Source organism: Nicotiana tabacum, chromosome 11, assembly GCF_000715075.1.
Source record: "Nicotiana tabacum cultivar K326 chromosome 11, ASM71507v2, whole genome shotgun sequence".
NCBI lineage: Eukaryota > Viridiplantae > Streptophyta > Magnoliopsida > Solanales > Solanaceae > Nicotiana > Nicotiana tabacum.
In genome coordinates, this window is record NC_134090.1 from 21,763,068 (window position 1) to 21,835,156 (window position 72,089).

Consider the following 72,089-nt stretch of genomic DNA (forward strand, 5'->3'; position numbering starts at 1 on the left):
TATTTGTGTGGAGTCATACGTTAGAAGCGGTCTTGAGTTCAATTTTATTTAACTACAATTTTTAACAAGAGGCTTTTCAAGTATTTGTTTAAAGCAAAAGAAGGAACCTAACCAACATGCCAAATATGAATACATGTCAAGTGGTGTCATTTTGTATTTATTATTCGTTTCGACGCAGTATAACTACATATGCTTAGTAAAATTTTCCGACGAAACGGTGACGCGTGACACCACTTTGTTCAATATATGTCCACCTCTGATTCCATCCTCTAGCAAGTATAACTTATCCCGGTAGTATTTTTAATCCTAGGATAACTTATTTTAGGATTAATAACCAAAAACGAGATAAAGCGGTACTAAATTTTTATCTCAGAATTATTTTTGTTTATCCATCATACCAAAGGACCCCTAAATATTTTAGTTTTAATTGATTTTTACTCAAATTGTGAAAACAATATGTTAGTAAATTATTTTCTCATTAAATCATTGATGAAGATTTCCAGAAAAAATCAAAATTATTGCAAAGGAAAACTAAAATGTTTGGATTCTCTTCTTTGTTTTGGAGTGAAGTTTAGTTGTGCACTTATGATTTTCAGTTACAAAAGATGCCATTAAAAAACTAGAATAGTAGGTCTAAGAAAAATAACACAAACGTGTGTATATATATATATATATATATGTGCGCGCGCGCGCTTGAAGTCCTCAAAATTCTTAGATGGAAAGATTAGGTGTATATCCATCTTTTAACAAGTAATGAGACATAATTTCAAATTTGGATTTCACAAGGGTGAGAATCATGGAATAATAGCTCTGCAATGTGATTAACAAATGCCATTTTTCAAATTTATAAAGCGTATATTCATTTCAATATTGTCACGATAAACCCGGTTGCTTGAAGTAACATAAGCTGATCTATATAGATGAAGACACTGAAAACATTTGATGATGTAAGTAATGCTGTATTCTGGCCCGGGCCCGGGCCTTAGTGGGCCTAACGGGCCGGGCCTCGCGGTCCCAGGCTTTGTGGTCCTGGGCTCTGGCGGTCCCGGGCCTGGCGGTCTCGGTCTTCGTGGGCTTAATGGGTGGAACCGGCCCGTGACGGGCCTAAGCCCACATGGTCCTGTGCTTAACGGGCCGGGCTCGTGGGCTTCGCGGGCCTAGCGGTTTTTTTTTAAGGCAATTTCTTGTAGTATCATGGCTATATTAAAAATATATATGTAGTATATATGTATATCTAATTATTAAAGTGCTTGACGAAAAAGAAAATAACAAAACAATAGTAAAACACTAAATTGTCATGCATAATATATTTTCTTGTAGTATATTATATTGTATCTTATGTATATATATTTTCTTGTAGTATATATATTGTATCTTATGTATATATATTCGCATAATATATTGTATCTTATGTATATATATTGTATCTTATGTATATATGTTCGCATAATATATTTTCTTGTAGTATATATATTGTATATTATGTATATATTTTCGCATAATATATTTTCTTGTAGTATATTATATTGTATCTTATGTATATATATTCTCTTATATATTTTCTTGTAGTATATATATTGTATATTATGTATATATTGTAGCTTATAAATAATTCTAAGTATAGACAAAGAAATATTGCGAAAAGAAGCTCATGGGTAGAAGCAATAAATTTTATTACCAAAAATGGCATATCTTTCTTAGTCATCCTTCCCCCAATGGAATGAGCACAACAAGGTACTAATACCACCATTAGAAGGAAAAAAAACTAAGGAAGATGTGCCAAAATACAAGTTACATATTATTCTATGTATTATCTCTAACAAATCTCATAAATCCTTCAAGGTTCGGAGGAGGTTGCGTTGGTGGTGGTGGAAAAGAAGCTTGTTCATCACCACTTCCGGGCGAAGCCGAATCCTCCGCAAGTTCCGCTATCATTTCTTCATAAGCTTCATCTATCGCCGGTTGTGCTTCTGCAATTCCAAAGTTTCTTCTTTCCGAGCGGATCCAATCTCTAAACAATACTGATTTTTCCAAGTTATCCCTCATAGACGCTCTATGATCACCTATTTGTAGTCTTGCTTGACTGAAAGCGCTCTCTGATGCAACAGTTGAAGCTTGAATTGATAAAATATCCCGAGTCATCCTTGCAAGAACAGGAAAATGTTTTTCCCTTGCCTTCCACCATTCCAAAGATCAAAAGAGCCGTCTGGATTCTCCTTTTCAAGTCCCTGAGACAAATAAACTTGAAGCTCATTTAGATGTGAAGTTTCATCATAATTTTCACCTTGAGACCCCCTGAACTCCGTCCAAGATTTAAGAGTTTTTAAGCCCGCAACTCTTTTAGACGATTGTGAGCTAGACGAAGTAGGGGTTGGAATAGTTGGCCTAGCATGCTCCAACGCAAGTTGATAAGCATTATAAACTGTTTGAGCATTAATCTTAATTGAAGCTTTTGCATCTGCAAGTGTCGCAATTTCCTCATTTGAAAGATCTAAAGCCTTATAAATATTTGAATACCAAAAATGAGGACCTCCCAATTTCATTGTAGGATCTAGCATTGCAGCAAGACCATAAATAGGAGGGATAGGAAAAAAATATTTTTTAAACTTTTGTTTCATTTCATTTATAGCAAGTTCATAAATATCCCCACCCTCACTAAATTCAACAAACAAATCAGATAGTGCTGCAATATAAACTAAACAGTTTGAAATAGTAGGATAATATTGCCCAGAAAATGCATTTGTAGCAATTTGAAAATGTTCTAAAAAATCTAAAAGAATTTTAACATTAGTCCAATCTTGAGTGGTAAGCATTTCATCATCATCCTCACCACCTACCCGAGAATTAAACGTTGCATTAATTGGGTTTCTATATTCATATGCTACTACTAAACTTTCGTACATACAATTCCATCTAGTCAGGCAAGGTTTAGGAACCTTTCTTTCTCTAAGGCCATATTCATCACATTTTTTAAAATACTCTCTAAGTCTACTTCTACGGTTTGAATAAAAAAGCCAATTAAGAGCCATTCTAACCTTTTCAATTTCTATGTTTAATATTCGCATACCATCACCGACAATTAAATGATAAATATGACAAATACATCTAACATGGAAAATATTAGTAAATGCAGGATTTAGTGTTGTTGTAAGCATGTCTATAGCATTGGTGTTACTAGAAGCATTATCCATTGAAATTGCTATTATTTTATCGCTAAAGCAAAAATATCTACAAATATCTGCAACAGTGTTAGCTATAAACTTACCTGTGTGACGCGAATTAATTATTCTATATGCAATTATGCGTTTTTGCATTATCCATTCCTCATCTATCCAATGACTTGTAACAGTTAGATAATCACAATCATTACCACTTCTACCAATATCAGTAGTAATAGAAATCCGATTAGGTATATGAGTAAATAAATACCGCAAATATTGTTCATATTCATGTTTGAATTTATAAATATCACTCTTAACTGTTGCGCGAGGCCAACCTTTATAAGTAGGATTAAAAACTCTTCTAATATAATGAACCCAATTAGGATTAGATGCAAAAGTATAAGGTAAGCACATAACAGTAATCATCTTTGCTAATTCTTCACGATCTCTATTTGGATCGTAATATAAAATACCTCCGGTGACAGTGTTAATTCCTGGTTGAACTAGATTTGAACATGTACTAGGGTTAACCGCAGAATCTACACTTGTCCCCTCTAGTTGCGCTTTCATTTGAAAAAATCTAGCCTTATCTCTAAGGTGTGCTTTTATGTGCCTAGTCAAACTACCTGTGCCGCTACGGTCTCCAGTATATTTATGCACCATTAATTTCCCACAAGTTTTACACTTAGCCTTATTTTGTTCTCTTACTTGAGTAAAAAAATTCCAAACTAATGATGTTTCTAGGCGTTTAGCAGGTTCTCTATTAAAAGTAGGAGTTTCTACAGGTGGGTCGACCGGTGCATCAGTTGGGTTATTAAGAGGACTAGTAGGTGTATCATCTAAATCCGGTGCTTGGGTTTCATCATCATCCTCATTTTCCTCATTATTTTCTAAGATGGTTTCATTAGGATAAAGAGCATTCATAATTTCATCATCTAATCTTTCACCTGGTGCAACATTATGATAAAATTCACTATCGGTAAATTGAAAACAAGGGTGATCACTATCAAGAATTACGGAAGGAGGAGGACGTCTAGGTTGGCGACTACTTTCAACTTGCTTATCTTTTCTAGGTCGGGGAGCCGGGGGAAGGGTAGTTGGTTGGCCACTACTTTCATCGGTTTTATCTTTTCCTTTACCAAACATTTTTTTCAAAGTAAATGCCATATTAATTATAATTATGCAAACTAAACCACACAAAAATATATTCTAAAAACGTAAGAGTTGAAACGAGTTTACCGGATTGCCGAACAACTTCTTGAAAATTGAAAATCGTTGAACACTTGAAAACTTCAATTCAACAACTTCATAATTTTTCACGAAATTTCAACAATAAATTAAGTAATTGTAGTAGAGAGATTGAGAGAGATTGAGAGATATTGATGAATTGGTGAATAAAAATGAAAGAATGAGGGGGTATTTATAGTTGAAAAATGGGGAAAAGTGTAATTATATAAAGTTTGGGGTTAAAATAAAGTTTGGGGACTAAATGGCCATTTTTTAAACTTAAAAATGGTCATATTTTTAGACCAAACGGCTAGATTTTAAATATGGCCATTGGAGAATTTTAATTTTTTTTTTTTTAAAAAAAAAATAGCCGTTGGGCCCGCCAGGACCGGCCCAGGCCCGCCTGACGGTCCCGGGCTAAACGGTCCCGGGCTCGTGGGCTCAAATATGAAGACCGGCCTGTGAAGGGCTTAGGAGGACCACCAGGACCGGCCCACCAGGCCCACCAGGCCCGTTAGGACCACGGGCCCGGTCCGGTCCGGTTCAGGCCCGGCCCACCGAGCAGCCCTACACCCAGGGGCGAATTGGACCCGTAACTTTTATCCTAGACCTGAATTTCCAGTATAAAATTCATTAAAATTGCTGAAAAAATTGAGATATGAACCCATAACTCAAACAAGGTGATATATGGTTCAGACTTCAGTGGTTCCGCTAAGGGGCTTTTGTTTTTGGAACAGACGACAGTATTTTGCTGACGCCTCGAATCAAGCTTTTATTGTGATATGCTATGCTTTAATTTCTCCCCATTATTAGTAGGTTGATGGGTCGCCCGCTTGAAATCGAAATCAGGAATATGTTGTTCTCATGTTATCACGGGAACAAAAATTGGATATCTTTTTAGCTTAGAGTAGATCCATACATGATAAAAAGGAATTAAAAGATAAGAGATAGAGGTCAATGGTGGATTTTGAAACCTTGTATTTTGGTGACTAAACGTGGAGTTCTATTATTAGTGTTAGATTTAGATTGTAATCAATCCACGAAACACAAAAATACACTGCCAAGATGACTTCCTCTTATTTTACTTATTTTGGTCATACAAAAAACCCTGAGCTCAGCAGACAACGTTTTATTAGAGCAGAGGCGGCGGACCCAGGATTCGACGATCGCGGGGACATCATAACATTTAATTAAATTTATTATTGTTCATAAATATTGATACGGGAATCTATACTAATATTTGACTATTTTTTAAAGACATTTGCAAGTATACATAAAATTTTTGCCGAAGTTTTCGGATGCTGATAATCCCAGATCACTCACAATTACAAACCATACACAAAGAGTACAGTGGCGGGTGGCTGATGTAAAATTTTGCACAACTGGTGTTTATTTATTGTTATTATTCGGTTTGCAACTGTATTTGAATCTCGAGATTATGTTAATTTTTAGATTCTATATCATGATATAAACTAAAATTCATTTTTCTAATTTTCAAACATTGTTACCCTATTTTGTGCGTGTATATAAGGGTACGTAAACATAGATCTTCTATGACAATTCATTCGAACTCAAATAGATTTGATATGAAGTACAGATATGTATATGTGAAAATTGATCAAATTTTCAGCAACATTTAATTTTACCAACTCATAATTTTAGAAGTTTAATGTTGAAAACTTAAAAATGTAACCATAATATTTAAATCCTAGACTGCATCTATATACACATATTAATTTTGAACAAAATATTATTTATAAACACACGTATAAAAAAAAATTCTCTTTTTTGCCAAGTAGTGCCAAACGACAATCCTTACTAAAAAGTGTATGATGCACAAACTTTGTCGCTACACATGCATTGGTTTGTTAGCTCTGTACTTAATAAAAATGTATATTTTTTCGTGAAGGATTGCGTATAGGTGTTCGTAAAACGCAGCGGAAGACAATAATAATTCTAGACAGATCTTTTTGTGTTTAAACTTTATTTACATGTCAAATATCGGATCTAAGACGTACCTGGTGAAGAGAGTCTTGTTTCAAAATTTCTTCGATAGTGCGAAGACTGTATGCGTATCCACACCGAGACAGATCCTTGCTATCAACTCTTTGATTAATGAAACCCGCTAACAAATTGAACAAAGAATATTGTGTTGAAATTTTTCTCAAAAATCTCAACTCAAATTAGAAGAACAAGAAACACTTTTCTTGTAATTGTATTTTCTCTCTTGGCTTTGTATTGCACTCTCACTTTCACAAAGTGATTTTCTTTCTCAAAAAATATAATACGACAACTTTTCTCCATCACCCTTTATATAGTATCACCTACAAGCCTTTTTTTATTTGGTTGAGGTAATAATTTACTTAGGGTAAAAGTTTATTCCAAAAATAAACTTTGTATAATTTTCATTAAAATTTCGAATCCCATTCAAATGGGTTTAATAGTAATGTCACGTGATTATTCCAACTCAAAGTTGGAATTGCTTTCATATATTAATAGAATACTAATCCCATTCCAAATGGGATGAAATTGCACGTGAATCAATCCAATTTCAAATTGGAATTACTAATAAGTCATTCATTTATTTTATATTTTATATGCATCTCCTATATAAATAAATATTAAGTATATATATTACATATATATTTCAACCAAGAGATATAATTTAGTTTTCTATTCCAAATAGAAAATTTCAATTCGTTCACAATATTAATTATATCCTTTGTACTAGGAAAAAATATAATAATATTTCATTTGGACTGATAAATAAATTTATTTGACTAATTAAATTCATTAATTCAATTATCAAATAATAAGTTAATCAATCCTTTAGCAAAGATCAGAACACTCGTTAGTGTGCGACCCCATAGGTTCAATACTAAACAGGTAGTAAATTGATCACATCAATATACTAATCAAGGGTGGCGTCTAGCAGCACTCCTTAACGACCGGATAGCATGAAGTATATAATTTACTCTCAAAAATCAGTAGAAGAATAATGTAGTAATTCCTTCCGTCCTTATAGCTCTGAGTCACCCTAGGATATGGTTCAACTGTCAAATCCTAATAGGCGACCAACTATGTGTTCATGTCAAATATAATCGACCATCGAATGACCTAAGAAACTCATTTCTTCTTTCATTCAATTGCCCTGACCAAGGTCTTAATTTGGTCGTTTATAATTCATGACAACATGGAGCTTAAACTCATTACCAAAAGTTGACAGATTCCATCTTGATCAATCACTAATTCTACAAGCATTTAATCATGCCCAATATTCTTTCAACTATCGCCCTAGAGTCATAGGTGTCTGGTATCAAAGCACAATAAATAACTTGTCAATTACTATGACGATCTCAAGTCAAAGGAAACTTTTACATCACATTCTTCAAGAGAATATCCTATTGACAGTTTATGGTAATTCTAACCATTAGGAATTATCCAATGAGTCGATTCAATGATCATATCTCTATATGCATCATCTATCTATGTAATTTAGTTAATGAGATCAACTAATCTTTATCCCATAAAGACGATCACATAAATATTGATCTAATCGGATTACTAATATCCAAATTAATAATCCTACGATCAAGAACAAATTTAGATTAAATTATAAGAAATTTACTCTCATTATCATGATCTCCATCACAATGTCAAGTCTCAAAATTTAATCAAGGACCTTATCAAATTAATCAAACAATTAATAATAAATATGATAAAAGAATATCAAATGCAATATATTTTTATATCAAATAATGTTTACAAAAATATGTTCAAATCATCAAATATGATATTGGATATAGGGCATATCAACTATATCCCTAACATTTTATTATTTTTAAATTGTGCATGAGATAATACAGAAGTTGGCCCTGGTAGGACCAAACAAAATAAAGAATAAAAGATAGTCTGGATATTAAAAACATCTGTATTTTAGAAATTAAAAAAGAAAAATCATTTGGAGTGCACTTTCTTGGATGGCCAAATGCATCTGTTCTGTGCAGCCATTCTTCACCTACTCTCATATGTTATACCATTCGTCAAAGTCACACTTGTGTAGTCAAATTCGATGTGCTTTTTGTTCTTAATTTTCCCGTTTTATTTTATGCGATACTATTTTTGTTAAGGGAGTTGAATAGCTTATTTTTAAAAATTACTAAGTATTATAGGTTAGAATTTCTTTTAGTCTCTAAATATGCAATTTTTATTTTAAAAGAATAAAGGAATTCATGTTTAATTCTACGATAAATATTCTGGACATTTATTCCCAACCCCGGAATTTCCGATAAGAAATTATTAATGTTTTTCTTTTTCTTGTTTTCAAATTGAATGGGGCTCTACCACATAAATCCATAAAATAAAAAGCCGTCGAAGGCAGTTCAGTACTTTGTTGAAATGATCACTTTCTTAACTGACTTTATAGGCCTATGAATGTATTAGCAGTACGATTTATCAGTAGGCCAGAGTTGACTGCTTTACTACTTCTTCTTTTTTTCCTTTTTCCTTTTTTATTTGATGTTCGCTAATGTGATTAAGGATGAAGTGATTTTATTCATCCCACTAGGGCCGGCTCTAATGTGTTACTATCTCATAAGGCTTGTGCCTTGGACTCCAAATTTGGGCCCCCCCATAGATTTATAGATATTTAAAAAATTAATATTTAGTACTTTTAATATAAAAGTAAACTTTTTCATATAAGTGGAAAGAAATTCTTTTAGATATATAAATAAAGTAACAATTTGACTTACTTAAAAATGGGTAGTATGACTAGTTTGCCTATATTGTGATTGAAATCGAATTAACAAGTGAAACATTGATGTGTCATACATCAACTAAGATATCCGATTTCTTTTTCAAATAAAGAAGAAGGATTTACAATTGCCATAATTTCAACTAACGAAATTGCATTTGAAATGAATATATAACTTAAGTTTCATAAATTGTAATAAGGGTGTAATTTATAGAACAAAATAATTTGATGAGTTTCCTGAAAATAAAATCACAAAATCTCTTGAAGTGTTATAAAATAATAAAAGAAGAAGAGTATTGCAGAGCAAAGTAGAGAGAAGAGAATTCCTATTGATATGGGATGAATTACAATGGAATAGAACCCTCTATTTATAGAGAGAGATTGGCTTAGCCACCAAGCAATAAACCCTAGAATCTCTCTAAATATAGACATTCACCTTAAATAGAATTCTATTTATAACACTCCCCCTTGAATGTCTATTCAACGGATAATGTGCCTCGTTAAAACCTTAACTAAATAAAACCCAATGGGAAAAAAATTATAAAAAAGGAAAAAGAGTACACATATCTAACAATACGCTTTTTGGTTGCCTCGTTAAAAACCTTGCAAGGAAAACCCAATGGAAAAAATCTTGTAGGGAAAAAAGAGTACAACGCGTATTAACTCCCCCTGATGAGAGCATTAATTCACATCTTTAAGCATTTGCATTCCAATCTTGTGCACCATCTTCAAAACGATCTTTGGTAGAGACTTGATAAACAAATCAACCATATTAACTTGAATGAATATATTGCATCTTGAAATCATCATTCTTGATAGAGATGTAATGTCTTCATAAACTTTCGTAGAATGGCCTTTTCAATATATCCATAGAGGTATTCTCGCTATCACATTATCATGCTTATAGTTATAGCAAGATACATATGTGCACAAATTGCACTTAGGATGTGGTACTTCAAGACCAAGAATTGTATATGCTTTAAGCGACTTAAATCCTTCATGGATTGTCATATAAGTTAAGTCATATAATCCATATAATAGACTTTAGATGCATATCAAGTTTTTATGTCATGCTAGACATATAAGATATCGAAAACTGATTGCACATACCATTGACTTTATACTTTCAAGTATTTGAACAACATAGACAAAATTATATGTCTTTCATATGGAATCAATTCTACTTGAATTATGTCTCTTCCATTTGGCCAATACTTTTGTGTCTATATTCGATAGACTTAAGATCCTCATCTATACTTAGCGCTATGATAAATGTCGTCGACGAACATTTCATATCGGTTCTAATATTTTTTCATAAAGACATAACATAGAGATCTCTTCATTCATATATTCAGGTACCTGAATCTCTCATGAGATTTTATGAAGTGTTATGTCATGTGATCTTCTAGATCACTTGCCTCCTTATTATGATCAGTTTGATCATTTGCTCATCTTCTTTATCAAGAAGTTTTATTTGAAACCGATTTGTCTATACGCTTTAAGCGCACCATAGACTTTGTCCTTCTAGGACTTAATATGAGCATTTGCAATGAGAATATAGTTACTTTCTTTGGGTCAGCAAATGCGTATGGCATGCTTTAAAATATATTGCAAACGAATTATCTTTTTATGAACTTCAAGTTCATATTATGATATTCGAGGATCCATATATACAAATGATAATTCGTTCCACGTAACTTTTTCTCAAGTGTTTATCATGTCTGCCCCTCATGTTAGAAAAACTAACTTGTTTCCTCAACTTTGAGAGCCCATCTTTGTGTGTCATGGTGCTAATCAAAATATACACCGCACATCAATAATAATAAGATGAAATTATTTGGTTCCTGACCCCGAACCACTTGTGAGGGGAGAATGTAATATACAAACTGATATAGGTAACTTTGTTCTCATAAGCAATAGTTTAGCTATTAAGTGGAGGCACTCAATAAATTATTTTGCTAAACTAACTGTGATGTAAACCAACTTATCAAGATAAACTTTCTTGAGTAGAAAATATGGAAATTATGCTCGAAATTAAATTATTGAGCAAGTTACCTCGCAAAACATCATATTGCGGGTTAATAATAATCGCACATGTAACCATCTCATAGATGCATCTTATGTGGTATACATGGTAAGTGAATGGGCCCATATTCACTTTTGATATTTTCAGCATTTATGGGATTCAATCCCAATTTTAGTTGGTCTACTAATTAATGAGAACAAGCAACCTAGGAGAATTCGTAAAGAACTTTCTAGTTCTTTAATGTTTACTCATTTGAATTCTCTTTTATTTTTGCACATCATACTTAAATTGATATGACTAAACCAGCTATGTCAACTGGATATCAATAAACTCTAAGTTTATTATGATATGAGTTTTATATCAATAAAGTTCTACTTTATTGTGACATTCTTTTATTTGTGTAGTACAAACTGAAGAATAAAGCGGGTAAATTTTCACATACATATTGCCCCGCTACAAGTTGTAGTAATAGAAGATATTAAATCTTTCCTTTATTTATAGTCTCAATATAATCAACTGCTTTCGCGTGTACTTTGGAAACTGAATAAGTTTCTTTGAGACTTACTACAACACAATACCTTATTGGTAATCAATTGTGTTTCTCCAAAATAGTATAATTGGCTCTTGTAGAGTTCTCAATTAATTTTGTTGTATCACATATTCATCAACATCCATATGGTGAATATCTCTTTTAAAGAGAATGTTATATCATTATGGTTATGGTCAAAATTATATGCAAGATAAGTTTCTTGCATTAATGTTATTCTTTAATAATCACATTACCAAAATATTTTAGTGTGCAATAGGTACGTGACCAATGACCATTCATGTCATAATAATGATATTATTTTCTTATATCATCTCAAACCTCATTCTAGAGGCGAGTGTGGTATATTCACTACCACTAGCACGTTCATATTCTTCCAAGAATGAATATGTATTCATAAATCAGATGTTGTCACATTCACATCATGAATGGACCATAATCATTTATATGTGCTTTATAAAATCTCATGTCAAATCGATGACAAATATTATTATCACAGAGTGAAGAATTATATTGAGAATTCTTATTATTCTCATTATCACAATAATGACGATTATAATTTCGTCTATTGCCATATCCACATCCATTGATACCTTTACGGTAATAATTTTGTCTTCTTTCAGACTTATTACATATTGCTACCACATTCTCTTAAGGGAATGAGAATGAAGCAAATTCAACGGGATGAGTTTTTACTTCTTGTGCTCACAATCATATATAACTTTGATCATGGCAAGACATAGAAGTTTTACCACTTCAAGTAGTTATAATTTCTTACTAACTCCATTAGAGTTATAATCAAAATTAACTTGTATTTAAAATCAAATTATAAACTTTCAAGAATTTAAAAGAGAAAAATAAGATAAAATACTTACCTTAAATCCAGAATTTATTCTCAAAGCTTGGAAATCCCTTGTCTTTTTACTTTTGCAGGTGGAAAACGTACATCTCTACTGCCTTTAATATATCTCATATTGTGGTGGCTCATCAATGGACAACGTGGTGGAATTTTAAAGGAAGACAGTGGCCAGCTTTCATGATTAAGCCTCTATTTATACCGTTGCATAGGCAAAACCAATGCATCAATTGTCCAATATAATATCCAAGAAACCAGAATTAGTTCATCTTGATTTCAGTCGCGGGTGGTACCATCAAGCTCTCAAAGACGAGTATTAATATAGGCTAAATTTCAATAGATAATTAGAGAGTTGTGCTGATAATGTGTTATAAAATAATAAAAAAAAAGAAGAAGAGTATTGCAGAGCAAAGTAGAGAGAAGAGAATTCCTATTGATATGGGATGAATTACAATGGAATAGAACCCTCTATTTATAAAGAGAAATTGGCTTAGACACCAAGCAATAAACCCTATAATTTCTCTAAATATAGACATTCACCTTAAATAGAATTATATTTATAACATGAAGAATCTTTTAGAGTTAATTACTTCCTATACATAGTTGATCAAGTCATATTTTTTTTGGCGCAGACAAGTTTAGAGAGAGAGAGAAGGTCCTCCTTCTTTTAGTTTCCATCATCAATAACAAATGTCTACTTCATTATCCCACCCAATACCATCATCAATTCCTCCCAAACCTCTAGATATGGTAAATTCCAACTACACTACTGAGTCCTTAACCCCTCTAAACTCTAGTTTACACAACCCCCCATCATCTTTCAAAGAGGTACTCCTTGCAAACTCCCCTGAAAAACTCATCTCACTCCAGATGCCAAACTCCTTTGCTCCAATGGAAATTGGGAACACGAACGAGGCTACTGAGCATGAAATGGAGAAGTACGAAGGAGACCTACAGGTTAGTTTTTCAGCAGACGACCTCCAGGGGATCTACCATCCTTGGAGATACTCGCTAATTATAAAACTACTTGGCAAAAGAATCCAGCACCAATACCTCAAAAGAAAGGTGCAAGATATATGGAAAATCACAGAATCATTCCCACTAATTGACCTAGGTGCAGATTACTACATTGTCAAGTTCAACTCAGAGGAAAACATGGCAAGAGCACTTCAAGAAGGGTCATGGTTCATAAATGGTTGCTACCTATCAATACAGAGGTAGTCTCCAAACTTTGTAGCAACAGAGGCTAAACCACATATATCAGCGGTTCGGATTCGACTACCTTACCTACCAACGGAATTCTACGACAGCCTAATACTACAAAAGATTGGCAACAAAATCGGTAGGCTTCTCAAAATTGATGTCTGCACATCTACAACTGTTAGGGGAAGATATGCTCAACTTTGCATAGAAATTCCTCTGGACGTACTAGTGAAATCCTACATCTTCTTTGGAATCCACATGTAACTAATACAATATGAAGGAGAACATTTCCTTTGCAAAAACTACGGCAGATTAGGCCACACCATTCTCCACTGCCCCTATGCTAAACTAACAACTGGACATATGGACTTAGTGGGGCAGCCAGATATGAAGTACAATCAACTATCACAAACTAAGGCTCCTACAGAAGAGGAATGGCAAACAGTATCCTTCTCGAGGAAACGAACCATCTCACCTCGACATAGAGCTGAATCCAACCATGAAGCGGAAGGTATCAATGTCAAAATATTTAACGCAACGACAGGTAAGTATTTAAACACTCAAAAACTTAAATATGTTAGGAAAAATCTCCCTGCTAAAACTGACACAAACAAGAAACGATCCCAATCCCACATACGAGACTCATCCCATAATCATCTTGAAAATTTGAACAAATTTGCAGAGCTTCAGACCCAGCCCACAGTTTTCGATAATACCATCTTGTGCGTAGGGGATGGTTTTCCAACAGACCAATGCATGGCCTCCGACCTGGACCCTAATAAAAAAACCAATAGCCACGTAGTATCCAATCATTCCCAATTATTAACACCTCCCACGCACTCCACCCCTGATAATCAGTCACGCACTAATCATCCCCAGCCTAATCTCAGTACTAACCACTTCAATTTGCACCACTCTCTTCCTAAAGACGTCTTCCCAGGCCTGGATTTTCCCTAAATTATGGACATTAAAAAAATAGCTACTACAAACACTCACCACCTATTTATATCCATTGCATGCAAAAGCCACATGGCTAATGGCAATTCACACAAATCCCTTGAAATTCCTCCAAAAGATTTTAGCAAATCCTCTACGTTACCCCAAACCTTCTGCATGCAAATAGACTCTATAAGTATTGATTTACCTATGCCTAATATCATCACTCCTTCTAACAAAAGCAACTTCAATATATACTAAGTAAAAAATTATGCCGAGGAGTCCATTTTCCTTAAGGAGACGATACAGAATCATCCAAACTCTGAGTCACCACCACAATCTAACAATGAACAATCTTCCCTTCAAATGCACAATCCTCGACTCTACTACACATTTCCACCCATGCCACAAAACCACCAACCACTCTCCTGGCTAGAAATGGGGCTCATTGACGCATGCAATATCATTCAACATGATATTGGATAGACAGGAAACAATGATAGTCCTTCAAAACTCTCACTTCCCTAGTCTCGAAGGGGATGCATCTAGCCATGAACAACTATGTCAACCAGTTAGGAATCAACCACATTCTACAACCACTAGCACCAAACCTAAATCCCAACCTAATCCAAGACATGCATGCATATTGGAACCTCCCCCCCCCACTATCACAACCAAGCAGCACTACTGCCACCAAACAATCTGTCGTTTTTCTCACTAGAAAATCTGACCACTCTCGATCCTATTTTTGTCTCATGGGAGGCTCAACCATATCAGAACCAGAACCCTCCCCAGGAGAATGCACCACACAATGAGAACAACCAAATACCAAACCAAGAGGTCGAGGCAGAAGAAATAGAACCACACCTCCTTGAGTCGACAGTGGAATTTGCAAGTCTAAGCGAGGTAAAGGTACTATTATTTAGGAAGATGCAGGACAAGAAGTTCATCTTCAGCTGTCCAATGGCATTGTACAAGTGCTCTCTGGACATCAGGCCTCCCCAAGACCCAACTTGTCACGACCCAAACTGATGGGTCGCGAGGAGCACCCGATGCCATACTCGATCCGAGGGTACCACTCTGTAACTGTGAACTCTGGAGAGGTAACCCTTAACTTAGGCCAATGAGGCCATACTCTAAATCATCTTAAAATATCATCTCTTTCATCTGAGGGGTAAACATACTCGAAAGTTCATATATATATAACTGTGCAGGCTGATGAGGCTGCCATGAACGTCTGTTGATTGACCAAAATATATAGGACTCGTCTACAAGCCTCTAGAGATAACTGAACTATATCATGATCGGGACAGGGCCTCAACCTACCCATCAAACCTGTATATATAAAATAGTCTCCAAGGTATAGAACTGGTAACTCCGAGAAAGTGGAGCGTACCAACTAAGCTGATGTTTGACTCTGTCTACTGGGAAGATCTATCCAGCTGTGTATCAGGACCTGCAGGCATGAAATGTAGCGTCCCCAACAAAAGGGACGTTAGTACGAAATAATATATCGAGTATATAAAGCAACAGAATAACTGAAAGCTGAAACTGAAATGATAATATAATAACTGGAAGTAATTGAGAGTCAAAGATAATCTGAAGATATGCTTACCTGCTGATACTGACTCAATTCTCTCAATATAGTAAGTAAAATAGTTGTCCGGCCCTATAAGGCTCGGTATACATATATATATCTGCTATGCTGTGATTACAGGTACTATTCTGGTCTGTGATAGGGATATATATATATATATATATAACTGCTCTGTCGTAGTAGGCTCGCTCACAGGCATTCGACCATACTAGGCTCTGTATCTCGGTCATGTTGGGCTTACTTATAGGCGTTCGATCACAGTAGGCTCGGTATATAACTTATCATCTGATCAGAGGTTGCCTAATAGGGGCTTGCCTATCGATTATCGCTCGATGGTAATGAAAATACTGTAATAATGTATATATAGGCTCTCTGCTCTCTTGACTAAAAGAAGACAATACTCAATTGAATATGATAAGGGAGAATACTATAACTTATGAGACTAGAAAAATGTACATAAATTCAGGAATATGAATTTCTCTTTATGCCTCGTTATCAAACTTGTGTAATTACGAGATCATGCCAAAATGAAGGAAAGGCTTAGCCTTAACATACTTGTATGATCTCTTCCTTATTACTCAACCAAGCTCAACACAACTTCTTGCATCTACAACAAGTGAAATGATACTGCCGTTAACATATAATGTCGTACCATCATATTTGGCTAGTCGCATGACTTAAGAAAACTCGGGCAGCAACTCCCCTATTTTTAATACATCTCAAAGACCACTAAGGGTTATCAATAGCCCAACAACAATAAATATAATCCAATATGAGTTTCTCCGATTACCTTAACAATCATATTGAGCGGCAAACTCATTTTTTACTCATAACAAGATATAAACTGAATCCAACTCTTATTCCATAAAAATGTTTACAACTTTCAGAACATCATACTTATATGTACCATATTATTTCTAGTTTAAAACCTCCACAAAATGCCTTCCAAAATAGCCACATACGTCTAGCACCTTAATTTTTATCGTCAATCACTTGTTTTTCATCTTTTCTTCTTCAATCAACTTAATTAATACCTGGGAAAACTTAACAACAACAGCCACAACATTATCAAATTATTTCTCATAATTTTAAGCCACCACAAACCATATTTTTAACCACAAAATAGTCCAACCAAAAAGACAACCGTATCTCATGTTCCTTCAAGTGCATCTTATGGTTTTTCACTCAAACAACACAACCAACACAAGATTAGCCTTAGGCACAATCAAGAAGATGTTATACATGCCTTGGACAACAACTACAACTCAAAACTCCATCCCAACTTAGCTCACAATAGCCCTCAATCATACCACAACATCATAAAAATATTCTCTTGTAGTCTTTAACACCTTTGATGAGAATTTGTGTTGATTTCTCTTGAGTTTAGTTCTTGGAATCTTGGACAAGTTCTTGGAGAGTTTGAGAGTGTTTTGCAGTAATTGATCTTTGGATATTGACGAAATATAATGGATAAAAATAACTTATAAGCCCACCGCCTCAATTCTCCAAGAAGGTGGGTAAGCTGCCTGTTTGGCATCTTGAGCAGTGCTACTTCGGACACTTGTATCTCTCTACTCTAATATCGTATTGACAAACAATTTACAGAGTTGGAAACTAGACACATAGGGCTTTAATTTTATAAATATCTCCATGTAACTCTCAATATATTGGGAGAAAATTGTGTCGCAACTTGGCCTATAAACCTGCCAGCTTCTCCGAAGTGCGGCAATGTGACTTGGTGACCCTTACTTTAAAAATCCATATTTCTCTACCCTGATGTTGTATGAATAAATAGTTTAGACTGTTGGAAACTAGGTTCCAACACCTTCATTTTGGTATAATATATGTCCCAAAATGACACCATATAACGTACGAATTTAATTTCTCAAAACAGCTAGTTACGAGGTAAATCTTAACTTGATTTTTCCGTAAGTTAAATCCAATTTTTTCCAAACTTTATATTTTATGTCCAAATCATATATATATATATATATATATATATATATATATATATATAGTCATATTATGACTTTACACTCATTAAATTATGATTAACAAGTCTTATATTCATTATGTGTCACCTTAGGACGCATAGGGTGTAATACCAAACTTGTTGACTTTCGACAAAACTTACCTTCTTCAATTCGCTTAGCTTCTAAGCCTTCTAACCATCTTGGTACTTGTTATTTATGATCTTAAATATTATTAACTTCCATGGTAATATGATTAACTTACTTTATAAATTTTTCAAAGATGATTTCATTTTTGAGCTTACATCAATTGACTTATGACGTACTCTTAAGTACGAAAACATGGGGTGTAACACAATTGTAGGGAAGCATGCAGTGATTCTAGTACCTTGCCTCAGGCGAACCCCACCTCTCTCACTGGAGGAGGGGAGGAATTTCAACAACCCCCAAAATCCACTAATGAATAAACCTGCTAGGATTATTTTGTAGAATGTTTGAGGGGCAAACAATGACAACTTTCGTAGGCACTTTCGTGACCTTATTGATACCCATAGACCATGCATAGTTACCCTACATGAAACAAGAATGGCATCCCACACTGCTCTTCTAAATGACCATGACTTCACCAACATGATTGAAATACATGCGGATGGCCAAGCAGGAGGGATGGTCATCCTTTGGAACATCAACTTTGTTAATGTCCACAACTTCACCAGAAGATATCAAGCCATCCTTGCAATGATTGAGGTAATTACAACTCGAAAAACTTGGCTCTTTAGTTCATTATATGCTAGAAAATGCAATACCAATAGAGATATCCTTTGGGATAACCTTAAAAATATTTATACCAATTACAAAGGGCCCTGAATGGTGGGAGGGGACTTCAATGATGTTTTGATGGATCAAGATAAATTTGGTGGTAGACCCGTTAATCTTAAGCGATCATCCCTTCTTTGGAAATATATTAGTGATTGTAGACTAATTGATATTGGATTTAAAGGATGTAAGTTTACTGAAGGTGTTGGTTTATATTTAGTCAACAATGGCATGCCAATTGGAAGAGTTGGTGGAAAGAGTTGGTGTGGATGCTAGGAGGAAGCTTCCTCCTTTGATGTCACCCATGACATCAAGAGGAGGTAGTTTGATGTCACCAATGACATCAAGATGAGGTCTTTACCTCTATAAATAGATGCATTCCTTCATTTGTAGAAATCATCCCAAAAAATAATACAACACATTGTAGTGAGTAGAGAGTTAAGAGAGAAATTCTCTTAAGTGTAATTGGGAACTCTCCCCTTCCTTTGTTAATATTAAAAAGGCAACTGTTCTCTGGTGGACGTAGGATTATTTTGATCCGAACCACATTAAATCTTGTGTTCTTTCTTTTATGTTTCCGCTAACAATTGGTATCAGAGCAACAGGATTCTTTAACGATCCAAGGAGGAAGAACAAGCAAAGATGAGTTCCATGAAGTTTGAAATTGATAGATTCAGTGGACGCAACAACTTCAATATCTGGAAGATCTAGATGATGGCGTTACTGCAGAGGGAAGGTTCAATCCATGCTATTAACGAAAAGTATCCTAAGGATATATCATCTCCCGACAAGGAAAAGATTGAAGGGGATGCATTGAGTGCAATCCAACTATGTCTTGCACCTAACGTGCTTTGTGAAGTGAGTACGGGTACCTAAGAGACGACCAAACAGTTATGGGAAAAGCTAGAAGGGATATACCAAGACCGATCAGTGACAACAAGGATGTTGTTACAACGGTATCTTCACACATTTAAGATGGGGTCAGGTACTTCGTTACAAGATCATTTAGATGCATTCAATAAACTTGTCATGGACTTACAGATTGCAGGAATTAAAAAGGAGGAGGAGACGCTTGCATGTGCTTTGCTATTTTCATTGACTTCAGGATATCGTGATATTGAAAATTCAATGATGTATAGCAAGGAGCCTATCAAGCTTGAGCAAGTGCGGCAAACACTTAACTCTAGTGATGTGCGGAGGAACATTGAAGGAGATAGAGATAACCAGGCAAGTGGGCTCTTTGTGAGAGGCCGGACTAGCCAATAGGGAAAGAGCAAATCAAAGCACAGATCAAAGTCTCGTGTGAATAAGAAAAATACAGAGTGTTGGGGTTGTGGCAAGAAGGGGCACTTTGAACGAGACTGCCCAATGTCAAAGTCCAAGGCAAAGGCGAGTGCATCCACAGTTGAACAGGTACATGATTTTGATAATGATTATGCACTAACAATATCGTGTAATAATAATAGTAGTTATGGAAACAAATGGGTGTTAGACTCTGCTTGCACTCTGCATATGACGTTCCGAAAAGACTGGTTTAGCAGCTATGAGAAAAGTGGAGGAACCGTAGTAATGGGCAATAATGCAACTTGTGCAATAGTTGGCATTGGCTCAGTTCGGGTTCGCTGCCATGATGGAGTCGTGAGGACTATTACACAAGTCCATCATGTTCCTGATCTGAAGAAGAATTTGATCTCCCTGAGTACTCTGGATGAACAAGGCTACAGGTACATGAGCGAAGCAGGAACTATAAAGGTGACTAAAGGTTCTTTAGTCATGCTGAAAGGCAAGCTGGAGAACGGCCTTTACACATTGGCCGGAAGCACCATTGTTGGCTCTGCAAATGCATCTACAGTGCAGTTATCTAATGATGACAAGGCAAGACTATGGCACATGAGACTGGGTCATATGAACGCACGTGGACTGGAGATATTGAGCAATCGTAACCTTTTGGAAGGTGAGAAAATCAGCACACTTGACTTCTGTGAGCACTGCGTTCTAGGGAAGCAAAAGAAGGTCAGCTTCAGCACTGGAAAACACAAGACAAGAGGAGTGCTAGACTACATCCATTCAGATTGATGGTGTCCCTCTAAACTTCCATCGAAGGGCAAAAAGAGGTATCTTCTCACTTTTATTGATGATTTCTCACGAAAGGTTTGGGTGCATTTTTTGAAGGCAAAAAGTGATGCTTTTGAAGCATTTAAAGAGTGGAAGATTTTGGTTGAAAATCAAATGGAGCGGAAAATCAAGTATCTTCGCACAAACAATGGCTTGGAGTTTTGCAATGAAGAGTTTAATGAATTCTGCAAGGTTCATGGGATCTCAAGACATAGGACTGTCAGGCATACCCCACAACAGAATGGAGTTGCCGAGAGAATGAACAGTAACTCTTCTTGAAAAGGCTCGTTGTATGCTCCTACAAGCCAAAATGTCCAAAGCATTTTGGGCTGAAGCAGTTCACACTGCTGCTCATATTGTCAATCGATCTCCAGCATCGGCAATTGACTTTAAGACTCCGAATGAGGTATGGTCAGGTGAACCCTCTAACTATTCATACTTACGAGTATTTGGGTGTCCAGCTTATTATCACATTAATGAAGGAAAGCTTGAACCAAGGGCTAAGAAGGCCATATTCGTAGGGTATGTGGATGGAGTAAAAGGGTACAAACTTTGGTGTTTGTCTTTACTCAAATTTATAGTTAGTAGAGATGTCACCTTTGATGAATCCTCTATACATGATCCCCATAAAATTTCCGTGGAGTTTTCAGGAAACAAGAACGACGAGCAAGTGGAGCTTCTTGTGGAGCTTGCCAAGGAAAAGGATCAAGAGACCCAGGTTAAAGATGAGTCAGAAGATGTAGACCTTGAAGAACTTGCTGTCAATGAACCATACACAATTGCAAAGTGGAGGGAGAATAGGCAAACACGAGAACCGGAACGCCTTATAGATCAAGCAAACTTGATTGCATATGCGTTCGTAGCTTCACAAGAACAGATTTAGGATCTGGAGCCCTCCTCGTATATTGAAGCAACTTCTTGCAAGGATGTTGTACAATGGTGGTTAGCCATGACTGAAGAGATGAAGTCTCTTCACAAGAATCAGACATGGGTCTTAGTGAAAAGACAAAAGGGGAAGAGGACAGTTGGATGCAAGTGGGTCTACCGAAAGAAAGAGGGAATTCCTGAAGTGGAAGATGCTAGGTTCAAGGCGAGATTGGTTGCAAAAGGATTCAGTCAGAAGGAGGGAATTGACTACAATGAGATTTTCTCTCCAGTCGTGAAGCATAGCTCAATTCGCGTGCTACTAGCATTGGTTGCCCAATTTGACTTGGAGCTTCAACAGCTTGATGTCAAAACTGCTTTCTTACACGGTGATCTAGAAGAGACAATCTATATAGATCAGCCTGAAAGTTTCCTAGCTGAGGGAAAAGAAGATCACGTATGCCAACTAAAGAAGTCTTTGTATGGTTTGAAGCAATCCCCTAGACAGTGGTACAAGAGGTTTGATGCATTCATGACTACACATGAATTCTCAAGGAGTGCATTTGATAGCTGTGTGTATCACGAGAAGATGTCTGGTAACTCAATGATTTATTTACTGTTGTATGTTGATGATATGCTTGTTGCTGCTAACAACATTACAGAGATAAATGCTTTGAAGAAACTGTTGAGTAAGGAATTTGACATGAAGGATTTAGGAGCTGCAAAGAAAATCCTTGGTATGGAGATTTCAAGAGAAGACGGTGTTGTACATCTTTCTCAGAAGAGGTATATTGAAAGGGTTCTCAAGAGATTCAATATGCATACGTGCAAGCCTGTAAGTACATCATTAGCTCCTCATTTTAAACTTTTAGAGTTACAAATGCCTCAGTCCGAGGATGAGGTGGAGCATATGTCAAAGATTCTTTATGCCAGTGCAGTTGGTAGCATTATGTATGCTATGGTATGCACACGTCCAGATATTGCTCAATCTGTAAGTGTGGTAAGTAGATACATATCCAGCCCAAGAAAGAGGCATTGGGAAGCTGTCAAGTGGATATTGAGATATCTCAAAGGAGTTTCTGGTGTTGGTCTGACCTTTCGAAAAAGTGGTGGAGGTATTTCAATTCTCAGTTATGTAGATTCTGACTATGCAGGAGATCTTGACAGAAGAAGGTCCACAACTGGATACATCTTTACCCTCGTTGGTAGTGTCGTTAGTTGGAAGTCGACTCTACAGTCTATTGACACTTTGTCTACGACAGAAGCAGAATACATGGCAGCAGCGGAGGCGGTAAAGGAAGCTATCTGGTTGAAAGGTTTAGTAGCGGAATTGAGTTTGGTTCAGCTGGAATCAACTCTTAGATGTGATAGTCAAAGTGCTATTCATCTAATGAAAAATCAGAGATTTCATGAGTGCACTAAACACATTGCTGTCAGATTTCATTTTATTCGAGATGTTGTTGAAGAGGGAACTATCGAGGTCGTGAAGGTTATCACAGACGATAATGCTGCAGATATGTTAACCAAGATAGTCCCACTCGCTAAGTTTGCACAATGCAAGGACTTGGCGGGGGTGTGCATCAACTGATGCAACTCCGAAAAGAACAGTTGTTAGGTGGATGTGGTATGTTCAACAATGGTTTGATTCTTCTTGTTTCTTACAACGGGGTTGCCCAGTAAACTTAAAAGTTTTGGCCAGAGTTGTTCACACGCACGCTCGAAACGCAAACCAAGGTGGAGATTGAAGGTGTTGGTTTATGTTTAGTCAACAATGGCATTCCAATTAGAAGAGTTGGTTGAAAGAGTTGGTGTGGATGCTAGGAGGAAACTTCCTCCTTTGATGTCACCCATGACATGAAGAGGAGGTAGTTTGATGCCACCAATGACATCAAGAGGAGGTCTTTACCTCTATAAATAGATGCACTCCTTCATTTGTAGAAATCATCACAAAAAATAATACAACACATTATAGTGAGTAGAGAGTTAAGAGAGAAATTCTCTTAAGTGTAATTGGGAACGCTCATCTTCCTTTGTTAATATTAAAAAGGCAACTGTTCTCTGGTGGACGTAGGATTATTTTGATCCGAACCACGTTAAATCTTGTGTTCTTTCTTTTACGTTTCCGCTAACATTTACTTGGTCCAACCATAGAAAGAAATCTAAAGGTCTTATTATGGAGCGCCTAGATCGTGTTTTCGTCAATAAAAACTGGCTTGACTTCTTCCCAAGTGCTTTCATTACTCATCTCCCAAAAATATACTCGGACCATAATCCTTTACTTCTTACCCTCTCCAGTAATAATATTAACTTAGGCCCCAAGCCTTTTCGACTAGAACTTTTTTGGTGCAACCACCCGAATTTTGTTAATATAGTATACTCTAGTTGGATAAATAATAATGTTATCACTGCCACTAGCCAATCCCGCGAACAAGTAATTAAGTGGAAAAACACAACCTTTGGAGACATTTTTAGGCAGAAAAGAAGAATCCTTGCTAGGTTAAATAACTTTCAGGCTTCCAATCACTATCACACAAGTGACTTCCTCAAAAATCTTGAAGATGACCTCAAAAAAGAGTACAATGGTATCCTAAAAATGGAAGAAGATTACTGAAAAATTAGATCTAAAATTGCTTGGATTAATTACGGAGACGCTAATATTAAATTCTTTCACATTAGTGCCTCCAATCGTCGAAGAAAGAATCAAATTGTCTTTTTCAAAGATGATAATGGTAATTGGTTTGACAACAAGGAGGCTATCATAGATCACACCACCAGCTATTTTAACAACCTTTTCACAACTTCTATGACTACTACCAATTGGAAGCTTATCATGAACACCCCGACCAGTTTCTCTACAATAAATCTCTCATCTTTATATAAACTTTTAGCAAATGTGGAAATCACCAATGTCCTTTACTCCTTCAAACCATTCAAGGCTTCTGGCCCGGATGACCTACACTCTTTCTTCTTTTAAGAATATTGGCAAATTGTAGGCCCCTAGGTCACTTCTTTTTGCCATAAAGTTTTCAAAGATTGTTGTATTCCACCCCCATAAACAACACCTACATCTGTCTCATTCCCAGAGTTCCTAATGCTAATAATCTCAAGAATTTTAGACCAATCAGACTTTGCAACACTATCTACAAAATCATCACTAAAATCATTGCCAATAGAATTAAACCTTTCCTAGCATCCATCATTAGCCCTTACCAAAATCATCACTAAAATTAAACCTTTCCTAGCATCCATCATTAGCAACACTATCTACAAAATCATCACTAAAATCATTGCCAATAGAATTAAACCTTTCCTACCATCCATCATTAGTCCTTACCAAGCCAGTTTTATGAAAAAAGGAAGGGTCAATGATAATGCTATTATCATTCAAGAACTTATCAGGTCCATCAATAAAAAAAGGGACCAAGATATGTAACATGCTTATTAAAATATACCTCGAAAAAGCTTTTGATAGGCTTGAATGATCATTTATATACCAAACCCTCCATCACCTAAAATTTCCTCCAAAAATTTCCAAGCTAATCATGTCATGCATCACCACTTTCCAAATATCCATCCTAGTTAATGGTCACAAAACTAGTTACTTCAGCCCTAGTAGTGGTATCCGTCAAGGTGATTAATCTCCCCGTAGATTTTTATCCTTTATATGAAAATATTATCTCTCTATATAAACCATTTAGTGGACATTAATCTCTGGGACCATATAAAGGTAACACCCAAAGATCCTCACTTCTCACACCTTTTTTTCGTAGATGACCTAACTCTAATAGGCAAGGTTACCAAAAAAACTACAGCATAATTCTAAGTTGTATAAATAGTTTCTGTAAACTTTCAAGACAGAAAATCAATCATCTGAAATCTAAAATCTACTTCTCCTCCAATTGCTCAAAAGATGACATTTCCTACATATCTAGTCAATTAGCCATCAAAAGCACTATTAACTTTGGGAAATATTTGGGATTCCCCATTCACAACCACTACCCTAAAGTAAAAGATTTCTATTATATCTTGGACAGTATGTGCTCCAGACTAGCCAACTGGAAAACCAACTTCCTAAACATCGCTGGTCGTACCACGCTTGCAATTTCTATCATAGCCAGCATCCCTAATTACATTATACAAATTACTTTTTTACCCAGCAAAATCCTTCAAAATATTAATAGAATTATTAGAAATTTTATTTGGGGTACCATGGATAGCAAAAAAAAAAGTTACATCTCCTCAACTGAAACACTGTCACAATAGAGAAATCCAAAGGGGGTTAGGAGTCAAAAAAGCTTATTCCAAACATAAAAGTACTCCTAGAAAATCTCGCTTGGAGACTATTAAATTACTCCCACTCCCCTTGGGCTAATATTCTCATAACAAAATATATCAATAACTCCCCCAAGAACAATTCTTTTATATGAAAGAGCTTAAATATTGATTGGGACATTTGCTCTAAAGGCACGGCCTGAACAATTGGCAACAATTCTTCTCTTGATATTTGGAGCTCACGATAGATCCCCAACTGTCAATCTCTCCGAAATCTTCTAATAGGGCCTCTTAATAAATCTGATTTAATTCTCACTCCTAAAGACCTCTATCAAGATAACACTTGGATGCTTAATAAAATTACCTTCGATATTCCTCCTATAGTAACAAATAAAATAAATTCCATTATCATTCCTTCCAGTAACATTCCAGATAGGATTTACTGGGGTGAAACCACAAATGGCTCCTTCACTACCAAGTCCTGCTACAAGCTCATTAATGAGTCCTGTAGCGATCAAAGGCACATTAATAACTTTGATTAGATTTGGACCCTCAATTGTCCTAACAAAATAAAAAAAAAATCTATGGCTATGCTACCACGACATAATTCCGTGTAGGAAGTACTTACAATACATTGGCATTAATATAGTCACAATTTGTATATACTGTCGAAATGGGGAAGAAGATATCAAGCACATTTTCCTGCACTGTAATATGGCTAGAAATTTTTGGCAGTCTATGTTATGCCAGCCACCACATATTTCCAACAACATCCTTTATGATCACTGGATGCTCTATTTAAAAAACTTAGAACCCCCATGATTATAACTTAATCACAATACCCAGCATGCTAAACTAGGAAGATCTCTTCCCGTTTACCATATGGAACCTTTGGCTAAACAAGAACAGGAACAACATCAACAATGCCTCACACCCTTTACTTGCCTCTACTGTTATAAAACATACCCTAAAATACAAGCTCTTCACTGATAGGGAAAACAACACTTCAAGAAAAATTCATCTATGCATTAGATGGCATGCACTTCCAACATGTTGGTTCAAACTTAATGTTGATGGTGCTTTTCGAAGAGGAAAACCAATCTCAGGAATAGGCGGCCTCATCAGGAATGCTGACTCAAAATGGACTTTTGGATTCTTAAAGTCAATACATGCAGACTCTCCTATCCATGCAGAACTCCAGGCGATCCATCAAGGATTAACCTTTGCAGCATAATGCAATTTCACTCCACTAGAAGTGGAAAAAAACTTCACAGATATTATACATTACCTCGAAAAGGGATACATGACTTATAATAACATTATTTTTTATTGCAGATGGTTAATGGTGAAAATGGGGCAAGTGGTTCTCAGACATAACTGCAGGGAAGGGAATGCAACTGCTCATCAAATGGAAAAGGAAGGATCAAGACAGTCTACCATAAATAAACTTTTGTATTACAATATTCCACAACCTTTTGTCGAGTCGAGGATGCTGGAGGACAAAAAGAGCGCATTGTTGTAGTACGCCATATGTTGTTTAATGTTTGTAAAAGTCTTGCTGAACTACGGAATGTTGATGCCATCCAGGGCATTTGTAAAAGTGGCAACACTACTTGTAATAGTGTTACGCTACTTTAGTCTATGAATAAAATGCTCGTATTCTAAAAAAAAAAGTCATTTTTTCACTTCAATTAGATTTGGATGATTTGAAATATATAAAAATATTGTTGGATTCCTATTTAGTGGTTAAAACTTGAGATCATTAGATGACGAGAATTTAAAAAAAACATTGCCTTAATCTTGAAAGTTCCTTAAAACATAATTGTTTATACTTATTTTCTAAATTAAAAATATCAAAGGAAATAATAAAAGTCAAAGATACTGCTCTAATCTATATATCCAATCAGATAAAAAGACTTATTCTTTTTTCAAATGCTTATATTGCTTATAGAATAATGTTAATGGTTTCTATAACAGTTGTCTTAGCGGAAGGAAGTTTTTTAAAACTAAAATTAAAAAATCTTACCTGAGATCAACAATGTCTCAAGAAATATTAAATGGGTTGGCTATATTATCAATTGAAAGGAATTATTAAAAGATATCGATTATACAAAAATTATTAATAAATTTTGCATCTAAAAAAACTAGCAGAGTAGACTTCAAATAAAAATATTTATTATATTTTTTTTTTAAATTAGGTTTCACATTAAACTTTGACCACATACATACTTGAACCGCCCCTGCATCCTACCATAACCTTTAGTGGTGCTTTAAAGGTTCGGCAATTGTTTTGAAGTTTACTTCTTGACGTAGTTGCTCCCTAAACTTTATAATAATAATGTGATATACAAATAAATACTACTCCCTCTATTCTACTTTAAATGACAATAGTGAATAGCCACGAAGCTTAAGATAATAATTTTAAAAGGGAAATTTTTGTTCCTATACCATATAGGAAACTATATTACCAAATATGTTCATAGTTTGCATATTACCCTTCATTCTAATAGTATTTCTACATAATATATACAATGCATTAAATAAGGAATCATTATAGCTATAGGTTTCCTTATTTAGGTGAGCTAAAAAAGGGGAATTAAATATTTTCCAGATCTTCCAACGCAAATCACGCGCAGTAATCACTATCGTCTACTTCGTTACAAACTTCCAGTACTCTGTTTTTTGCGCTAAACTCTGTTTCAATATTTTCTCTAATTTCACAAATAAAAATCGACAAAATCTTCTACAATTCTTCTGCAACAAAAGCAATTATGGCGAAAATACCAATTATGCTACAATCGAAGGGGAATTGGGATAGCTATGGGAGACTTAGAGAATTCGAGGTCGATGGCATTGTAGTCGATGACGATGCGACTTATAGTCTATCGATTTCTATAATAGCACAGCAATTAATGATTGATACATCCGAAAAAATTATAAAAATCAAATACATTATGAACGAGCATTGTCCTCCAATGGAAATTAGGAACAATATGGGTGTTCGTGTATACATGGAGACGAAAGAGGAAAACAAAAACTTAGGATCATATCCGCTATGTATAACTGTTCGCGATTTTAATATGAAATTGAGTATCACCAATGAGAATACAGCTGCAGGTGTGCGATGTTATTTTTTCTATGAAATTTTGGTAAACTGGAAATGAACTACAATTTATCTACATTGTATCTACAAATAAACTACATATATATATATCATTATGGATATCTGTAATATCTACGAAATTTCTACATTTATTCTACATTAAAACTACAAATAAATTGAAAAATTAATACTCTATGAAATACTGAATTTCAACCTTTCTACAAATTTTATACAAACTGGTGATAACAATATTTATATTTATTTTTATGCAGGTTCATCTGGAATCCTAAAGTTACTTGATATGCCAACATCTCCCGTTATATAGGAATATGAAAGTATAATAATAACAAATAGTACACCAAGTTCTATTGAAGTAGGACAAGTATACCAAGACAAGGAAACAATTGCAACTGCAATGAAGCACTATTCTGTCATGCACAAGTTCCAATTCAGGGTTAAAAGATCTAGTTCTAGAAGGTATGAACATATGAATAGTCAAATATATTTTTTTAATTTTGTAGTTTATTTGTAATTTTTTACTTCTTCAGTTTTCCTTATGATAATGTTTAGCAGAATTGTAGTTAAATTGTAGTTATATTGTATTTATTATTATATAATGTGATTGTTTAAACTAAAACAAGTTTTTTTTAATCTAAATTTTAACCCATTGTATAAAATCTATTTATTTTATAGCTACTGGCTAATATGTGTTGGTGAAAACTGTACATGACACTTAAAGGCAACTAGCATAAATGATTTTGCAATGTTCAAGGTCAGAAATTTCGACAAACAACACACATGCTCTTTAATGGACAATACATTCATACAACGCTAACCTACTGTCATGTAGTTGGTAGCATGGTTATTCCAAAATATTCTGATCCTAAGACAATTTACACCCCAAAAGACATTCAATTTGACATGTTGTCTGAACACGGCGTGAATCTAACCTACATGCAAGCCTGGAGAGCAAAGGAAAAGGCTTTACAGTTTTTGAGAGGTTATTATGCTGACTCCTACAGCAAATTGCCTAGTTATTTGTATATTCTAGAGAAGACTTATCCGGGGTCTGTAGTTAAATTGAAGAAGACAGACGATGACTGCTTCTTGTATGTATTTGTTGTGATTTGTACGTCAATCAGTGGTTGGAATTATTGTAGGCCAGTTGTAGTAGTTGATGGGACCTTTTTAAAGTCAGCGTACAAGGGAATAATGCTAACAGCCAGTACAATGGATGCAGCAGGTACTGAAGTTTTATTTGTAAAAATATTGTAGCTTGTATGTTTTTTTGTAGTACTTGCAGATTGCAGATTAATTGTAGATATATTGTAGAATAATTGTAGTTTGTATATATATGTCTTCTTCTGCATTTTTACTGCAGCCAATTAATTGCTTATTGCCACATAATGTAGGTACCATATTACCATTGGCATATGTTGTTGTTGATTCAGAGCAATTCAAGCTCGCGTATGGTGAAAGAGCAAACATGTGTGTTGTTTCGGATCGGAATAAGAGTATCTTGAAGGCAACATCTATTGTTTATCCCGGCATGCCACATTATTCATGTATGTAGCATATTTGGACAAATATACGGGCAAAGTTCAAGAAGGGACATCTTAAGCTAAGTGAATTATACTTTGCCACGGCGCGGTCATACACACTTGATGAATTTAATGAAAGGATGTCAAAGATTGAGGAGATTGACCCCCGTGTTAAAGCATACTTATACGATATTGGATATCATAAATGGTCTCGAGTACATGCAATGGTGAACAAAACTTGGACTATGACATCAAATATTGCAGAGTCGTTGAATGTTGTAACAAAATATACAAGAGAACTGCCGATAGTAGAACTATTAGAGTATATGAGGACCCTTCTTGAACGTTGGACGAAAGAAAAATTATTGAAAGTAAAGGGTACATTTACATATCTTGGATACAAATTCAACAAAGAGTTGGATGACAACAGAACATTATCGCACAAGCTTAGAGTAAGATTTGATTATTTATTGAATCAAATTCATAAACTGCTCAATGTAGTTTTTTTTGTAGATATTTTGATCTTAACCATATATGAATTGTTTTTTGTTTGTAATGTACTCGTAGGTGAGGGCTTCAGCAGACTACATCCATACAGTAATAGATGGTGTGAGGCGCTATATTGTTTGTCTTGAAAACAAGAAATGTAGTTGTGGACAATTCCAGCTTGATGAACTACCTTGTCCACATGCTTTGGCTGCTTTAAGACAAAGGGATGAGTCCTTTGAAGAATATTGTTCTCCTTATTACACAAGGGCGAACCTCTTGCGTACGTATGAAATACCAGTAAATTCGATGTCTGATGAAAGTAAATGGAATGTGCCACAACATATAACTGAAGAAGTAGTAAATCCACCTAAAGGAGGGAAAAGGTAGCCAGGAAGACCTCAAAAAGAAAGATACAAATCATATGATGAAATAAATTCAAAGAAGTACAAGGTTCCATGCGGCAACTGCGAAGGAGAAGGGCATAACAAAAGATCTTGCAAGAATGTACCCAAAATAAAATAAAATTCTATGTAGTTAACAGAATATTTGATGAAAATTTGTTGGTTAGTTCTAGATAACAGATGTTGATGTATAATCGTTGATTTTTTTAAAGATCATAATGTAGTTAGTTAGGATGTTTCTATAATGAGATAATACTTTCATATATTGATTTGTTTATGAATGTTTTCTATATATAATCTATAACTTTTTTACTATATATGGAATCCTTTACATAGTTGCTAATGTATTTTTGCAGTTTATCTACAATAAAACTACTAAAAAAAATATATTATCGGGAATTACAGAGTATATACATTATAAATCTGTAGGAAAGTAGTTAAAAATCAAACCATATTGTAGATGAAGTATTGTTTACATTTAACAAAATAAATATAAAAGAAACAAAACACATTGTTATAATAATCTACAAAATATCTACAAATACAACTACAAAAAAACTACAAATATTTGTAGCTGACATAATATATAGATTAAAATTCTGGTAGAAAGAAGCTTTATGGTGGAAATAATATAGATCAGAATAACTATAAAATTTCAGTTGGAAAGGATTTAAATGCTAAAAATAATGAATATCAAGTATTGTAAAGATTCAACAAGTGAATATAAACCCAACAAAATGTTTCCATTTGAACTATAATACTGGATAAGGAAAAAAAAACAAAGGCTACTATAATTATACACAAGTCTGCTACAATTAAAACATACTAAAATGTTCAAAAAATTGTCTACCATCTTTCTTATAAACTAGCATCAACTACACAATTGTACTACATGTTCCATTCAAAATATTACAACTACTTCTTCTTCCTCTGGACTCGTGTTTTCTCATTCAAAGTTGGTGCACCTTTCCTCGCCAATTTGCTTGTCACCTTACTATCACTAATTGCCCAAAGTTCCTGCTTCTTTCTAGCATAGTCCCAAAGTAGCGCTCCATAGTGTCTACGGTGTTGGTCAATATCAGAAAGGTCTTCTGGGGGAATTGATAATTCTCCAATACTAACATACTCTGCAAAGGCAGCAACAAATACACCACAATCGCTGCAAAAAGATAACAAAATATCAATATTTACCAAACCATCAGGAAAAAAATGGTTAAATGTATAGAAAGAAAGAAGATTTTCGTTACAGTGATCCTTCTTTTTGTTGTGGTATCTCTCCAACTATCTGAATGTTAAGAGGGTCGGTAACATCTTTCTCAATGTATGCTTTTGTATTCTTGAAGTTGATGTCTTTCCGCTTCCCATAAAACCCGGTGCATGAAAAATACAAAGGGATAATAATAGAAAACTTGTCGACACAAGATTCAACAATAGGGTGATTGTGTGAAGAGACCATGGAATCATACGCATAAAGACACCTTTCTGCAATGTCAAAAACAACCAACACCCAGTGGAATTTTTCTACAATGTTGACGGGCATGATGACATAATCAACTTCATCCCATGCAACATTTGCAAGTAGTCTATACCCCAATAGATATTCTGCTACAACATCCTGGGGTTTGACTACAGAAAACTTCTTTTCTTGAGGAGAATTTTGAACTTTTCATAAATCTGATCAATCCTAGTCTTGAAAACACAATCTGTTGTAGTAAATCTGGTGTTGTTGGGGAGGCCATACTTGCCTCTTTTTCTCAATTAATACATTATAACATTAATGTATTGCAACAAAAACAGATTGCATTTATACTACATGTTATCTCAAAAAATCTACACAAAACTACAAACTAGATATAATACATCTACAATCAAAATACAAAGAATCTATTCATTCAGAAAATACAAAGTATCTACAATTTATCTACAAAAAAACAACAAATTAAATACATTGAATATTACTGAGTCGTTAATGACTTGTCCTGGGTGTGCAAGGGAAAAGAACCACTCCTTCTTGTCAACCTTTTCAACTTCAAGATCCAACCATGGCTTAATTTGGTTGTCCTTGATAGAATACGGAGCTTTCCTCCAATATAAACCAATAGAAATTTAAATTAAATTGTTTAATGAAGTGGATGTGTAAAAGATGAATACAGGAATATAAGTGTCAAATTGTGCAACCTAACCTCTTTAAACGTGTGTCGGTACCGTTGTATAACCACTTATGGAATTGATCCAACAACTTAGGGTCTAGATTTTGACCAATAACACTAGTAAACGGGTGCTTGAGGTGGAATATTAGAGGTCCAACCGAGGTACTGCCACCAGAAGAGTATAAAGGGAGAAATGGTGATCGGGCATACTTTTCCGGCTGCCTTGTTCTACCTTGATGCACGGGTGTTGTTTCATCTTGTATAGGCTAGCCGAACTTAACCAACTGGGAGAAGTTATCAGGCAGCTCAAAATCATCAAGCGTAACCTCCTTCTTCTCACCTCCGGATTCTTCTTAATCACCTACATTCACAAACTGTGCCTCTTCACCTACATTGTCATCTTCTGTGTACTGTTGTTCTATTTGATCTGCTACTGTTACTCCGTGAATTGGAGATTGTGCATGCAGATCTTCCCTCTCTAAAACACCATGTATATATAACTTAATAGAATGGTAAACATATTGAAACAAAAAGAAAATATCTCTGAAAACAATTTCAAACCTGCATTCTCTTCATCAACAGCTCCTTCAAAATGTGTATATAAATCAACACGTGCTGGATGATTTTCTTCACCATGCGCACATTCAACATGTTTTGTTTTTTTTTCATTAAAAATATTAAATAATACTGGATAGTATTGGCTTGACAATTTATGAAGATATGAAGGTGTATCATAATATGTACATAAATCAGTATTGTTGTGTAAATAAGCTGGAATTAATTGTGTATATTGTGTATATATAATGTAGACAAATTGTAGTCATGTTGCAGATATTTTGTAGTTATTTTGTACATGTTGTGTATGTAATTGTAGATATATTGAAGATATATTGTAGATACCTATTTTATTGGGGCTGACCTGCACTGTTTCACCACTATTGAACTGAAATTGCTGATTGTTCTTGTCTTTTGGTTGGTCAGTATTTTTGGTTGAACTCCCAGCAAACTGTAAGTTTTATATTAGTTAGGATATATATTTTAGAGGTGACATAAATAGTTTTGTTAATATGATTAAGATTCAAATGTTACCTTTGCATCAACTTGATCATTTGGATTGTTTATCACCGGCAAAACAGTCTTGATTGATTCCTTTATTAGGTCTCGAAGGCTATCTAGTTCTTCAAATACATCTTCCCTAAGTTTTTCAAGCTTTTCATCGACCTGCATAATTAAAAAATACATAGTTACCTTTATAAATATGTATTAAAATACAGATACACTATTATATAAAAATCAGAATGCTTTATTAGGACTACATGTTACCATCTCAACACCTCTTTTTAACTTTTTTATTTTACGAAGAATAGACTCTTTTTCCTCTTTTCCAATTGATTCTTTGGGTTCCAATGGAGGGGCATCAACTTTTGGATTCTCAGAAACATGTTCCGCCTCTTCAATTGTGTACTCAACTTTATCAGGCAAAGACATCACTGAAAGTCTTCAGGTGATTCATTTATGTTGGTGAACTGAATGATAAAAAAAATAAATTAGCTTGTTTGAGGCAGAATATGTATACAAAATGTAGATATTTTGTAGATATATTGTATTATAATGAATAAAGACCATTTACCTTCATCCATTCAGGCTTGATCATTTTGTCTTCAATTGCAGCTAACCAAATCTGACCTTTAGGAGCTGACCAATTTAGTATGCGAGGGATTGAATTAGAAATCTTTGTAGCTATATCAATGTTGACGGATGAGTAACACTCATACAACCATACTTGCATGGCTAGTGGGAATCCTCGAATGAGATAAGAATGAACGAAAGGATTTAGCATGTGCCTAACAGATCCAATCAGGTGTCTGTAAGACTGAACACCCCATGGAAATGACTCATACTGACCGGATTCAACTAAATAAAACCTAAAATGATCTACCAACCCAATATGGTCTCTCTCTCTGAAGGACAAATGAAGTATTCTATGAGATATAGAATACATAACTTAATTGCATCCTCATCATTGACCCAGCTTTTGGTTGTTACTATCTGTTTTAGGTATGTCTTCTCCACTTTTACTTTGTTTGGAAAGTAACTACTCATTAACTTACTGACATAACTAGGAGTGTAACCAAAGTCTGTCACCTTTTAACTCAGCTGCAAACTCTCTCAATACAAAATTTAACCTCTCACCTTTTAACTCAGCTGAAAAATAGGAAGCATCAGATGATTTCAATTCATACTTCATAAGAAGATGAATAGCTTGATTTTGCATGCATAAATTGGGAAATGACAGTAAATAACCAAAGCATGTCTTCTTGAACAGCTTCAAACCATTTGGAGACAAAAGCGCTATAATTTGGCTAGGAATGCTAGGGTCACATAATGTCTGGAATCTAAGCACCCCATAATCAACATTATGGGATGCAAAAAAATATCCATTCTGCAAAATTCAACAAATGTAATTTAACATTAATACAGTAACTAAAAAGCACTGATACATTTGTATGTTTCTACAAAATAACTTCAAAATTATACAATATAACAACAATGTTAAAATAGATCAACAAATCTACAATTAAACTACAAAATTAAGACAAATAATCTCACATTATTTCAGTGCTAAAAAACATAGATACATATGCAATTTATATATTCTACAAAAATCTACAAATCAAAAAAACCATAGAGTTGTAGATTTTTACCAACTAAAACAGGCGAAATAAGTAGTGAAGAAATTAAAAAATTCTTACCTTCACCAGTGAGTGTTTTCGAACATTTGAGGAGTTTTAACACCAGGGGCTTTTTTTGGATTTTCTTCTTTTTGGGAGTTTTTGAACTAGGAGCCACCTGAGCTTTCTTTTCAGGCTTACTGATAGGCACATCTTCTATAAAATCATCATCTATAACTATCCCTTTTCGTTTCCTATCCGCTTGTTTGATTGGCCTCGAAGATTCTCCAACATCGAAATCATGTTTTTGTTTAGTCTTAGCTTCAGCCCTGATTTGACGAGGAGAAACACTATGCTTCATATCTACAATTGCATGTGCAGATTTCCCTTGTTTTGGGGGTGAATGTGGTGATAATACACCCAAATCGAAAGAAGGTACATCAGATTCTACATCTTTTTTAGGGCTGTGTTTTGAAGCTTTGTTCTTCTTCATTGAGAAATTTTGAAGCTCAAGGTAAATGTGTGTATGAACGAAATTGAAGATTTAACTTCAATTTTGACTGGGTTTGTATAAGAAGCTTCAGCAGTGGATTTGAAGCTTTGTTTTTCTGGTTTTTGCAGAGGTAAAAATGGCTAGAATCGTGTGTGTCGTGATACGTGGTTGGGGTCGTGGGTTTAGGAGAGAGAAACGTGTGGGGTAGGGATATGGAGGAATATACGGTACCTTTCATTTAGGAGTGATATAAAGTACAATTAATGTACAGTTAAAACACCTTATGGTATACAATTGGTAATTAGGTATACTAAATGTAATTAAATCAAACCTTAAACATTTAGGGTAATATATTTCCTATATGGCACAGGAATGTAAAAATTCCATTTTAAAATTACAGAGGAAGGACTGCGTTCAGAGAAAAAAAAAATCGTGGCTTACGGTATTGTTCTAGTTGCAATGTAAGAAAATATTAAAGCATTTGGTCAAAAAGTTAGTATAATAAAAACTTGACATCACCGTAAAGTTTGTGCAGTTAAACAATTTTATTTTAAAAGTTGTATAAAACGTTTTTTTTTTTTTGTAAAAACGTATTAAATATTTTGAAACAGCCCTAAATGCTATGAATATCATATAGGTTAGGACGAAGAAAATAATAAACAAAGAAATTTTGGTTATTTTAACCTAGTAAAATTGAGGAAAGAATAATTTATAGGGTGATTAACCTTGTGAATGTAGATCATATTGCTACCAACCCTAATACCACACATGCATGATAAATTGAACAAGAGCTAGGCATATAATAGTAAAGTAATAAAGCTAGACTGCACACAGAAGAAAACCCATTAAAACGCTATCTTCTCTTTCAAAATTGCATCCTTGTCAAGGATTGTATTGGGATTCTCTTGATTCTCAATAATAGGATGGTACAACTTACAGACTCACAAGACCTTTGAAACACAGTTTAAATGAGTAACTCTTGTGCACCTAGCAACCCAATGTGCTTCACCTAATTCTAAAACCTTGTGTTCTTGTTACAATTTTAAGGACCACAAGTGAGCTAACTCACTCCTATATAAATTAAAATGATACAAAGAAGATTAGCACAACCTCTACGCAAGGATAACATAAATAAATTGAAAAAATAATCCATCCCAACCCCAAACCAACTCCAAACTGCAACCATGAGAGGGTGGTAACCTCTAGATACATATCAACTCATCCGTAATCTCCCTCTTAGAGAAGAAGCCATCAACTCGTCCCTAATCTCCCTCTTAGAGAAGAGGCCAAGGGACTGATGATTTTCGAATGCATATACATCTTTCCACCCAATACGAGATATAATCAGTAAACATATACCATTTTGTAGGACGTTCTCTATTTAATCAGAATCAGGCTCAACATCAACAATATCAGGAATTGACTCCATGGACTCGTTATCTGACTCGTGCATTAACCCTTTACCTCTGTCTAAATTCAGCATCGAAGCAAATCCATCAACGCTAGCTTCCGTCACTTCCTTTCTTGATGCATTGTCTGTGAACTTTTCCGATCCTAGTTTCTCTGCTTGAACTTCACTACCCATGGGATTTAAAACGTTGCCACCAGAAACAAGGGCACTGGATTGAAAGCTGTTTTTCCCACCACCAATTGAAGCAATAGTTTCAGATAGTTGTGATTCAACCATAACCTCGTCCCTATCCATGGGGCCTTTCTTCGCAACAGTAACAGGCGCTACTTCCCCCAATTTACTACTTTCAGAAACTTTTATGGCAGTGGTATCAAAAGATGGAACCTTTTCTGATAAAGTATCTCTCAATGTTTCTGGGGGGTGATTACTTTTATCCGTATCTTTTCCAGGATCAGCTGCCACGGTATCCGAATCTTCACCATTTCGCAGCCAATTTTCATAAAGGTCATCATTATATGAGTCTGGCTCATCAGGGGCCTTGCTGAACATCCCATTGTGGAATGTGTTATTTGCTGCACGGCCCCTGATGTGTAAATTTCCCGAAAACCACTTATTTCTGACCTCATAATTATTGTCAGTGGACTGGGGATCTAACAAAGGAAGCGCCCGGGGATGTATAAGCACTTCCAACGCCAAAAGAGCGTGTACACAACATTCAGAAACTTTAGTTCCTATTTGTTGAGTCCCTGCTAACAACAAATTAACGACAGGTAATCCATTAAAGCAGCTTGCAAAAAATTGGAAGGATGCTAAACTAGACAAGGGAACTACGAGGTGAGAACAGCAAGATCATCCTTAGATGTAAATGTTCTTCAAATGTGTTAGTAATAAAGTGGTATTTAAAATAGAAAGCACCACCCATGCTCAAGCCACCACCTCAATCATTTTGAGAGCAACTGCTGCCAAACCTTTGATAAAAATTCCAGTCCTCATAGCTAGGCAACTTACAAATCATTATCAGATCAAAATTTCAACACATTGTTTTCCTCTCTTACCGTGTCCATACATCTACTAGTTTAACTTTCAATCTCAAGAATACTCACTTCTACTTGATCGGAGTATGTTTTAAGTACATTTAGCATACGAAACAGAAGAAGACTGACAAGGAATGTGTCAGGCACACAGCAGCTCGATTAATAGAGATAATTTCATGCGCAATAGTTCTTACTTGCTATTGTGTATTGTCTAAGGGAGTTTTTTAGATATGCCTGGAACAGCATAGAAGGTTTCAGCTGTTTCTAAAATAAATATGTACAATGACCTCAACAAAATTGCAATCTTACCTCTGCGGAAAAGTGCAAGCCCCTGAGATAGGTGTTGTGGCCGAGTGCGGCCAGGAGAGATGAGAGAAGCCAGAAGTGCTCGTAAAGCTGCAATTTGATAGTCTCCCCAGGTAGTGGTCGGTGAGCCAGGAACCAGTTCGCCTCTGTCATCCTTGGCCCACCCTCCTTTACAAGCATTTCTGGTAACATCCAAAAGAAGGTGATCAACATTTGCTCGCCAACTCTCGGGTCTCCAAGAACCACCCTTAAAATGACAAACATAAGATACTTGCCATCAAGAACAACTTCTGGAGATAGATACAAAGGAGAAAAAGTGGATAATACAGAATAGATGGGTGTGCATGTGTGTGTATACTCAGAAATTAGGCACCATATCAATGTATAACCAGTTTATGCAATCTTCATGTACTCACTATTATCCTAGAATATGATTTATGTTAAACGCAATTATAATTATTATATGGATTAAGGGGATTGACAAGTTGGCGACAAGTACCAATTTAAGATGAAAACAATATCAGAGCATATGAGAAATAAAATGACAAAAACTCAAGCAGTCTACTCATATCGGTGAAAGAAAGTTGCGGACTACTATCGCGGATATCAGATGAATATCAACAACAACAACAACCACCCAGTAAAATCCCATAAGTGGGGTTTGGGGAGGGTAGTGTGTACGTAGACCTTACCCCTACCCGAGGGGGTAGAGAGGCTGTTTCTGAAAGACCCTCGGCTCAAGACAACGAAAGAAACACTATATCAGTACTAATGCTGATTGGGACAGAAAATTTTACTTAAAACTGCAGAAGTTAAATAATGCGGAAAGAGGAGAGGATGAGGATTTTGTATTTCATAAGAAATCATAGCTGCCGATAGGTGAAGTTCAGTCAGTTTTAATTGAACCATAATAACACATATGAATGAACGAAAAACAAATTTCGTTGAATAACACGAAGAGAAGAAAAGGAATTGAAGAATAACATTGGACCAAAAAGATTATTTTCACTTTAATAAAACACACATTTCAACTAATCAATAGACATTAAAATCAAGAAACAAATAAACCTTATTGAAGTCGTAAAATCAAGGAAGACAATTTTTAACAAAAAGGTGGATTACGTATAGGTATAAAGTGAAAAGGAATGAATGCTTTCAACTGAGAACTAAGGAATTGAAGCTCTCGTGTACCATCTCCTTATTTTGCAGATGCTTAAGAGAGTGCATAAACGATTTTCTGATGTGCCAATGAACATTTCCAGGATGCAGCTCACTCTAGGAAAAACTTAGCTCATTCAGAATAAACATAAAACTGTCATCCCAAGAATAAGACAACCCTAGGTTAATTTTTTCCTGACAAAAAGGAAGAGGCACTTTCACATGCTAATAGCTGGAAAATGTTTTTTCTCCAACTACAAATCTGATTCACATTACAATTTCAACATCGAAAGCACCCAGGCAAGAATGCAGACAGAGAGCCAAGCTATAACAAGTATACTGAAGGGAGCATGCATTAGAAATTCTTGTGTGTGTGTGTGTGTGTGTGTGTTGAGGGTATGCCTGTATTCCCTCAAATAACTGTTGAAGAATTGTCATTAATTACCAGGCATTAGAAATGTCGAGTCACTCCCTTTTTGCGAGGCCTACTTTCTTTTTTGAGTTGTCCAAAAATGGTGTCAATCTCTAACATGAAACTTTTCTTTACACTTCCCAATACTTTTTTCTTATATGATATTACCAAATTGAGACCCTGCTTTTATAACTTTAGAAGTTCAAATTCATCAAAAAGTCAGCCTTATCTTCTAATTTTAGCACTCATGCTGTTATAAAATAGCTTGCAACTCTTTAAAAAAACTTAAATAATTAAATCACAACTCTTCTCTTAAAACCACAATTTGTAAGAAGTTCATTGTGAGCAAAATTAAGCATACCACGGAAAGAAGGGCTTCCAATGCCTCTAGTGCAGCTATCTTAACAGATAATGAAGCCATGTTTGGGGACATTTCCACTTCAAAAACATCTCTATCAGGCTGCTCCTCAAGCGAACTACTTGTACTTGCATGCTTCCTCTTCTTGTGGGAAGTCTTTGTCATAGTCTCTGGATGTAACTTCTGTTGTGAAACGGAAGATATGTCTCTCTCATCCAAATCCATCAATGCATTGTTAACAATCACATCGGTTAGGTGTGCAGATATCCCTGCCAAATTAAAATTGCTGTAGTCAGTGACAGACTTATAATCAAAATCACAACCACTATCAGAATCACCACTACGCTGAATGCACAGCCAGCTCGGAGCACTAGATTTAATTGACATACATGCAGGGAAATGGAACATAAGAATCTAATATGAACACTGATCACCTGCCACTCAACTTAACAAAAGATGAGTACTTCCCTGCTTGAGATTGACTAAAACTTTTCATATTAAAGGATAACTTTTTCTTCTAAACAAAAAGGTATAGGACATATATCTATAATTTGGATACTCCATACTGGAGGTACTTCTAGGAAGCATAAGGCTTAATATATATATGTGTGTGTGTGTGTGTGTGTGTGTGTGTGTGTGTGTGTGTGTGATAGAGAACATATATGGAATATTTACCATCCAGTAACTATAGCTACAAGAGGTATTCAATAACACTAAAGAAAATCTGCATTTAGAGCACAGAACATGGACTGGTTCCTTGAATTAGGGAGAAGCCACTACCTAATGAGGAATAACGATTTCAAGACTGACTACATGTAGTGTTGGGAAGAAAATTATCTCATGGTTCTGAGAAGATTTATTTACTGTCTCAGCTAAATTATGTAAAGCTTATTAGCATTTAGGGACATGCACACGGACAACCCAGACAAAGGCCAAAAGAAAGAGGTACAAACTTGTCGAAAATTTAAAATGCCTACCAACCCCCAGTGACATCAGCAGAGCTTTCATAATTGTGTACACCTTTATCCTTAGCTCTGGCAAAGCAGACGCCTCAAAGTAGTTGGTTAGGAGTCGTATTATAGAGGCAACATGAGGGAGCAACTGGCTGCAAAAGAGATAGAAGTGGCCCAACATTAGCGTTAGTATCCTCTAATAGATTATCCAATATGGAAAGGGGAACTATAATAAAATACAATAATCAATTAAATTTTGAAAAAACATGTGCTAGACTTTTCTTTTGAGCTGGTGTTACAATTCCATGCATGGGGTAAATGCCCAACATGTGTAATGTGCTATAAGGTTTACTAACATTTTATCCAAGTATGTACTAGTTCTCTATCATAATTTTTAAATTCTAACAGGACAATCCATTTACTGACCGAAATCGGAGAAAAAAACAGAAGGGAAAACATAGACAATTTTAAATGGCCAAATAATGATAGAACAGGTTACAATTATCAAACAATAGAAAATAGCAACAGAATAGGTTGCCGTTCAAAACCAGAGGTATAATCAAAATTAGGTGAAGCAACGATGCAACAACCACCTACAACATTGAATTCTAACATCGCAATTGTATCAACATTCGACTACATAAACCTAAAGAAGACAAAAATAGCTCCTCATACTTAGCCAACAACCAGAGTATGACAGTTTGTACTTTTTCTTAATTTTCCCCAAAAGAGAAAAGGCGATATTTAAAGAAAAACAAAGAGTGACTAATAAAGACCCTTTTTGAGTAAGAAAAAAAAGACTTTTTCTCCTTTCCGTTTCCAAGATGGCCAACGGGTGAATGTAACTGATCCCACGTGACCAGACTTAGTATTCACTCCCTTCCTTTGGAATGACCCTGGGAAAATTGATCTTTCTACAAGTCAGATTTGCCAAATATTGAAGAAACAGGACTAAAACTAAAAGTTGTCACTAAAACATGAACAGACACGTTACTAATGATCCAGTTAGATTGTGCATGCCCGAGATGGTATTTTATCCTATGCAAGAGAATCCTCACGCTTTGGGACAAAGATAGTATAACGAATAAATGTTAGCCAACTGAAACAAGACCATAGAAGAACAAATATTGATAAGCTCACCTGCCCAGTCCCTTAACAGTCGATGTAAGAAGATCCAATATGCGAGAATGCAAGACTGGGAGTTCTGAATAAATAACTTCTTGTTTCATTGTAGTCATGTAAGACATGCTTGGTGATGAGGAACCATCAACCATCAGCACTCTTTGAGCAAGAGCTATTAATGAACGTACAGGCATAGACACCTAAGCAAGAAAAGAATTAAGATAATGCCTCAGATACTTCTATAACTTGCACCACTCGTACGGAAAAAAATTGATCATGAACTCATTAAATTTGAAGCTGTATGTGACCACGGATTCTGACCTGAAATGGGTAAGAAGTAGTAAGCAATTTACAACAACAAAAGATCAGGGTAGAGATTCTGGAGATTATCAAGTGCTCAGGCCTCATTGTTTTGTCTGAAGTTTGACTAGACAAAGATTGGCCCCCTAATGGAGGCGGTGGGTCTTTCCCAGGGGGAAGCAGCAATCTCATGGCCTCAGTACTTCTAGTTTCTACAAATATATCCATAAAGATGAATCTCTGTTAGAGCTCCTGCCATGATTAGTTAGGATAGTCGATCAATATCAGAGAATCACCTTGCTCTAGACCCCGGAAGGCATCATTCAGCTGAATATTGATGGACAGCATGATCTTCTGCATCATCAATAACCAGCTATCCTCGTCCCCCCTTGATTTTGGTAGCAAAGCCAAGCAATAACCAAGCTTCTGAAAACTAAAACCAGATGAGTCCTCTGCTTTTGGTTATATCACATTCCAGCTAAAATTCAAATAAACCGTATGGTTTTTGTCTCACCTTCAACATACTAGGACTGCACTTGCCTGACATGAGCCTAAAAACAACAGCATTTTCAACCTGCCAAAATTACCACTTCAGCAAATGCATCTATATTGAAATACACATGATATCATGATTAGGACTCTCCAAAGAACAAAAGTTAGAAAGAGAAACAACAATCTAAACCTTAGAATAATGGCAAATGAGAGCAAGCCAAAAAACCAATTTCATCAATAAGGGAAAAAGGTCAATATCACAGGAAACTGTATCATAATAACCTTACTTTAATCCTTCAATATGCTGTCATCAGCATTAACCTAATTTCCTGTGTCAGATTTAACTAACAAATGATTTCCTAAACAGAGTGCTTAAGAAACTAATCCTACTGTGTAGCTCATGCTTCCATTTCTATCTTGTTCTTCATGAACAAACTAGACATTGATGCATTATGAACTTGGATCCTAATGAGCAAGCCTTGGAGTAGTTTTAATGTTACGCAAAGTAAAAAAAAAAAAAAAAAAAAATCATGAAATCAACAAAAAACTTACACCATCGTAATGCCGTTGAATGGAAGATGGGAAGATATCTAAAATGGTGCACAACAGAAAAATAGCTTCTTCCTGCACAGGTTGCAAGAGATGTCAAAACTCTAAAACAAAGGCAAGCAACCACTTCCTACGCAGTACGCAAAATTAACTGAATATTTCAAATAACGAACAGCTCAGCTAGTTTTACTAACCCATACAGCATCAAATGTATCCTCATTTAGCAGCTTCAATAATGGTTGAATAAGTTTTGTACCGAGTAATATACCATCTTTCTTTGCATTGGGCAATCCACTCAACCTGATATTCAGAAAGGCAAAGGCACATTTCTTTTTTATCAGACAAATCATCAAAAAGTCAAAAGGCCAGCCTAGACCCTTCTTACAGGCCTCTGCATAAATGTTGCCAGCTATCCAACAGAATTTACATTAAAGGGCAAAATGCTCCAAGGGAGAATCATTGAACTCGCTACAAATTTAAAATTATTGAAAATCTTGCCAAAGTAAGTTGTAAAAATGTCCCAAGGGAGAAACGTTGAACTTGCTACAAATTTAAAATTATTAAAAAGCTTGCCAAAGTAAGTTGCAAGAACATTGACCAGTTTGTATTAGTTATGTTCCTTAGTGTGCACAAATGGAAGCAAACACTTTCCACTTTTCCCAGCCTGAACTTTTACAAAGTAAAATAGCTAATCCTTAGATAGGAACATCTAAAAGACCAGAAATGTCTAAGTTTGCTCAGTCTTGCCGCATTCTTAACTAAATTACACGAGCTCCAACTTTATTAGTTTAGGATTACACTGCAGTAGACATTTTTCTTTCCTAAAGGGGCAAATTTACTGGTGCTCCTGCAATTACATTATGCACCAAATCTTAATATTTCACTCGTTGCAGCAGCTACTTTCAGGGTTTAAACCACATAGACATATCAGTGGGAAGGTGGGCAAGCTACTAAATCCAAATAAATACCGTATCATACAGGAGAAAATCAATACGGTGAGTAGTTTACTTCCGGAAACCATTAGGATCAGAAAGGAAATTTAATGTGCAAATCTAAGTTAAACAGAAAACAATGATTTCATAAAGCATCAATGGTGTAAGCATACGCAAGATTCCATTAACGTACATCAAAACAGTTTTTCCAAGTTATGAGCAACCAATAGCCCTCTCTATTAAACATAGACTCAATGAGTACAAATAAAAAAAATCTGACATCAAAAGTTACCAAACGAACCTTGTGAATAAATCTGACAGGGAGGCACAGGAAGCTACCTTCACAAAGTGGGAATCTGCAGGGGACTAGTCCAAGTACCCACCAAAACAAAAAAGAAAAGAATGCCCATTAATTTTTCACATTGATATAAAGAAACACTTTGGCAAAGATTATAAGAGGTTAGCTGTAGCCAATCTACTGTTTGCTAATCTTCACTAATTAATGAATAGAACAATATAGGATTGATCTGCTCAATACCAAGGCACCAATTTATCAGGCTGAGTAGAACAAATGATTAGAACTTTCAGTGGTTTGAAGTCCAAGTCCCTCTACTCTTTAGTCCGATGATGTCAATTTATCTACACGATCAGTCATCTTGAGGTATAGTTTTTTTCTTTTTTTTGAAATAGGTCATTCCTGCATTCCAGATCATAGTTCTTCTTCTTACAGATATAATAACATCTAAAGGTACTCTTTTGAGAAAATGACAAAAATGGTCACTTATGTTTCGGGGTAGGTTCAAAATGGTCACTGAACAATACACCTGAGCAGTTTTGGTCCTCTAATTTTCCAAAAATAGCTCTTTCGCTCTCAGTCAATTATTTAATAAACTCTGTCATCTAACATGAACTATGAGAAAAAATTTGGTAACCATAATGAGTGGAAAATGTTTGAACTTTAATTAAAACAGGAATGTGACTCCATTTTACATAACTCACCAACCAGAAGAAGATTACATAAAGAATTCTTATCAATAAACCATCAGCTTGAGTACCTGAAGGTGGAGTAAGAGTGTGTTAAACCATGCAACATAAGAAGCTAAGAAACGCTCCCTACTGCATTCTTGACACGTCACCCCGAGCAAACATATACCAGCCCAGCATTTATCTGGCTGCAACACAAACAATCGCAAAAGACCAACTCTTAATCCTTATTCCCAACACACATAAAATCCAACATGACAAAGTTCATAAACTGCAATATGTCTATAGGAACCATGTCAAAACCAGGATAAGGTTTTCATTATCTAGTCAATAAATTCAGCTGACACCCTTGGATGCACAATTTGCTTTTTAGTCCCAGAGAGAATAACATCTTTCTATATTTAGAAACAATGTAACTTTAAACTTCTCATTTTACCCTAAATGAAATAATTTATAACCACATAAATATCTATAGCTTGAGACATTTCAAAAAAAAAAAAATCCTTTCATTCCTTCTTAAATTCTCGTGCTTTCTTAGACTCCATGCTCAGCCAAATGCCGCCAGATAAATTAGGACAGAGGTAGTACTTATCATTATTCAATTCGTAAATTATAAATACAAACTTAGAAGCAACAAATGTATGTAGTTAGGGACAATTCCTATAGTTAACAAAAAAAAACAGTTTTTTAAGATTATTCACCGTGTCGCTGGAGGCAAGAGCGACCACTCGATTGATCCAGGAATCAACGGTGGATGTCCAGTTTTCAATCAACTTTTGATCAGATTCGGGTGGGGCCAATTCGGAGAGTAAGCGGTGAGTCTTTACAGCAGAAACGACGTATGAGAGAACTGAAGGATTCCGAAACTGATGTTTCAGGTCAGGAACGTACTCTTTGAGCAGAGAGCTAAGTAGACGAGGCTTCAATGCGACGTCGTACATGTTCTCAATTGTATCTGAGGCCGCCATTGGAGAGAGGAAAGAGAGAGCGTAGTGAAATTGCAGGTGTACTTTAGGGTTTAAGTGATAAACCCTGAATTTTAACGGGGCAGAAGGATGGTTTATTTTTTAAAAACGGGTCGGACCTTACTATTTGGTATTATTCCTTTTTTTGGTTAAAAATAAATCGTGGCACAGTTGCATACATCAATAAATTAGTGGTATCTGAACTCTGAAGTTTAAGAAGAGGAAGAAGAAGAAAAAAAGATCTATTTTCAAACTCCAAGTTGGTGGTATTTGAAAAATTCGGATATTTTGCCAACCCCTAAATGATTATTCAAAACCTTTATTTTATTTTTGTTGAGATAATCAATTATTAGATTTTGAAAAGAAAGATAATATACCTAGGTCAAAATAAATAAATAAAAAAAATCATGCATGTTGTTTTTTTTTTCCCCCTTTTAAGAACTTTGTTGGAACATGCAACTATATATGTGTCTTCCCGTGCATACGTTGTTATCATTAAATCATAGTTAATGAGTATATATTTCACTTAACATATCATTCAATCGTAAGAAATTAATATGATTTGGTATAAACATTGAATGCGAGTAAATTTTTGCTTACGATACAGTAACTTAATACTATATAGTGATGTAAACCACATAATCTCTTAAGAAATCATCCTATATACTAACACCTTTGAGGGGGAAAACACTAGTGAAAACTTGATTCCAGTTTCTTGATTCACGCAAATTCTAAGTCTATAGTTTTTCATGATGCAACCACTAAAAATGTGTTATTTGTACATCTAGGATGTAATTTAAAGTAGGAATGTAATTTACAGACATGTTTATTTTTTTTTTAATGGAGATCTCGAATGGTTTAAAGGTGATTGCTTTTGATGTTCTATATGACTCATTGAATGAGCATCGACAAAATTACAAGATTTGTCTTTTTCGCAAGATTTATCATTCTAAAATCCCCAGGAAAGCATAAGAACAAGAGGGGCAGAAAGAAATGCATCTTTTATAATTCTGCAAGTTGCGCAAGGATCGAGTTGAAGTCTTACTTAGCTGAAAGTGCTATCCGATGTAACTGTTGAAGCTTGAATAGTTAAAATGTCTTGGGCCATCCTTAAAAGAACCGAAAAGTGTTTTCTTTGTCCTTCCACCATTCCAAAAGATTAGAGGAGCCATCGAGATTCACTTCCTCAATTCTCTATGACAAATAAACTTCAAGCTCATTTAGTTGTGAAAAATCACTACTACTAGAACCTTGAGAACCCCTAAACCCCGCCCAAGCACTAAGTGCTCTTACTCCCGCAATTCTTTTAGATGATTGAGAATCAAAAGAAGGAGTTGGAACATTTGGTCTAGCATGATCTAATCAACTTGATAAGCATTATAAATAGTTTGAACATTTATTCTGATTGAGGCTATTGCTTCCGAAAGTTGAGACAACTACTCATCTTCAAATACTAAACCTTTATAAACAGTTTCATACCAAAATTGAGGACCCCCATCCCATTAAAATATTTAAAAGCTAACTCCTTGCCACAAGTTTTATATGTTTCCGTCCGTTTGGTACGTTGTCTAGAAAAAGTAGGGGCAGTAACAGGAGTATCCGACGAGGCATCATTTGGATTATTACTAGTTAGGTTAACTTCAGGAGCAAGACTAGTGGGTGTATCGTCATCCGGTTGAGTTTCATCAAATCTATTTCCTTCTCATCATTTTCATCAATAGTTGGATTTAGAATAAAGAGCATCCATTAATTCATGGTTTAATTCTTCACTAGCTCCAATATTATGGCAAAATTGACTCTCAGTAAATTGTAATAAACTATTATCGCTATCAAGAATAACATGTGTAGGACGGATATGGGGTTTGTTTCGGGGAGCCGGGGGAAGTGGAGGAGGAACAGAGTGACCACTAGATTCGCCACTCTTGGATTTTTCCTTATTTTTACCAATTTTTTTTAAGGAAGCCATCTTAATTAATCAATAATAGAAAATAAATAAAACAAACAAACTATAATATTAAAACTTAAGAGTTGGAACGAGTTTACCGAATTGACGAACAACTTGTTGAAAATTGATTATCGTTGAAGACTTCAATTCACCAACATCACATTTTTTTCACAAATCGTAGTAATAAAGTAAGCAATAGTAGCAATTATAAAATTAGAGAGAGATTGATGATTTTGTGAAAAAAATGAAAGAATGAGGGGGTATTTATAGTTGAAAATAGAAAATGTGTAATAATAAAAAGTTTGGGGTTAAAACAAAGTTGGGGGATTAAATGGCTATTTTGTAAATAGCCAACGACTATATTTTTTAAGGCCAACGACAAGATTTTTCAAAGCCCAACGGAAAAGTTTTTTTTTTTTTTGAATTTTGACCGTTGGGACCGTTTGGGCCCGCCAAGGACTGGTCCGGTCCCGGGTCTAGCGGTCCTAAAGTGAAGAACCGGCCCAGAAGCCCGGACCAAGCTCACGTACATGGTTCTAACCGGTTCAGGCCCGTTTAGGCCCAGAAGCCCGTTTGGTCCGTGGTCTCGTGCCGGTCCCGGTCCTGGACCTGTCCACTTGCCACCCTTATGTATATGACTCTATTTTAAAATGCCGAACAATGTCAATGCTCTGTTATGGTATCAACGTAAGATCATTTTCGCGACTGAGGGTAATGTCTTCGGAAGTAATAGAGAAGGCCAAACAATCTATACTATATTAAAAGCACGAAGGCCCTTAGCGAAATGTCGTTCGCCTTTTTTACCCTTTTAAAATAGAGTTGACACTAGACAAAATAGTCATTCCATTAATTATTTAGGAGTTTGAAATTAACTAAAATTATGGTTAATAAATCTTTCCTTATTTGATTTATGTAGAAAATCCTACTATGTAGGACTTTAAAGTCCATCATAATTTTACCTTATATATAAACCATTTTCTTATAAGAACTATGTTCATGTTAATATTTTTTTTTTTGATATTTATATTATGTTAGTCGTTCTAACATGAATAAAGAAATGACCATAACGAACAATCATTACCCTGTTGCTTGACTAACCCAAAATTATATAAAAATAAAATACGACAAAGTTCAGTTTTAAGATTCTTTTTCATTCATAGTCATATTATGTGTTGGGTTTGAACAATTCCTACGTGCTGTAGGGAATTGTCATTTAATACTTTTTCAATATTTATTATAATTACTTGTCCGTTTAATTAAAAATATATATCAACTATAGAGTGATAAAATCTTAAATTAATAAAATATTAACTTGTTATGAGTTAGAATATTTAATCAATTTTATGTGATGAATGCGACGATTCAAATAACCCGTACAATATTCGTAAGTGAGTTTAAATCAATGATCATACATGAGACATAAACCAATGATAATATATGAGACATTATAAATAAAAATCACAATTGAAAACTTTCGATTTAGAGTTGTTTATCAATTATCAATTATCAAACAACGATTCTAACATTAAAACCGTAGTACAAGATAGAAATTTACCGCAAGTGACAAACAAATTTTCTATGAGGACGTATGTTTATGACAAAAAATGTACAAAATAGCTTCTTTCATACTTGCAAAATTCTGATTTCAAAACAAAGAAGAAAGAACCTAATACGGTAAGCAAAGGAGAAATTGAATCCTTTATAAAATTCTAAAAACCTATCCAAAACAAAGAAGAAACGAATGGGAGAAGCCTAATATGGTAAGTAAAGAAGAAATACGTCTTTTTTACCCCTTTTAAAATGAAGTTCAATTCTGGATAAAATAGTCATTGTCATCTTATTATTTTTCTAATATTTTAGGATTTTAAATTAACTAAAATTTTAATAAATTCTGTAAGAACTATCAATATTTAGAACTTTAAATCTTTCCATAGCTAAATATTCTTAACATACTATAGAAGAAGTCAAGAAGGAAGCATATAACTAGGCATTCATGACTTCTTTAGACGTCCTTATTTTCATTAAAAATGATTATTTCAAAGAGAAATTCGTATTCTTTTATTTTCTCATAATATTCAAAAAAGTTAGAATTGGACAACAAAATTGAAATTAAAAAAATAAGTAATAAATAGTCACCGGTATAATAAAGAAAGCTTAATAATTTGAACATCGAAGTTAGCCACCAATCTTCTTACTATCAATATGTATATGCTTTTTAAAAATAAATTACCCATTGAGACAATATACACGTGCAATGCGCGTATCATAATACTAGTATATAAAAAAATTTAATAACATAAAGAGGAAAAAGATGGGAGAGTTTGACTATAAATTACAAACTCATACTTATTTGATAAATTAGAGGCAGCATATATCTTCCAGACATGTTTTGATTCTAAAAAGGTTTTCACTGGATGTATTTGAAGCATAATTCTAATATGGGCATGCCTACATAGCTTGGTCCTAGGCCATAGTTCGCCACATACAATTATGTGGTGAGTGACCCTCCCATGCTAGGCTGGTGCATCTCGCCCATGTTGGGAGGGCCATAGGTGGTCCTCCCTGCTACCACACGTTGGATCTAGGGTTATGATGTCAACCTTGGACCAAACAGTGTAGCCATGCCTTCTGTACGCATTATCAATAACTTCATAAGTAGTTGTACTATACACAAAGAATTAAACTTTCTAGAGCACATACGTAATTTAAAACATTATAAAAATTAATTTCAAGTTTTAATAGAAGAAAATTTATAATTGTAGTTTGTTTAGTAAATTTCGTTTCTTTTTTACATTATAACGCTTGAATTGACGAAGACTTCCGTTCAAACTTTCAACAAAAGGATATTTGATAGCCTTCCCTTGAAGGAAGTCTAAGCCTTTAAGAGCTTGAGCACGATATTATAGAAAGGTAATTATAGGAAGAGTGTACCGATAATAACGATAACGACAGTTGTTATAGGTAAAATGTGGTTATAAAGAAGTAAAGTTTAGCATAACTTCGATTAAAAAAGCATATCTGCTATAATGAATCTGTTATAGAAAGGCATGACCGTAGAATCGAGAAAGTGTACAAAATAAATCGTCTCACTGTTGCACAACGTTTGTCAATCATATATGTATCTTCTCTTTTTCTTTTGAAGTTAAAATCACTATGTTTTCAGAAAGAAAAAGCCTTCATTTCAAGTTAGTGATTTAAACATACGTGTTATGTATTTATTGGATTGGTGTAAACACATATGCATAAGTATTTACCGCTCACCATTTAACCTTCTCCACTTAAATACTAAGTTTTTGTCTGTAGCAGGATTTGATCCCGCGACATACACCACATCACAAATTGCAGTCCTACCACCATATCAAAGCCTGGGGTGGGGGTGGGGAGTGGGGGTGGGGCAGCTTGAATCCAGTTTGTTGATTCAGGCAAATTATAAGTCTGCAGTTTTCCATGATGCAGACACCTTAAAAATTGGGGTAAAAGAAACCAGGATGCTGGTAATTTACAATAGGACTGTAGTATACAGAAATGTTTATTTTCATAGAGATCCCAATTTGAACTCAGTTATTAAAGTTGATTGCTACTGATTTTCTAAAAGACTCGATCAATAAGTATCGATGAAACTAAAACATTGCTGGTTCTTTACAAGATAGGACATTCTAAACCTCCAGGAAATCATGAGAACAAGAGGGCCATTAGAAATGCATTTTTTCTGATTCTGCAAGTTGCGCAAGAATCGCAAAATGGTATAATTTAGAATGCCTGACAACGTCAATGCTCTATAAGAAAATTATAATATTAATATCAAACCATTTTTGCGACTGAAGGCAACGTCTTGAGAAGTGATGGAGAAGGCCGTCGCACAGTGTGATTGAGCAGGATCATGAATGTTAAAAGAGTCAAAGCTCCTGCTTGATGAGCAGTTCCCAGAGAAACTGGGACATACGAAAGAAGAGTAGATATGCCCAACGTTACCTGCATTTGAAATCAAAATGATTCAACCACAACTTACAGTAGTCTAATGGTACCAGACCAGTGAGAGTCTTCCACACAATTGGCGTGCGTTCAATCTCACTATCATTTCCCCTTTTATGTAACAGATTTTTTTTTTTAAAAAAAAAATCCAAGAAATAGCCAACAGGGAATATTCTCGACGATGCAGTGCTAATACCTGCAGAGCAGCCATGCCCATTGTGCTTCCGATTAAGTGTCGGACAGCAGGATGCATATCCAGTTTCCTGGTTGACCACCATAACCCACCTATTGCAGCTAAAGTAGCAGTGGCAAGTATACGATGATCAAGCTGCAAAAGACAAGAATGAAATTCGTCATAAAGAGTGTGTGTCTAGAAGTTTTCGCATTCACAAAAAATGCTTAAACTGGCATTCAATCATAGTTTTTCGCCTGTTGCTTTTTATTTTTATTTTGATAAGACAATGTTCTGCTATTGTGGCAAGTGCATATAACAAGTCTGGCTCAATGTCCAGAAACTTAAACTTTGTCAAAGCTTTATCATAAGAGAGAGAGAGAGAGAGAGAGAGAGAGAGAGAGAGAGAGAGAGATGACATACCTATTAAGTAGTAAAACAAATCAAATTCACCAATTATTTTTGGTTCTGTATTTAAATTAGAAGGCTAGTCAAATGCAAAAATTTAACAATGAAAATCCCAAACACATTGACTCCTGCCCTTCTGCATACGCCAAAGCAATTACTTAAAGAAACATACAGCACCTTGACTCAGTCTCTTCTGATAAAAATTAGGCCAGGAAATAAACTTTGTTAAATTTCTGAATTGACCATCAGTATCCTCTATTTCAAAATTAGTACACTTGAGGAATAGCCTTTTATGTCTTATTTATTTTTGGTGTGTCCATGAGGTCCCTGTAGGTCTAGAAGATTGGCTGTCGTTTGTAGAAAACCATATCATATAGTAAGTTTTTTTTTTTTAATTTTTGGTATACTTCTTGTATACGGGTGTTTTTTCTTTGGTCCATTGTTTATAAGATCTCATTACTCGATCAAACAAAATTAGCAAGAAGAATCAACAATTCAGGCTTGAAGAAAGGACCTCAGAATATCCAACTGTCAACAGCAACAAAAGTTTTAATTCAAATAAATTTTTATGAACAGCAACATAAAAAATGACCTCCATGACTACACTCTTTTCTACCAGCTCTTCTTTATCGTGCTAACTAAGGAGATAGATTTCATGTCAAGATTAAAATATCTGATCTTTTAAAAGTAGATAAACTGGAAAGTTCAGAAACACAAGTTTACCTGAACTGTTGCCGTATTCTCGAAGAAGTTGCGCATAATAGGTTTCATACTAAAGATATCATCAGGAATCCATGTATCTCCCATCTTTGGAAAAGTATTAAATGCTCGGCCCTGGAAGTTAACTCGTTCAGCCAATATTTTGATGATGAATTCCCTTTTACCAAACTTATTAAGAGAATAATATGAACACCATAAACTACTATCATTTTCTTAGTCTCTCGGAATTCAGCAACAAACCATCAAATACTTAACCCGTGCAAGCACAAAACTAAGGTATGGAGAACTTTAGCTACATACAGCGTCATTTCCAGCAACGAAAGCTCCTGAGATAGCAGTAATTCCGACAAGGATGCCCACAGGAAGTGCAAGCCGCTTAACTTTTGCAGCCCCACGAACATAGGCAAGCGATTCGGTAGGAGGTTCAGGCATAACAACAGAAAGAGCCGTCCAGAAGAGTCCACAATAAATAGCAAATGCAGAGGTAAGATGAGCTGCAAGACGGTAAGGGCTTACTCTTGGTTCAACATACCCAGATGGTGGCTCCTGTTGAGAAAAAATAATTTAATCAAAAATTAAAGAGCGCTGTGTGTCTTATGTGAGTTTAACAACAGCATAAATGAAATCAATTTGCTTAGTACCTCTAAACCACTTTTCACCATCCACCAACCTATGAGCCCCTGTCCAGCACCAAGAGCAAAGAGTCCAGAAAGTCTAAGTCCAAGTCTAACTGTTATGTATCCCTTACGGAGAAAATATGAGAATGGAAGTGCAAACATTATACCAAGGGCCCTTCCCCACATTCGGTGCGCATATTCCATCCAATATATGAACTTGAAATCCTCAATGTTCATCCCCTTATTCACACTGTAAGGGTTAAAATTTAAGTCAAATCACTAGGCAACCCAATACAAAAATAACTCCAGAAATAAGATTCAATAATAATCTTCATAATAAAGAATCGATATGGAATGATCCTCCGGTCCATATTTGCTTTCCACTGCTAACAACGAAATTAAGTTCATGAAAGCAAACAAAAACTACTTTTCCTAGTGTTTTAGCATCTATGTGTCTAAGATTACAGTAATTGAAGTACATTCAGCACATACTGCTGTTTGGACTAACCGTTTGTATTCGGGGGATTGCTTGTACTTCTCAAATTCAACCAACCAATCTTCATCTGTTAGAGGAGGAAGGCTCCCAGTGAACTTCCAATCTGTCATTGAAAGACCAGAACGTGTCAGCCGTGTGACCCCACCAAGCACAACCATACTGAAGACCCAAGCAGCAGATGCAAAAAGCCATATGCCAACCATTTTCCGAGCATGGGGTCCAGCAGTTACAAGGAACTTCAATCCCTCCTTGCTTTCAGCTGCCGAAGCTGCCACTGTGGAAATTTTTCTGAAAGATGTTCTATGCAAACCCTGAAATCAATTTGGCTGTCACGATGAAAATATATGGACAGAAAACAGGATGCAACGGGAAAGACATCTGCCCTAGCACTTCTAAATTTCTTTCTTGCATATTTCTTCACCTATCAACATGATAAATGGTAAATCGATTCTTTACTATTTGTCAATATGATAAATGGTACCGTTTCAACTCCATGGGAGTTGTAGGAAGAGATTAAGAAGATCAGGAAGGGATTACAACAGCAAAAATTAGAGTTTCTCTCTGTTTTGGAGAGGGCAACACAATAGCAGATAACAACAACAACAACAACAACAACAAACCCAGTTTGATCCCAACATGTGGGGTCTGGGGAGGGTAGTCTGTACGCAGACCTTACCCCTACCTAATGCAGAGAGCAACACAATAGAAGATGCTTTGGCAAAATGCGGAGGACGATTACAGTGGTCATGTGATTAGAGAACTGTTTTTTAAAGTGCGGGATATGCTCAGGGAAGCAAGGGTTGCTTCAGAAATGGACAGAGCACAACTTCTTACTTTCAGAATCAGACATGCTAAAGGAACTTCATCAACATGTCACAGTGTATAGTTTTCTGGATAGGTTTTATGTTGTAATTGATCTTTTTTGTTACATGCATTGGACAGGGGTGTAATAATCTCCTTATTTTTCTGATCTTACGTAGTAGAACGAGGACATGTACAAAGGAGGAGTCCTCATTTATCTTAGATTTGTACTATATCTTCACAAGCACGTAGATAGCAATAATTGTAAGAGGTGAGTCAGTTTTATGTCCCCCTTCTCATGTATTCACTAAATAATCAACACATCTAAACTACTCCGCAAAATCTATCACACAAATTACGAAGATTGCATAAATGTAAACCATTTCGCAAATTACGAATTACAAATATCAAAGAACTAAGACTGCTTTATATATACATAATTTTCATAAAATCCATTAAAAAAACAGGTTCAATGAACAAAAAAGGTGACATAATCTACCAATGCTTCTATATAACTATCGTATACTTCTGAACTACAGGGGAAAACACAACAACAACTATGCCTCAATCAAAAACAAGTTGGGTCCGCCTATATGAATACTCACTTCTTCATTTAAGCTCAACTACAGGGGAAATCACAACTATGAACAAAAAGAAGACAACTTTCTCAAAAATAAAAGCACAAAAAACCAACCTTGTGATTAAGGTGCTGAAAAGATCTTAAACCATAATTAGCAAAACTTCTCGCAATAGAGCTTCTGCTTGTAGGAGCAAATTTTGGGACAGTAGAAATGAACCTTTGTTGATTCAATATTGAAAAAGAAGCTTCATTTGAAATTTTTGTTGCAGTAAAACCCCATCTTCCAAGATTCGATGAAATCTTGTGACCCAAATCTTTGTTTTTCCTTAAGATTGAAATTAATCTGCTCTCCAACATTGCTTTTTTGGGTTTCGATTTTCTCTATCAAAATTGCTATGAATTGTGTGCTGTGTGTGTGTGTTGGTGGAATCTTGGGGTTTTTGCACTCTGGATTGTCCACGTTTGTTAAATCTTAGACAAGGGTTTAAGGATGAACCGGCCGGTTCACTCAAAACCTTGGGCTAAGAATAGCGTGGATATTGGTACAGCCATAAGATTGATGCTGCAGCAACAACAACAACAACAACAACAATCCAGTGTAATCCCACAAGTGGGGTCTGGGGAGGGTAATATGTACGCAGACCTTACCTCTACCCCGAGGGGTAGAGAGGCTGTTTCCAGGAGACCCTCGGCTCGAAGAAGGCAACAAGAGACAATATATTAGTACTATCAATAGACTCATAATAAAATAACATACAATACCATAAAATCCATAACATAACATAAATACCATAAAATAACAAAATAACAGCAATATAAGAGATACAGGAAATACGAGAAAGATGTAAGGTATACTAATAAACAGCAGATAAAGCCCATCATCAGTAGCTGATCAATAGCATCCTAAGACTAATTCCTAACTGGCTAGTCTCACTCTAGTGCGCTGTAAAAAGAAATCACAATTTCCCCTAACCTACAACCTTAATGCTCGATCTCCATAATTCCCTGTTTAGGGTCATGTCCTCAGTAACCCTAAGCCGCGCCATATCTTGCCTGATCACCTCTCCCCAATACTTCTTAGGTCTCCCTCTACCTCTCCTCGTACCCACCACAGCCAGTCTCTCACACCTTCTCACCGGTGCATCAGTGTTCCTCCTCTGAATGTGCCCGAACCATCTGAGTCTCGCTTCCTGCATCTTGTCCTCCATGGGGGCCACACCCACCTTCTCTCGAATATCTTCATTTCTAATCTTATCCTTCCTTGTATGTCCACACATCCACCTCAACATCCTCATCTCTGCAACTTTCATCCTCTGGATGTGTGAGATCTTCACCGGCCAACACTCAGTCCCATACAACATAGCAGGCCTAACCACTGCCCTATAAAATTTACCTTTCAGTAACGGTGACACTTTCTTGTCACACAGGACTCCCGTCGCTAACCTCCAGTTCATCCACCCCACCCCTATACGGTGTGTGACATCCTCGTCGATCTCCCCGGTCCCCTGAATAAACGACCTCAGGTACTTGAAACTACCCCTCTTAGGGATGACTTGAGAATCAAGCCTCACTTTCACTCCCGCTTCCGTCGGCTCTGCCCCAAATTTGCACTCAAGGTATTCCGTCTTCGTGCTGCTCAACCTGAAACCTTTGGACTCAAGGGCATGTCTAGCCATAAGATTTAAGAGTCTCATTTGAAAATGTTGAATTTTTTTTACTGTTGCTACATTAGTTATGGGTTCCGACGAAATGGAATTTGTGTTAAGAAAAGCATCAAGGAAAAAAAAACATAAAGAAGAATTTAACTTGTATATCCGTACATTGTAACGAATGCATACATATTAATCTGTTGTAGTGATTATCTATTTCATATTTTAAAGTTATAAATGGCACTTATAATAGACGTTACTTGTCGTTAATTTTAATTGATCTGGTAATGGGAAAAAATTATGAAGTTAGTATATAAAAAGTTAGGCTCACAACAACAGCGATTATTGCCTCAATCTCAATTTTTTTTTTGATAACAGGGATCTTATTTTATAGATATCACATAATAGTAGAGTTCATACAACCATAATTGTCCGGTTGGGCATTTACTACTTGACTATTACATACCATGTTCCGAAAGACATTTTGGTTCCCAAAATAAATAAGTCTAGAACAAATGTCTTTCCTAACATTCTTAATAACATAAGTCGAGCCTTCCCAGTCTGAGTTTAAGACTTCACTTGCAAAATGAGGAGGGTAATAGAGAATAGTAAGATCCCTCCATTTGTTGTCACCCAGTGCTCTCTTAGCCATCATGTGTGCCAGCTTGTTGGCTTCCCTGAACGTGTGATTGATTACCTGAACCTTCACCTGGTTCATTAATGACATGCACTAAAGGATGATGTTATTAAAAATAGTCATTCCATTTGCCAAACAATTTATGGCATCAGTAGAGTCCATTTCCACTTCCAAATTGGTAAACGCTTGCTCCTTTGCTAATTGGAGGCCTGTTTTCACAGCCAATAGTTCTGCCTGAATAGATGATAAGCCTGGAGAGGCTCCATAGAATCCAACTATCCAGTGACCCCTAATATCTCTGAAAATACCACCAAAGCCACATAGAGAGGTTGCTTGTATAAAGAAACCATCAGTATGAAGCTTAATAGTATTCGCTGGAGGCTTAATCCAGTTAACTTTGATAGGGATAAGATTATGAGTTATTGCTTCATTTTGTGTGAGAACTTTGTACTGCACTGCTTGATTAAGGGCATGATGGAGGGCCGGTTTATTAGAGGTATTATTAAAGAGATTATTGTTCCTATTTATCCAAATGGTCCACATGACGAAGGAAAAGAGATTATTCCACTTGATGATACCATTCCCCAGTGGAATATTGTGGTCCCTGAGACTAGCTAACCAATTATGACTATAATTCCCATTTCTCATATCCAATCCGAGTTGAAGCTATAAATCCCTAACTGTTAGGCAGTCTAAGTAAACGTGTGTAATAGTTTCCCTATAGGATTTGCAGTAGGAGCACACTAAATCGATATTGATACCAATCTATATTAAATTAAAAGGGGAGTAGTGAAGCATGTGGTTAAGCCAAGTGGCAAGCTAAAATGAAGTCACTTGGCAATTTTAAGACAACATTAAAAATTTGAATTATAAATGGAAACATATTTAATGGAAGTAGTAGTCCAAAATTTTCTGTAAGTGTATTTCATTATTGAAGACCTAAAAACATTTGTGTATAATTCAGTTATGCAAATGGAAGGATGCAATCTATATTAAGACCTAAGCAAATGGAAGGACGCAATCTATGCAAATGCAAATGAAAGACCTAAGCTATTAAGTGAATTTCATTCTTTAATGAAATTCACACTCACTCATACAAATTGATTTAAACATACCTTTTTTAAATATTAGGATTTCATAAACTTAAGCAATGTTTGACTTCTGCTTAGGTTTGACGTCTCTACATTGCTTAGGGTTTAGCTTCCACACAAATTTCTACAAAGTATGGCTCCAAACTATAACTATATCAGCGAAATATCAATATCCAAAATGAGTTGGAATTTGAAGGTTTGTGTTGTTAGATTGTGGCACGTACCAGACCGTGAGAAACCACAAAATTCTAATTCAATTGAATTAATTATTCAAGATGAAAAGGTGCATACTCTTTTACGTGTTGTTATTTTTTTCAAGTTGTGCTGTATGTTCAACTTATGCGCCTTACTAACTTAAATTTCTTTTCAAAATTTGTTTTAGGAAAATCGAATTCATGCAACTATTGGAAGAACTGTTATGCGTATTTTCAAAATAAATATACATGAAATGAGATTGTATGTTATGAAAAACTTTATGGTTGGACCAAACAGTATGAAAATTAAGACCAACAAATAGGACGAGCGTGGATGAAATTAGTGATCCACGGTTTAGTTTGAATATCTTCAACTTTTAGCCTTATGAGCATCTCACAAATCAACTTGAGGTTGATGAGAATGAACTATTCGGTAATTGTTACCTTTCGCTATTTTTTGTTGATTGTTTTATCACCTTATTTATAACTATTTATTTAAACGTGGTAGCTATCATAAGAGAAGTTATTGGTCATGGTAACGTAGAATCGTACAATCAAGGTGGTAAAACAAATACCTTTATGAACTTGGAGCTTGAGGATCATGAGTATGCTTGCAACCATGAATTGAATTAGTTATAGATTCAATTACTATTATTTTCTCATTATTAATTTGTGTATTTTACATATAAGAGAAACAATATTTCAGCAACATTTTGGGGAGAATTTGTAGATGAAATCTTGCCCTACTTAGATGGATTACCCAATCAACTTGTCATGGTTATGCAGCTCATAAAAGCTCACATCAAACAAATTGTATAGTATCATAAAAGCTTATATCAAACAAATTGTATAGTATCATTATTTTTTATGGAACATTTATTAGGAGATGAAATTAAAATTTTACTGCAATCTTAAAATGTTTTTAATGTTTGGCTGTAAAGATGATATTAACACTAACATATTAAACTTTACGGTGTAGATCGTTCTTTTTAATTATCTGCACGATAATTTAAATGGCTTCTAGTAGGCAGTCTATTGTGAAGATATTTCCAAAGTAAGAACTTTAGTTTATTAGGGCACTTCAGATTCCAAATCCACATAAAATCTATTTCATTAATAGGGTATTTTTCGATTAGGGTATGGCAAGATTTGGTAGTAAATAGCCCATTGGTATTGAGTGACCAAGTAGGCGTGCCACAATTGTTAGTATTAGGAGTTACAACCTTTATTTTGTCAATTAAATTAACTTCAAGATCCATGGAGATTTTAGGAAGATCCCAATTGTTATTCCTCCAAATGTCTTTTATAGTGAGCACATTATATGCTTGGGTCAAGAGGCATTTATACACTGGCAAAAAGGTGTAGTATTTTGAATCCAACGACTATTCCAGGCAGTAAAGGTTGAGGACTGATCGAGTCCAACCCTACACCATTACGAAGTGGCGAGAGCGGTCGATGCAGCTTTTACCCGAGAAGGTCGGGATCAAATCCACAAGGAGCTAGAATTGGGAATTGGATTCCTATCTAAACTAGTAGTGCGCAGTGTTTTTAATTACACTTCCAATCATAATTGTTTGTTTTGTTACTTCTAAATTTTATGCTAATGAGATACTAAATTAAACTAAGAAGAAATGCTTGTAAGGTTTTCTAAAGGGTTAAAAAAGCACTAAGGAAGTGACTTTCTCCTAGGTAAATACTTGACGGGATCTAAAGCCTAAGGTAAGGTTGTTACGTTGGGGATTGCGATATAGCCAATGCACGAGATTACTCACTCTATACCTCTCGGTAGCTTGAGTGACTTTGCCCTAATTGACTTTCTCAAGACCAATTGGGTGTCAAAATTGTGCAAGCAGTATAGGCTCAAGTCGGGTATTACTATCTCTAGATTTAACCCTTTAATTGGGGCTATTAATCTCTTGATTACATCCCAATTCCTTGTTGAACTGATTTTTCTAGACTCAAACTCTCTTTCTCAAGAAGAGCCCAAGTCAAATAGGCACAAATTAGTGTTTGCATCCACTAATTCAACATAAAAAATACAAATCAGTCCAAATATCAATTACTCATAAACATCTAAGGCTTAGAACAAAAGACCCATCAAATACCCACACTAGGATTGAGCCACAACCCTAGCTAATGGGTCTAGCTACTAATAATAATGGAAGAAATAAGATAAATAGATGAAGAATAACCCATATAATTTGATTACAAACTAAGAAATTGAAGTTTCAGTGTTAAACTAGCTACAAATTACTCAAAATGGAACAAAACCGTCGTTCACGTGCTCTGGACTCTAACTAATGACATAAAAATGTGAAAAAAAGTATTTATACAAGGCCGGATTTTCTAGACAAAAATAACCCGGACGGAGGTACTGCGGTCAGCAAGAAATGGATTGCGGCTGCAGTGGAGCTTTTAGCTTCAATTGCTCAGTCTTTGAATTTGGCCACCGCGGGCCGCATAAAATGCACTGCAGTCGCGGTGGCTTCACTACGGTCCATACAAAATGGATTGCGGACCGCGCTGACTTCAATCTTCCAAACTACCAGGTCTCTGAATCCCCCTCTTCGCGGACCGCATAAAATAGATTACGACCGCGAAGAGGCTACTGCAGCCGCGAAGAGGCTACTGCAGCCGCGAGAAATCCTCTGCATATCGTAATACTTGAGCCTCCAAACTTGCACCTCTCTGAACTTATCTACCGCGGACCACACTAAATAGTATGCTGTAAGGCCCCGTGAAATTTTTACTCAAAAACCCGAGTCTTGCTGTGCCAAGTTAGGATCATGTGTTGGAAATTCATAAAATTCTTTGCGGCTCGCAAGCTTACCGCGATTCGGATCCTTTGGATTGATCTATGCATTAAAAAGTTAAAGAATAGTGTTTTCCAAAAAAGTGCAATTCTGCGGTAGCATAATAGCTATACGAACCGCAAAGTCACCGTAGAGTCAGGCAGTGTGAAGGTTAATTTTGAGGTTAACTATATGGCCAAATATGCGATCGCATAATCGATATGCGGTCCGCATAGTCGTCGCATAATCCCCTTGAAACTTTTGCAAGAAGCAGTTCTGCGGTGCATTTTGCGACCGCATAACGGGTATGCGGACTGCATTCTGGTCGCATACCCAGGCAGTTTGTCCAGATTTTGGAATCGTCTTTGCGGTCCATTTTGCGGGCCGCATGTCCGTTATGCGATCGCAAATCATGTCGGGGCTCCTATTTTCTAATTTTTAAAACCCGACCCCATCCCATTAAAAACACCCATTAGACCATTGTTTCTGCTATTTCATTGCATTTAGAGTGAGAGAGGAGGTTCTAGAGAGAGAGGGAGTGATCTCATCAAGTCTCTACCTAATTCTTGCCCAAATCTTTGAAGATTGTCAAGTGAAATTGCTAGGTCTTTACTCTAAGAGGTAAGAACTTATACTCTCTTCTATAATTTCGAAATTTCCTTTAGATTAAATGATTAGCAAGTAGGGTTCAGGGGTATAGGGGCTGATAATCTTGCATGCGTAAAATATAATGGGTATGGGGAGGTTGTGAACCAAAAAAGATAACAATTGTGGTATAGGATGACGAAAATCTCTCACAAAAGGGTCCTAAAATCACTGTGCGCTCTTAGTATTCGATAATTTACTTAAATGAGCTAGAATCTTATTCGTGCCTCTAATTCTTGGTTCAACTTGTAATTTTCATAAAATAGCAATAAGTTGCTAGGAAATTTCGAAATTTATTAGAAGGATTTAAGGGAAGCACTATTGAGGTATGTATGGTTAAACCCCGTTTTTTAGAAATTGAGCTCCATTAGTGTTTGTGTAAATATGGTAAGATTAAATCTAAATTGTTGTATTGATTGTAGTTTCACATGAATTTGGGGTTGCGACCTTATATGCGTGAAAGATGTGTCTCGATATGATCCATATGTTATTCTTGATAACTTGAAAAGGGGCAAGGAATATGAATCATGTAATGAAATGCTTAGACCTTAAATTGATTGAAGCTGCATATGTTATGCCATCTATGTGAAGTATCCTCTATGCTTATAGTGTTATTTGCTCTTGTGTGCACCTATTACTCTAAATTACAAATCTAACATTGAAATTGGGAATGATGTAAAATGTGGCCTAATGCCAAATATATGACGTGATAGCTGCGGCCCCAAGTGCCTATGAAATGATATATGTGAAACAAAGATTGAATTGAGATGATTGATGGAAAAGGGAAACGCCTTGGTAAGGCGGCCTAGCCGATCGGGCCGTGATCGGACGCTATACCGCACACATGGTGGTATTATGCTGATATTGAATTCCGGAAAGTGAGAATGAGATTGTGATTGAGGTACATGTCTCAAATGAGGCAACCTAGCCGATCGGGTCGAGATCAGACTCCGCTCAAGCTAGCGGTGGTATAGTGAACAGCGATGAACAGTATGAAATGCCCCAAACTAAAGGTTATGGAAACAAATGTGAAAATTGTATGATTCTCTTACCTTGATAATGTTGTGATCATTTAAAGCTTTTGAGTTATACTTGTGATTTCCTTATGTTTGGTATGAAAGTTCTTTCTAACTAGATGGTGTTTAGTTATACATGCTAGTACTATTTCATAGTACTAACGTCCCTTTTGCCGGGGGCGCTACATTTTTAAATGAATGTAGGTGGCTCCATTGCAGATAGTGTCGATCGCGCGTAGTGAAGTACCTTCTTCTCAAAGTCTTGGTGAGTCCCTTGCTCCTTCAAGGGGGTTATATTGTACATCTTTTGTTGTGGACTCCCACTTTTGAGGTATAGCCGGAGCCTTGTTGCCGACATTGTCATACTTGTCTTTTGTATCCTTAGAGGCTCCGTAGACATATGTGTGGGTTATGTACGGGTGTTGGATGGGTCTACGAACTATGTTGTAATTCTAACTCTTGCTTCTCTAAAGTGTAATTGTATGGAATCTTGGAACTTAACTACGGCTTAACGTTATGATATAAAATGAACTAACAACGTTGAATGTACTATCTTTCCTCATCTAAATAAATGAAAGCATGGTTTTCTTATTCATATTGAGTTGGGTAGGAGGTGTTTGATAAGGCTCGCTCAGTTGGGTTCACTCGATTGAGCGCCGGTCGCGTCTCTCGAGGTTAGGGCATGACATCTGCGGCCGCGGTGGGTCTGTTGCGGCTGCAGTTGATTTTATGCCGCAGCAGTGCCTTGACTTGTTCTTGGTACTTGTGCAGATTTCACTTCTTTTTTAGCTGCTTTTGACTACTTGTCACCTTTTTTACCAAACCCTGCAAACAAGCACAAAATGTAAGCCTTTGGGACTATTTATATACATTTTTAATCAAAACTCAAGTAAAAAGGAGTGTAAAATGAACTAGAATCCCTAGTTATCAACTCCCCCAAACTTAAGCTTTTGTTTATCCTCAAGCAAACAAAATAAATCCCACCTCCTTAAGAGTAAAACCATGAAAATTTAGCTGACCTAAAGTGACCTCATTTAGCATCAATTGGGACTAATAATTGCCCTCAAATCAAATGAATCATTAACATATTCAACCCTTTAAGCACCGTTATTTTAGTGCGACACAAGAGCATCAAAAATTGACTCAACCCATCAAGAAAACTCTCTCTACTACTTTGGTCGTTGTGGAACCCAAACTCATACTCCTCACTCTCTTTTAGGCAAACCTCACTTTTAGATTGTAGCACTCAGAACGAGGATTGTGGAAACATACTCATCTCTCTCAAAGAAAGGTCACAAGTCCGGCTCTAAGTACCATATGCTTGCCCATTATGTGAATCACCACTAATGTAAGCTTCATTCAACTCAAGATCATATAGGGCTTTTGTGGAGATATAGTGAAGGATTTTGGTTTAGGGTAGGAAATATTTGGTCTAAATAGGTTCCATCTTCCCTTAAGCACTTCATTTGCTTCATTTTGGCACACATTCTCTCTAAGGCATTTACTTCTTTCTTAGGGGTTAGAGAGACACACTGTCACTCTTTCTTGTTCATTTCAAACTCATCTCTCCTCTCTAAACTTTCTACACCTTTCATCTCTTTACTTTTATTGAATCCCTTCATTTCTTCAAAATTGTTCATTCATTCTAACCTTTTGATTTTCTTTCTTTTTCATTGCCTTTCCTTTTCTTCATTTTGTACCTTTTTACACTTTGTTACATTCCTCGTCTCTCCCCCCAAACTTATGCTTTTGCCTTGTGCTAAGGAAAGATCGGGTGCCAGAGAAGGTCTTTTTAGAACGGGTAAAGGCTTGTATCATGGTCTTTGAAAGAAAAAGGGGTATGGCTCAAAAGGGTTGACTAGGGATATTATCATTGGTAGGCTATGGAAGTTTTCAAGATATCATTTGGACCAAGGAGAGCCTATAATCACTTCTCAAGTCAAACTACACCTAGGATTTCGCCTAGACAAACATTCAGGGCAAGTCTAGACTAATGGCATGGGACTTGGACTTGCAATTCAAATTCTCACCACACAAGCTATATGATTGCTAAAGAGATAGAGTCGGGGGTCCACAACAACCTTAGCTAAAATTTGAGCAACATGCATGGTCCCGAAAAATCACTTGATGATTTTCGGCCAACACAAGAGTCTCAAGATCACAACTTCCACCATCCTATACACAACAATTTATTTTTGACCATACGATCAAAGGCAAATTTGTTAGGCCAAGTGAAGCTTTGCTTGAGGCACTATTACTCATTAGCTACTATTTACACAAAACTAAAAAGAAAACAGACTCAAACCCTTAAGAAGGTTGTCATGCCATCCATCATCGGGAAGAGCCACCCGGTTCACACAAATTCCACATTTGGAAAGAACCGTAGCATTAAGAAAACCAAAGGCTTATTGCACGTAAAACTCAAAACAAGAAGCTATGAAAATAAAGTAAGAAGCTATGAAATAAAATGCGGACAGTAGAATAAATATGTACAATAAGGGATTTAGATGAATATACATAAGGGAGAATGAATATATACATCAGAAAGTAACTTTATATACAGACCAAAGTTGCAAAGTATGAAAAGTGCAATAAACTAGTAAAATTATATACAAACCAAAAGTAAAAAGAAAACATAATTAAAAGAAAGTAGTATCATATTTACAACCCAATGTCATCAAAATAGGGCTACCCCTTTAAATGAAAGCTAGCATTGTCTTCAATGCTAACTAATCAAAAATAGCTCAATAAAAGATAGAGATTAAAGAGAAACTCCTTATTGGCCCTCCGTCTGCATGGGATCATGAGCCTGGGTCCCTGGGTCCTGTGACTGGATCCCGATATCTTGTGTCTGCACTGGGACCTGAGGCTGCTCTGGGGCCTGAGGCTGGCTAGAGGAACCTCCCTGCAGAATCTCCAACTCTATCACAACATCATCAGCTCAGCGAATCACCCTCTTCCTTTTTGCTGGCCTCTCCATCTCCTGCTCTGGCTCAGGTTGGGCTGCTGGAATCGGGTCATGCAATAACAGCTCCAATGGCAAGTGATCAACAACCTTCATTTTCTCCACTTCGGCCCTCATCTCTTTTACAGACTCTTTTGATACTCGAGTCCTTCTCAACTTCTTTGTTTTTTTTTGCCAGCTCCTTTAGTGCTTTTTCATGAGTACTTACAGCATCCAAGATCAACTTCTGGTTCTCCAAGAGCTTCTTCTGGTTTTCCAGAAGCTCTTTGAGAGTCTCCTCCACTGAGGCTGGAACCTGTGGCTGTGGGGGTACGGACTGGGCCTCCACCGAGCTAGAAAGTACAGACAACTTAGAAGTAGTTGCATGCATCCAGTTGTTGATACTGGCGAGGGTTTGGCTCAGACGGTGGGCAGTTAATGGGTAAGCTGAGGATGAGGGTATATTTGGAGCAGTGGCAGTAGAGGGTCCTGGGGCAATGTCTGGTGTAGCTGAGGGAGGCTGAGAAGAAGCTACTACTACTACTGGCTCTTAAGACTGGCCAGTAGAAGCAGTGGCTTTGCCTTTAGGATCTTTAGGGTTGTCATCACCCTTGAGGTTGTACCAGGAAAAGGGGGCCTTTGGTTCACCTTCATATCGAACTTCCTTTTCTCCACATCCTGATCCTCAAGGTACATTATTAGAAAATGTGGGAAAGGGTAGGATCTATCGCCTTCATTCATCACCCTTGTAATCACCCTGGACATAACATTCCCGATGTTGATCGGGTACCCCACCATGATAGAAGCCACCAATATAGCCCGGGAGATAGGAAGAGAGTTCTTATGAGTGGTGGGGTCTATCCTGCTGCACACAAAGGTCTCCCACCCTTTTGCCTCGAAGTTCAGGGTTCTACTCAAAATTTGGACTCCTACTATCAACCATGCTGGGGTGGTACCTGGGATAGCCAAGTACTCTGCTAACCACGGACAGACAACCTCACCCAATGCTACCTTTTCTAAGTATAGTGTTTCATCCTCCTCCGAAAAGCCCAACTAGTCATTAATTGTCTTGCCATCAAACTTCACTGTCAAGTTTCACACCTTAGTCACTTTCGTGCCCTTTTTGATGTGGGCAACATTAGCATAGAACTCCTTGACTAGGTGCTCATTTGCCTCCTCAACGTTGCTTGTAAAATACTCCCAGCCCGGTCTTTCTCTGAATTGCCTCTGCACATTAGGGTTGTGAGGCAGAAGATCCTTGTCAATGAATCTCCGTTCAAGTATCAACTTCCTCTCGGGCCACCACTCTCATAATTTGTGGTAAGCAATCTCACTAACAAATCTTCTTTTTCACACCTTGGGGTTTCTAGTTCTGTCCATACCCCCGGGTTGTGGAACACCCCCTTCCTCTTCATCCGAAACCTCATCGTCGACGGGATCCTCTCCATGTGATGAACCAGTAGGTGAGGAAGATACTTCACTGTCACTGCCCTCAGCTGAGCCCTCAGATGACTTAGAAGAAATTGGAACTGAAGATTGAGCAGTAGGAGTGCCCGGAGGTGTATCTCTCAATCTATGCCTCTCCGGCCAGTCAGCTAAATATTCCGGCACTAAATTAGAATCAGATGCCTCCCGGGAGGGTACATACTCACTTCCCTTTGAATGGGAAGCAACTCTATTCGCAGCCTTGATTGACTTTCTGGTGTCCTTGATTGCATGCCGAACTTAGGAGGTCAATTTGATCATGCCTTGTCCCCTACCTCAGGAGGAATTTCATTTTCCCTTTTGTTTTCCATCATCGCCTCATAATTTAACCATTATATACAAGTGGAATTCAGTTAAAGCTTGTTAGTATCACAGTATCAGAAGAATCAGTGAAGAATATAATTGCAGACAGCTGACTGCGGACCGCATAAAAAGCAATGCGGCCGCAAAGAGACCACTGCGGACCGTACAAAATGGCATCGCGGTCCGTATTGAGGTGGGGGTCAGAATACCCACTCTCTGATTCCAGGCACCGCGAACCGCAAGAAATGCTGTGCGGCCGCGGTAAGGCACCGCGGACCACAAAAAATTGATTGCTGCCGCGATCCTCAAGATCAACCTCTCCAAAGTTTTACCACTGTGGTCCGCACAAAATGGCATCGCAGACCACAGAGAAGCACCGCAGACCGCGAAAAATCCATCGCGGACCGCGAAAAGCCTCACTCAGCAACACTAACCTAGGATTTCAACATTTATCTCGTTTTTAGCCTAACTTCACATATTATTAATACCCTAGGTGGTTAATCATCATTCTACACTAATTAACCATAATCTAAACATCATTAAGTAACCCTATGCTACAGATTGAAAGAAAAAAGGAAGAAAAAGAAGTACCAACTAACTAATTAAAATAAAATGAAAGATAATTAGAGACTAGGAAAAATTTGAAGTACCAGGAATGAGATGCAACACAGATGAATGTGAATCAATGATCGAATTTGTGCAGTTAGGGGAGAGAAGAACAGTGCTTTTTACTAATTAGAGCGAAAATGAGCGAAAAGGGTAAATGAGGGCCTGAGGTCCTATTTATAGAAAAAGGACATGGGACCCACTATACCTACCCACCGCAAACCATATAAAATGCACTGCGGTCCGCGGTACTGAAACACATGAAGCATTGGGGAGGCAGTCACTGCGGACCACAAGAAATGCTCTGCGGCCGCGGTGGGCCATCGCGGATCGCATAAAATGTATTGCGGCCGCGGTAACAATCTTTAAAGAGCCTCCACTTTTTACCATTCACCACTGCGGACTGCAATGAAAATTTTCCCCCGCAACAAGGCTATTGCGGCCGCAAAAAATGCATTGTGGCAGCAGTCCAAACTTCAAAGAGTGCATCATTTTTCCAATTTTAGACCTGCACTGCATCAAAACAATCCTACATACATCTCACAACTAGTTAGACCAAAATCAAATCCTATACTAAAAAGAAAATCAAAGAAAAACAAAAAGAAAGATACATGGGCTGCCTCCAAAGAAGCGCATGATTTAACGTCGCGGCACGACGCAAGTTACCATCAAATCACTTTAGATAGATTAGTGCCACCACATGGCTGTCATCAATCTTGCCAAGGTAGTGCTTGACTCTGTGCCCATTAACTCTGAAGACCTCTCCATTTTTGTTTTTCAAGTCAAGTGCACCAAACGGAGTCACAAACACCACTTCAAAAGGGCCACTCCATTTCGACTTAAGCTTT

The 72,089-nt window shown here is 36.1% G+C and overlaps 3 protein-coding genes and 1 non-coding gene across 5 annotated transcripts; 2 read left to right on the forward strand and 2 right to left on the reverse strand.

The window, feature by feature from the left end:
- The first annotated feature begins 30,304 nt into the window (after positions 1 to 30,304).
- On the forward strand, positions 30,305 to 31,863 carry LOC107790393 (uncharacterized). The gene is made up of 4 exons (XM_075224140.1): positions 30,305 to 30,689; positions 30,859 to 30,938; positions 31,020 to 31,439; positions 31,555 to 31,863. Exons 1-4 carry the CDS (start codon positions 30,305 to 30,307, stop codon positions 31,861 to 31,863), a joined length of 1,194 nt encoding a protein of 397 aa, XP_075080241.1.
- Positions 31,864 to 38,055: 6,192 nt separating this feature from the next.
- On the reverse strand, positions 38,056 to 48,240 carry LOC107790394 (uncharacterized). Of its 2 annotated transcripts, none has more exons than XM_075224901.1 (13): positions 47,905 to 48,240; positions 47,275 to 47,391; positions 46,521 to 46,585; positions 45,488 to 45,587; positions 45,291 to 45,362; positions 44,761 to 44,820; positions 44,543 to 44,672; positions 44,268 to 44,458; positions 43,965 to 44,146; positions 42,849 to 42,976; positions 41,875 to 42,140; positions 39,947 to 40,190; positions 38,056 to 39,349 (listed from the first exon to the last, which is right to left on the reverse strand). In XM_075224901.1, exons 1-13 carry the CDS (start codon positions 48,169 to 48,171, stop codon positions 38,574 to 38,576), a joined length of 2,598 nt encoding a protein of 865 aa, XP_075081002.1. In that variant the 5' UTR covers positions 48,172 to 48,240; the 3' UTR covers positions 38,056 to 38,573. The 2 variants fall into 2 exon arrangements, with proteins under 2 accessions (XP_075081002.1, XP_075081001.1); XM_075224900.1 differs by having other exon boundaries at positions 45,482 to 45,587.
- On the forward strand, positions 38,248 to 38,349 carry LOC142166611 (U6 spliceosomal RNA). The gene has a single exon (XR_012697014.1). It is a non-coding gene; the product is annotated as a U6 spliceosomal RNA (small nuclear RNA).
- A 5,457-nt stretch (positions 48,241 to 53,697) lies between the features above and the next one.
- On the reverse strand, positions 53,698 to 58,353 carry LOC107763478 (heme A synthase COX15-like). Its single transcript, XM_016581963.2, has 7 exons — positions 57,994 to 58,353; positions 56,511 to 56,809; positions 56,027 to 56,252; positions 55,686 to 55,931; positions 55,389 to 55,499; positions 54,282 to 54,413; positions 53,698 to 54,085 (listed from the first exon to the last, which is right to left on the reverse strand). The coding sequence occupies exons 1-7, from the start codon at positions 58,234 to 58,236 to the stop codon at positions 53,915 to 53,917; spliced, it is 1,428 nt and encodes a 475-aa protein (XP_016437449.1). The 5' UTR covers positions 58,237 to 58,353; the 3' UTR covers positions 53,698 to 53,914.
- Positions 58,354 to 72,089: the final 13,736 nt, after the last annotated feature.

Coding starts and splice junctions, on each gene's coding strand:
- LOC107790393 (XM_075224140.1), top strand. CDS start 30,305: ATGGTTATTCCAAAATATTCTGATCCTAAGACAATTTACACCCCAAAA. Junction 30,939..31,019: donor GTGAAAGAGCAAACATGTGT/GTTGTTTCGGAT, acceptor TCATGTATGTAG/CATATTTGGACAAATATACG. Junction 31,440..31,554: donor CATTATCGCACAAGCTTAGA/GTAAGATTTGAT, acceptor ATGTACTCGTAG/GTGAGGGCTTCAGCAGACTA.
- LOC107790394 (XM_075224900.1), bottom strand. CDS start 48,171: ATGGCGGCCTCAGATACAATTGAGAACATGTACGACGTCGCATTGAAG. Junction 46,586..47,274: donor CACTCTTACTCCACCTTCAG/GTACTCAAGCTG, acceptor TACTTGGACTAG/TCCCCTGCAGATTCCCACTT. Junction 40,191..41,874: donor TGGAAGCCCTTCTTTCCGTG/GTATGCTTAATT, acceptor TGTCATTTTAAG/GGTGGTTCTTGGAGACCCGA.
- LOC107763478 (XM_016581963.2), bottom strand. CDS start 58,236: ATGTTGGAGAGCAGATTAATTTCAATCTTAAGGAAAAACAAAGATTTG. Junction 54,414..55,388: donor AGAATACGGCAACAGTTCAG/GTAAACTTGTGT, acceptor TGTCTTTTGCAG/CTTGATCATCGTATACTTGC. Junction 54,086..54,281: donor TGGGCATGGCTGCTCTGCAG/GTATTAGCACTG, acceptor TTTCAAATGCAG/GTAACGTTGGGCATATCTAC.